The sequence below is a fragment of the Chiroxiphia lanceolata genome, chromosome 5, assembly GCF_009829145.1.
Source record: "Chiroxiphia lanceolata isolate bChiLan1 chromosome 5, bChiLan1.pri, whole genome shotgun sequence".
NCBI lineage: Eukaryota > Metazoa > Chordata > Aves > Passeriformes > Pipridae > Chiroxiphia > Chiroxiphia lanceolata.
This window is the reverse complement of record NC_045641.1, coordinates 19,076,083-19,148,171: the sequence shown is the minus strand read 5'-3', so window position 1 is coordinate 19,148,171 and position 72,089 is coordinate 19,076,083. Positions and strand designations below refer to the sequence as shown.

General features: G+C 39.0%; 1 protein-coding gene across 1 annotated transcript; it reads left to right on the top strand.

The window, feature by feature from the left end:
- The first annotated feature begins 31,487 nt into the window (after window positions 1–31,487).
- Window positions 31,488–36,556, top strand: PIM3 (Pim-3 proto-oncogene, serine/threonine kinase). The gene is made up of 6 exons (XM_032689100.1): window positions 31,488–32,043; window positions 32,373–32,482; window positions 32,645–32,695; window positions 33,010–33,373; window positions 34,637–34,813; window positions 34,967–36,556. Exons 1-6 carry the CDS (start codon window positions 31,962–31,964, stop codon window positions 35,149–35,151), a joined length of 969 nt encoding a protein of 322 aa, XP_032544991.1. The 5' UTR covers window positions 31,488–31,961; the 3' UTR covers window positions 35,152–36,556.
- The last annotated feature ends 35,533 nt before the right edge of the window (window positions 36,557–72,089 follow it).

Here is a 72,089-nt window from a genome sequence, read left to right as displayed (position 1 = left end):
TATGATAAATCTGCCTTTCAGTGAGCACATTCCCCTGAGAAAATAGTAACCAAAGTAGTCAAAGTTCTTTGGCATTCCTGGAGTGTGTAAAGAAATACTAAAGGAAAAGAAGAAATGAACAGATGCATCTTATCAAAACCAGTAATTGCTCCAGATTTTCTGGATATATCACATCATGGGAATGCATGATCCATACTTGATTTTGTTCTATCATCCTTCCTGAATAAAAAGCAATGGAAGGGGAGTATGTCATAACAATTCTCTTGTTAGCCTCCTTGCATTTTTTTTGTTTCCACAGCATTTTTGTGCGAATAAGGCTTATTACTTTGTGGGAATAGGCCCTTTTTCCTCCAACTGCAGCTCTGGGTCCACACAAGCTCTTCACTACGCTAATCTGTGAAGACTTCTCCAATGCTAAATTATCCAGAAAGATTAAATGTACAAAACCAAGACAGCTTTTCTGAGAAGCATATTAAGTTTTCTGCCCCAAACCTGGATGGCAGGATAAGAAATTATGTATGTTTCACACAACAAATTATATTTATTTCAGTTAGATACCTGCATAACAAGGATCATCAGCCTACAGAAAAGAATCAGGTTCTTCTTGAGGAGATGTCTGTAGAGATTAAGAATGGGAAGAAAGAGGTTTTCTAGAGGATGTTGAATTCAGTTTTGCACACGAAAGATTCACATGCAGATCTGCGAGACATGCCATCTGAGTGGCATGTTAAGAAAATCTTTTCAGAGTTAGTTTTTTTAAGCATTTCTCAACAAGTTTGAATCAAGAGAAACACCCAAGAGGGTACAGAAAACACTCCCACCAATTCAATAATACCAGCAGAGTGATCAAATAGAAACTTATGTGGCCTAAGTTTCATACTGTATTGTGCTGCATTGTATTATATCATATTGCATCAGAATGTATTGCATTGCATTGCCTTCAGATGTATTGTATTTATTTTTGCTTATTAAGAACAACCAACTCTAAAGGTTGTGGGAACTTTTTCAGAATGTTCCATGGGCTTCTGTGGAATAAGAACAGATCTCTCAATAATATCTGTCACATTAAACCCTTTGACTTTGACTCATGTCTGTTACCCCTCTTGTCTATACTTCATAAGAAATTGAAGAATAAACCCATGGATAATATTATTGTTTTTTACTTATGATCTGATCCTTCAAGCACAGAAATTAATGGTAAACCTCGTCCCAATTATAATCAGTGGAGGATTTACATAACCAGTGCAGTAGCAGAAAGGGCTTTGATTCACTTCAGTAGTTAGTTCCACTTAGACAGAAGATTTTTAGTTCCTGCAATCATCTTTGTGCAAAGACAAGGTGGCTTCATGTTTTTAAGGCAGACCAAATATCACTACAGGGTGAAAAGAATCCCATAACCCAAAAAAATACCCTAGCAATCATTCTACAAAGCACCAATTATGCAAAGTTCAGGGAGTTAGTGTTGTACAGTGTCTAATTCATTGCCAGAGTACAGAAAATTATACTTACACTCAGGTTGTATTTTAAATACAAATAGGTCTGTTTATAATCACGTCATAGACAGTCTCACATTCAAGTCTGTTAGTTAGTCCCAGTCGTGCATATGGGTAGCAAGCTATGGCTATATTTTTATGGAAAAAATAAATGTCATCTACACATTATTTCAGATATGTGCTTAAGTGAAGACTGTTTATACCAAATATACAGGGTCTGAAAAGAAACTATTACCTTTGCTTAAGGCATTAGGCCCACTGACAGCTTTACCATGAACATGTATAAGCTGATTATTGTGTTCATTTTGGAGACAATGGAACATGGTACATTGCTGTGCTGCTCCTGGATGGAGTTTCTGAAAGGAGCTCTCACAGCTCATAATCTACTATAAATGTCAACAAATTCTCCTCTAACCTATCTAAGGTTCAAATTTTCTTTTTTCTGTTTTTTTTTCTTTTTTTTTTTTTCAGTTTATTATTGTCTGCAACTTGCTAACTAAAGCTAACTAATCTAACTTGGCTATCTATACAAGTAAATATACAGAAACCTTTCTCTGGCATCAAAAGCAGCTGGTAGACCCTGGCCAAGAGACCAAGGACCTCTCCCAGCCCCCACGAGAAGATGGCTGCATTCAAACTGCCTGCTGCCAACAGTCTGCCTGGCCCATGCACATTTCTGCCCTGTGCCCAGGAATTGCTTAGAAAATGCTATTTAGTTCAAGCCAAAAACCATGCTGGGGACTGTACTAGCAATTTAATGATGTAGAAAATTTGTGTTCTAGAGAATGGGAAAATTCCCCAAGACTGTTTAACTTACTAGTGTGGCTGTAGCCTCAGAGCTAGGGGTTTCCTTTTAGTCTTTTGCCCCAGTGGAAGAGCCAAGTAAAATCCTTGATATTGTGGAAAACATTGAACTGTATGGCAAATTAATTTTAAATATCTGCTGCAGCATCTAACATTAAGAAGTTAGGGAATGAAATTTATATCTTCACTTAACTGCCAAAACATAGTTGCTTATGAAGCTAGTTTAAAGTGATTGGCATTTTTCTCAGTGCTTCTGGATCACTTTTCAGAGGCATCTACTATCCTCCATTATGTCTACATGGAAAAGGAGGTTGGCATCCCTGCTCAGCATGTCGCCTGAACTACATGTTGGTGTGTGAAACAGCAACACCACAGCAGCAAGGCACTTTGCCTAGGGACTGTAAATGTCGATCAGCGTCAGCAATATTACATAAACTATGATTTGGAAGACTTGCAGCCCAACATATCACTCTCCAGCAAAATATGTTAGCCTGCCAGTACTGGGAATTCTGCCCTTCCAACAGGTACAGCAAGGATCCTTCCCAGGACTGCCTCAGGACTGGGCTGTTCAGTCTTCTGAGAGTTCCTCGCAGTACACATCCTTCCTGCAACCTGTTACTAGAAGGAAGAGTTTAGTTTTCAATTACTTATAATGGGGTAAACACGAGTCACACACAGAGCCAAAATATATGTCACTTGTAATCTTTGCTCAGAGTTAAATTCCCTACAAATCAGTTTATGCTTTCAAATGATGAACCCATGTTACATGCACTGCACCTGATAATGTAAACTTTCAAACAGTTTTCTAACTAATTTTGACTTTAAATGACTACAGAAAATACACTTTGAAATAATTACAGTTTTTTGCAGCCCAGAGTAGTACCTAATTATATTCCAAGGAAGTAGTAAACTCTTCTATCACTGATGAATGCTTGGCAACATCGTTTATTTTAATGGATATATTACTTCGAACTAAGTCTTTGCCATCTCTTCTGCTCCATAATTAGGAATGTAAAAAGAACATGTTTCACAATTACATCACTAAAATGTATAACGTAAGTGACTTTAATGCATATGTATGCTCTCTGTACAATATAGTATGCATCTGTGATGTTTTTATTGTATTTCAGAAACAAATCAGGATGGACAGAAGCAACTTATTATATAGTAATTTTCTTGACTGTCAATTTTATTCACAAAATTCAGGACATTATAGCAGGAAAATGCACTTTAAGCAAGGTAAAAGTATATTTGTAACAAAATGGGAATACATCCAATATCACTTGAATTTCAGTGTCTTTAAAAAGTAGACTTATCAAGATATAATTACATTTTTGTAACCATGGGTTTCCAGCTGTTTAATGGACAGCTGTGAGATTTTGCTCTAATCTCTTGGGATTTTTCTGAATAGAGAAACTGAACTAATGACTTATGTAGCATTAGTATACCTTAATGCAAACAACAAATACTGGGTAAAACAACGTTTGACTCACTAGCACCTATATTTCTCATTGTATTTTCATTATACTCTGCCAAGAAAGAAAGAAAGAGAAAGAAAGAAAGAGATTTAATTATGTCTTTATTTATTATGACCTGATTCTCTTTCTGTTTACATGGTATTTATGTTGTGATGCCATTGGTGGAGTTACTCTTCATCTTCAGTAGAGGATAATCAAACATGGATTCTGCATTCAGCAAAAGTGTCATAAACTGAACAGTATCAGGAAGTTCTTATGCTCAGTCGGAGTTTGGAAACTAACAGTTAATTTGTTACAAGTTTTCAGTACAAATGCACTTAAAGAGAGACAGCAGTAATTAGGTTGAAGTCCTATAGAGATATATGATGGTTTCTGTGAAAGTTATGGAAATAATTTTTGAACCATATGCCAAATTCCTAGTGCCATCTTGTCCTGATCCTTATGAGGCCAAGTTGAAAGCTCTTCTTACTCCCACAAACCCTATATGAGGGAAATGTGGTCATGCGTAAAGTATCTTCCCAGTCCTACTATACTCATGCTTCCATAACTACTTCCATAGAAGGATGTCATGGGCTTCAATATTGAGTAGCATATTTCAGATATAAAGTTTCTACCTCACTCAGACAGAACAGCATATGGGAAATGCAATGAAGTACATACATCACACAAGAAACATGGTACCATTGTATGAATCTTTCACACTAAGGATAAACAGTGGAATGAGTCATGCTTTCCAGTTCTGCATATTGTGTGTTATCTGTATACTGGAAAGTACCTTATTAAGATTGCACTAGAGATTTTGGATAATTCTGAGACTAATTCTGTCTTATTGTCTCAGCTTGCATGTCATTAGTGGAAAGGTTTGTACTGCAAAAGAGACTACTTGTGAGAATACACCAGGCTCTGGGAATCACAAAGCTTGAGATTGTACCACAGACCGAAGAGGACAGTTTACTATAACTTCCCTCTGCCTCTGGATTGACCAAGATCCCTGTGTGGGTAAACAGTAACTCTGTAATAATTTACAGTAAAGTGTTGTTCTAAGGTAGTCAAACTGACTCAAATATGAAGTATTAAATATTTGAAAAGAAAAACCCTTAATCTCCATTACGGAAAGGGGAAAAAGAGGAAAAACTAAAAAATAACCCACAATCCATGTGTCCTGGTCAGGAAACCATTTGAAAGCCAGAAACATATGCTCGGAGCAGCATACTGGATATGTTGGTAATTTCTGACTTCAGCAATCATTATCAGTGCATCCAAGAGTACTATCATCAAGCTTAGGGACATGTGGATAGTTTGTCTATTGAAAATGGGATTTAGGGGGCAGAAGAATTTTCATAATTGGTAGATTACTACCCTGAAGGTCTCTTTATATTTGGTAGGCCACTTTTTTAATCTTTTTTAATGCATCTGGAATGAGTACTACACCTCCAAGTGTTGCGCTCTGACATTTTATAAACAGACCAACTTTCTCATTACTACACTTTTATGTTTTCCTCATCGCTGATACAAAAGCAAGTATCTATTACAATCCATTAGATGGCAAAGATGAGAGTGATCTTCAAAAACAAACAGAATGAAGGGGTGAGGTCACGTAGCATTGTGGATGAATAGCTGTGTGGAGGTCAAGAGATCTGGGTTCCCTGTTTAGTCTTTATCATTAGAGTCAAACTGTTAATCTCAAAGAATTCATTCACCTTTTACCTCTATTTCTTTTTTCAGATAAGGGAGTGATTTCATCCCATTTGACAAAAGTCACATCTGAAAAGTGGAAGGGCCCTTTCTTCATGTCATGTATTGACTCATTCTGCTATTAAAAATGAAGACCCATAAGGTGGCCCCACAGGGTACCAGGACAACTGTGTTTTCAAGGTCATTTGGTGTGTGATTTTCTATATCCCATAGTCTCCTAGGATTAAGTTCCTCTTTTTCTCTGCTGTTAAAATCAAAATGTTAAGTTCCCGCATTTTAGCAGCATTAAGACCTGGGATGATTTTACCTTTGGGAACTTGTACAAGTATTTGCCAACAACTTTAAAACACTAACTATGGGTTCCCCAGAAGTTCAAAACTGCTTTTTGCATCTTTAAGAAGATCTTAGTGACAAACAAATAGCCTCTTTGGCAGAAAAAGCAGCTGATCCTGCTGGGAACACCTATCAGGGATGGATTTGGGCAGGGGGGACTGTCAGCTTTTAACTGTCACTTGGTTGTCTTTTGAAATCACTGACCCTAAACTTACATTTTTCTAGAATCTTTGAGGTTTCAGGCCTGCTGAACAATTAGAGTTGGCCACAGGAAGAGTAATCTAACTCTCACAGTCTTAGATAAGAGTGACTTTTTTTCCACTTACTTTTTTTGGCACCATCAAATATGTAGATCAGAAGCTCTATTATTTGCCTCGCTTTTTTTTAACGGTGTTCTAGCTGCAAAAATTGTACACCAGGTAGACCCTACTAACTGTTGATATAGCAATAATATTAACTAAGTGTTACAATGGCTAATGTGTGCTGTTCACAAAGGGTTTAATACCCACTACAGCTTACCTTAACATCAAGACTGAAAAAATTATCTGCTTGGTTTGCAACCATATTCCATTTTTCAAGACTGTTTCTCCTTCTTGCTGGGACATTTCTTACAGAACACTGTCAAAGGACATAATTTTTAAGTAGAAAAAAATATGCAGTAATTTATCAATTCACAGAAACACTGTTGCTAAAAGATTATTGTAAATCACATGCATCTCATGCACATCTCAGCAGGGGACCCTGACAATGTTCCAGGACTGTTGCTGAAATACTGCATTCTAATTAAGAAAATACTCAAGCTCTGAATATACTAGAGATGATTTTGCTTTCTTTAAGCCATCTTCTTACATTACAAGAAAAATGCTGATTAAATGGGAAACATTTAACTTCAGGGTTAAGAAGAAAATCCTACTTCACTTGTTCAGAATTCTGGTCAGAATTTTGAGCTCCAGATCACTCTTGTCACCGGCTGTCAGTCAATGTTTAATCTTGGAGACTGATTACAGAACACAGTAGTGAAAACCCATATGTGAAAAGGCTAGACTTGTCAATACAGCCCTTCAGAACCTCCTTCCCATTTCTCTTTACAAAGTTCATCTAACGATAATCTTAATTTTTCTAAACCAGAAGTCATATTAAAACTCTGCTGGAAAACACAGGTATAGAGCGTAATTTATCAAGCCCCATTCTTTGGTATGTGTTTCAAAGAGGATACCTAAACAAATTATTGCATAGGTTCTTTTTGATCTATTCAGTCCACACATTTTATGTCCCCTTCCCATATATGGGTTGCATAATCCCACATTAGTGTTTTCCCACATCTTGTTTTGAGTCCACCTCCTCACCTGTTCTGCTGTGCCAGAAACTGAACTGTCTAGGTGGAGAACAGACAAACAGGAGCAGCAGTAATATAGCAGAGATCATGATAAAAATGACAAGCCTGCATAAGAAAATTTACAAGCCTGCAGTTATATCTTCTGTGGTTCCAACTGAATACATTAAATTAATTAATTAATTAATACAGGCATTAAGCAGGTCAAGAGCTAAAAGTAACTGCTTCTTTCATGAATTCCATGGGCAAATTCTGGTAAATCCAGGTGAAGTCTGTGGCAACCAGAAATGTATGGGAGTTGAAGTTCTGTCTCTACATGACTTCCTTCATGCCTAATGAAAGAAGAGTGCCACTCAACATCCAGTACTAGGGATTTCTGATAAATGAAGGAGCTGGTTTGTGAAACCTTGCAATATCACATTCTTCCTCACCCAGTGAGTTTTACATCCCACAGATGCCGTATTACAGCAATGTAACCAGTAAAATGAGCAAAGGAATTATCCCCCTCTACTCAGCATTCACTAGACCACAGGAAGAGGACTGTGCCCTGTCTTGAGTTCCCCATTATAAGACAGACAAACTGCAGTGAGGGCACATGAAGATGTTTTGGAGCTGAAGAATTTTGGTGTATCTGTGAGAAGAGGCTGAGGAAGCTGGGTTTGTCCATTCTGGAGAACAGATGGCTTTGGGAGAAACCAATAGCAACCTGCCAGCACCTACAGAAAGGCTACTGAGAAGACAGAACCAAACTCCTCACAATGGTACATGGTGGGAGGACAGGAAACAATGAGCATCAATTGAAACAACAGAGGTGTCAACTATATGTAAGAAACTCTTTTCCCATGAAGACAGTTAGATTGCCCAGAGATGCTGTGGAGGCTGTTTGTCCTTGGAGATTTTCAGGGCCCAACTGGATAAAGGCAGAACTGCCTGGTCTAACCTCAAGTCAAGCCTGCTTTGAGCAGAAAGTTGGACTACAGAGTTTCTGAGGCCCTTTCCAGCATGAACTACCCTATAATTAAATTCTAAGATAAATATATCACAAATTTAAGACATGGGTTTTCTCAGATGCTTATATGCATATATTTGAAACTATTTCCTGAGACTGCTTTAACCAGTGAATGTCAAACATTCACATATTATTAAATTTCACATAGATAACAGAACAATAAAATAATTAAAAAGTAGATATAAAATATATTTTATTCAAGGTCTTTAACAGAAAAAATCATGTTAAACCTTGTTTAAATTATTTTAGGCATTGCTCTTCAAACTGACTATCCTATCACCTTCTGAGAGATTACTGTCTTTGGAAAAGACTTAGAAGAAGTAAATAAAAGTCACCTAATAAATCCAGAAAAAAAGAAACAAAAATTTTCTTCCCTTAAGTCTCTAATAACCAAAGGTTTGACCAAAACTGTGGGATAGTGTCTTGCAGCAGGCAAACACTCTTTTCTATTGATTGTTTCGAATAGGACAATCTTTGGCAGAGAAGCAAGGCAGACATCTGGGAAAAACAATTTAAGCCATTACAACAGGATTGAACAGAGTACATCTGCTTGATCCAAGAGTGGCATAAACATAAAGAGAACAACGTGTGCACATTTGAGACACTGTTTAAAGCTTAAGGACAACCACGGTAGCCATGGTTATCACATTTAAAGCGAAACCTTCAGGATGCTCAGGAATAGTTAAGCAACACTTCACTAGCCATTAATTATCACATATGGCTAACAATAGCATGCAGCATGGGAGAAAGAAACCAAAACTAGACTGACTTCACTATACAGTCTGGTTAGCTAAGACGTTGGCAGCCCAGTCTCTGACAAAAGGACTCTAGAAATCCTTTTAAGTGTGGTCATTATATGATGTCTGCTATCCAAGAGAATACATAAAATTTTGTGCAACAGACACATGCATATCTGCAAACAATTTCAAATACACAGGACTTTTGTCAAGACCTCTGTTCACTATTTTGACTTATCTGAAGGGGGGGGGTATGTTTTAGATTGAGTCACTTATTAACAACAGGGTTACTTAAGGACAGAATATAGTCTGAAAGTGCCCTTGCACCTGCAGATTGAAGTTTGACTCTTAATCTTAATTGATAATATTTTGATAGGTTAAGAGTATAAAGCAGAGTGTGTGTGCATGTATGCATGTGATTTTTAGAACAAGTATCCAAACCTTCCTGCATAGTTAGAAGTTAAAATGTCTTGTAGTAGTCCAAATTCTGTCATTATTTTAACTTACAGATTAATTTCCAGTTAGACTAAATACTTTATTTGTGCATAACAGTGCCACAGTAATGACATAGCTTAAATGTTCAAAAATTAATTTTAAAAACCAAAACATAAATGAGAATATTTTTTGAGTTAGAGGGTATAATAGTGGAGGTATTCCAGTTTTATATGCACTTATCTGTATAACAAATACTTCTGCATTCGAACAACTGCCAAAAATAGGTAAGATATTTTCCCACTCCATAGAAAACTTTATTATCATTTTTTTATTTTCTCCATCAAACTGTGGAACATTTCCTCACCCACAGAATTCCAAGGAGATTATGAACATTTTCCAATAGTTTCAGATGCTTTTTCATTGTGAAGGGAAGTGTCCTAAGGTATATATTGATACTTACTAGGAGCTTTGACTAGAAGCAGAGAATGCAGGAATGTTTTGTGTTCTACAGCCTTCAAAATCTATTATCAAAAGACTATGTTTGGATAACCAAGTGCAGTTTTTTGTTATATACATTATATAACCTTTTTCTTAAAGAGATCAAGCTCATCTTAACAGTATTTGGGGTCCTTTGCTCCCCAGAAGACTGCCCCAGAGCATCATTTCTGTTTTGAAATTCACAGTCTAAACTGATTTATGACTTTTACCTTGGGCCATGACCATTCTTTTCCCTTTCCCATCTCCCAGTAATTAGTTCTTTAATGTAAGAAACATTCCAGCCTCCCTCAGATCTTCTCTGGCTAGCCTAAGTTTGACGTGCTCTTGGAGATTTTCTTACAGTAATTCTTTATTTCTTCACCTACTCATAGGCTTTGTTTGAGCCTTGCTGAAGGAATGACTATAGCATGAAGTCAGTCCATATTAGACACCGAGAGAAGTAGAAATGCTATATAAATATTTTCCGTCAGAGCTCACATTTCCATGGAAAACAAAGTCCACCAATTGCAATTGCCTGAAAAACAACAACAAACCACAAAAAAGCAAACAAAAAAAACCAAACCCCAAAAACAAACAAACAAAAAACCCCAAACAAAACCAAACAATACAAACAAGTTCTCAATTTCTGGTACCCCTAAAGTAGTTAAGAATTTTCCATGGTGCAACTCAATTGCTGTTCTTGACTGGGAAGAATCAGCAAAAAGGGCAGTATTTCCACTAGATTTCATGTCCTTGCACTTTCTTTTCCAAAAATCCCCATTCTTTAAAATTTTCTATTGCGGGATGACATTACAATGACTTCTGAGGCTTAGTAAACTTATAACATTTATCTAGGTTATAAAAAACCCTAGTAAGAACACCTTTATAAGCAAAAGTATTGTTGATGTGAAGAGTCATTTTCTTTCAAAGGAGTTGATAAAGAATACACAATTTCCCTTTCCAGTCAATTTTCCTAAAACAGGACTCTTTCTGCCTTGTTCTAGCTGTATAAAGGTTGAGATGATGTTCTCTAATGTAGTTAGGTAACCAGACTGCTCCTACAGTCAGTGCAGAGATAGGAATCTTAACAGGGTAGTTCCGTGGGTGTAAAAAATATGTGCCCTAGGCTTTCCCTAGACTTAATGCAAAAAAGACAGACACATTCAAAGGTCTACCATGGATAAAATGAATCTCATTTTCTTTCTTCCACCACCTTCTACGATGTATAGGAAAACTGGACCAGATCACAATCTGAATGGCAGTGTACATTAGCAGCTGTTCCAAAATAGCAACCAGAGAAGCATGAGTGTAACTCCAGCACAACTCAGATCATCATTTGGCCCCCAGTGTTAAGTAACTCCCATACTTTCAAAATGAAACAGTTTGCAAACCACTGAAACTGCAAGCCAAAACTTGCTAGGTTGGCTTGCCATCAGAAGAGTTGTTGTGGGAAAGTGCTTAGGGAATATAAATCTGCCAATCTATCCTTTTACTTGAAGTAAATCACATCTCTGTCGGTGGCCCTAATATTAATTCTGGTACAATAATGCAAATGAAAAGGATATTCTTGCAGGAAGACCTGAATTCGACTAAAGAGCCTCAATTTTTCTCTGACTATATACTGACAGATCCTGTTTCCATTATAAATCTACAATTCTTGTAAAAGTCAAGTCCTTCATTGAGAAATCCTTTCATGACAGGATAGTAAACAGCACATAAATTCGGCATGCACAGCATAGTTTGCATATTTAATTCATTACAATTGTCCCAAAGTCTTTTGGACAATTCTCCTATATCTCGGCACTATAAAGACTGTGCTCTGTTGCTCAAAAACATTTGAGTTTTGCAACACTCCACATCTATTTGTTGTGTACCCTAGAGTCAGCTTAAAATGTGCAAAGATTCCATTAAAGTTGGCTTTGGTTTCTGTTTTAAATTCTATTTTGGATAAAACATTACTTCCTTTTTCAAATTTTATATATATTTCTGCCTTAGGAGATTTTTTTATAAGCATTGGTGCTAATGAATAATTTGTGTAATTAGAAAATATCTCTTATTTTTTGGCAAATTACTAAATTCTCCACTTTTCTCTCTCCCTTAAAAGACGAACTGTTTAGAAATGAAACATCAGAGTATTTACCAACACAACTAAACTGTGTATAGTGATCTCAATTAGTATATCTTACAAAAAGAAAACAGCTTTGACTGTTCTCTAGTTGGCCAGCTAGAATTCATTAACATAACTGGCATTCACTGAAGGTAAAATTTAGAACAATAATCTACCAAATCTACTAAAATACTATGACAAAAATTTTAAAAATAATCTACCCGATTTATAAGATAAAGATACTCAAACCACAATTCACTAAACCAACTTTCCCAATTACTGACTCTTTCTTTCAGGTCAGCTTGAAGGTGACCCCAGTGTAATGAGGAAGTTTCACTCCTTACAATTCATCAAATGCAAAGTGGTAGTAGTTTACACAATAAATCAACCTGTTTAAAACTTGCAGCATAGAGGCATGGTATAGCAGAGATTTAAACAAGGAGTTAGTACTATAAAACTATCTCTTTGAGAGTCAGTTTGAGGACTTTCATTTCTCCAGATAACAACTATGAAAGAATATGGTTTTCTATTTTAAAATCCTCTTAAATTTTGTAGAGTCCAAGAACCTCACTCAATGATGAAAGAACTTAATAAAACCAGGAGGGTCCTGATTCTGATTTGTGCTTTCAAAGATCGGTTGAGTGACTGAAAAGGGGAGCAGAGAGGACAAATGTTACACAAATACAATTTAAAAGAATATACTATAGAATTATACAAAATCAGTTTATTTAGATCAAATGAAGGCTAAGGGAAAGAAACTTGACTTTTTTAAAACTAGATAGGTCTATGAAAAGAAAAAGCTGTAGTTCCTCTTGATACTGACCCAGAAGGTCCCTTTCCCATACTGTGCTTTAATACTGAGAAGAAAATATCACTAAAATGCAAATACTGAGGAAAAGAGGTTATATGGACAGAAACTTCCCACACCCAGTAGTTTGTTGAGAATGCACTGAAGTGGAAACATTTTTTATGCATTAATACATACAGAAAGAGACCTCTCTTTTACAGGTAAAAAAAAAAATCAACAAAACCCCCATCCTGAAAAATACCATGAGGAGAAGCAAAAAGTGGAAGAGGGAACAGTTCACAAACTCTTTGCAACCAAAAGTACAGTTCACAAGGTTCATAAAACCTCAAAACAACACAACGTTTGCCCATCCCTTACCATTAGTCATCTATGAGAAATGTTTCTCCTTGACCTCTGATGAATCCACTCCCTTACACAGTTGTTCCTTTTGCTCTTGGATATGATGCTCTATGTTAGGGTGCTACACACACTGATTTTGAGGAATCTCCATTATGAGAGTGAACCTACCTCCCGCAAAAAGAACAGGTGACTTTACTGAGTAGACATAGAAAATTTATAACACAGACAGGTGACATTCTCTGTGTGTTACACTAGAAGACAACAAATTCCTGCAATAAATTAATTTCCAGCAGCCACTACTTTGTTCTCCAAAAAGATAAGAAATATGTTTCAGTTGCAGGAAGCATACTGACAGCATTCCCAAGGAGACTGACAATTTACCTTCATTTTCATCAACCCTATTTCCCTGCTATTTTAGGACTCGTGGAAATCTAGAAATGCTATAATAGAACAAGTCCAAGCAAAACAAATTTGTATGGGCTCACAACCCAGTTTCATATACAGAATTAGTTAACAGGGTTTATTTTCCTTTTCACCCATAATTTTCTGGAATTTACCCTTGGCTGCAGCTACTATTCTACACTAAAGACAGTAGAGTTACATTACCCTGCCAGGAGTACTGGGATAGAAGGAACCAGATTGCTTCCTGGAGCTCTACATTTGCATTGGAGACACTAGGTGTGAGTTGTGAAACCTTTACCATAAAGCACTATTTCCTTCCACCATGAGCAACCACATCTTGTAGCCTGTCTGTGGGGGAGATGAAGGTATATTTACATTTACCCTCTACATATTCCTTTGAAATACTTTCAGGAGATCAAACCTGCATATTCTTAAACACAGGAGTTGCAATCCTGGACGTACACAGGCCAACTACACAGGAAGTTTGGACTGAAGTGAAAGGGAGGACAATTTATTTCCAATAAAAAAGGAACTGGGTAGTATAAGAATTTTCTTTTAATATCATGTTTCCTTCCAAAGAGACAGATTTTTGCAGTCATGTCACAATGTTTACCATTTTCCCTCCACAGTCTTGCTCCCAAAAGTATTAGAAAGCAACTTGATACCAGACTTCAATAGCATTAACACAGAAACTCTCTAAAGCAGCCTTGTATCCTTGCTTGGTAATAATGGGAGAGGGTGGAGTCACATACTATTTGAACAACAAAGCAAACTGTACGCTATGATAAATAAATGCCTGAAAGAAAACACCCTGACCCCACCTTTGTCTGATTCAAATGAAAAAATACAAGTTTCACCCAAACCACAAATGTACACATGCACACACACATACACACAAACACTGCAATTCTAAGTTCCATGATTTGATGACTGAAGCATTTTGAACAGGTGAATTCGTGCATCAGTGAAAACACTGCCCTGTAAACGAGAACTCACAATATTAAAAAAATGCATTTCTTTAATGCTCTTATTTTCTAAAAATTTTTAAAGTTTCAAAAATAACTTTCAGAATTTACTCTCTCTATTTGTTCTTAAAGTGCTATGTGCACATTTTGTATTGCTTTTATTGTAGTTTGCCACAGCGCTAACTGCTTCCCTTTCATATAGTGTCTTCCTCAGTTCATGTCTTCCCATAGTAACTGATTAGTTTTTTGCTCTTTATCAGTGAAAACATCTACCCTAGCTCTTCATTATGTTCCCTGTTTCACTGTTCTTCCTTTCTTTCTTGCTGCTTTATAAATGGAAAGGCCATCCTCTATAAATGGAAAGGCCAAATATATTTCTTCACACTTAGATTTCTTGAACTTCTCCCTCTTCATGACTGTACATGGACAGAAAACTGAAAAGTATCTCCATACTGAATGACAAGCTGCCAAATCACAGAGTAGTTGCTGTCTTCCTGGTGTCACATAAAAATAAACCACAAGAACAGCCATAACAGGTAAAAATAAAGATCTCTTTAACCTAGTATGCAATTTCCACCAGTAGCTATTAGCAGGTGACTAGGGGAGAGTACGTGAATTGGACAAGTATAGCATATATAACTTCTATACATCCTCACAGCCTCCAGTAATCTGTAAGTCAGAGATATGGTCATGTCTTCTATCTCCAAAGAGGCCAAAGAGGCCTAGGGAGACAAAGAATGAAATACAACTCAGAGAACATGCTGCTAAGTGAAGCGTAACTAACTTGAAAGGAGGAAAGAAAACATATCTATAAATTTGTCAAAATATTAAAAGTTACTCTAAATAAGCTTACTTTATGTACTGGATGTAGTCTAGCCACAGAAGATAGCAGTCTGAATTCTATAATCTAGTTGTGCAGAGTCACAGGCTGCCACTTCCAGATGTACACACATAAGGAGTCCCTAACCTACTTCTGTCAAGACAGGTAATTTGCCTTAAAAGATTTAAATAGCAGGTCTTGCTAACCCTTTCACCTGAAATAGGTTAGAGAATACTCACAGATCTACAGGCTAGTTGCATTCAGAAGAGAAGTAGTAAGTTCTTCAATTGGCATAGGTAGACATGACTGGTACTATCAACTCACAGCACTACAGAGCCAGGAATGAGAACAGATATACTCTGTGGCAGCCAATGATTCCCAGTTTTCCATCATCACAGTGCTGCTGGAGATTGCTACATGTGCAGTTCTGCAAAATGGCAGGCTGTAGCAATGGACAGAGCCCGTCTCCTGTTGGTAGAGTGGAAACTCCTTTGCTTTATGCAATGCAGGTATCATTAGCAGAACAGCATCAACGGTCTTCCATGACAGCACTCCTTTACTAACTCTTCTGCTCTAAACTGGGCAAAGTGCTTCCTAGCTTGCTCAAGCCATATCAGCCAAACCCCATCACATTGTTAAAAATTATTTGAATTAACTTATTTTTTCAGGAGAAAGTAGAAAAAGCTCATGGAAACTTCCACTTGAAGTCAAGGATAAAATAAACTATAACAGAAGGTAAAAATATGCACCTAGAAAGTTATAGTAGGTTATCTTCAGTTGCAACAGCTATTTGTAGAACATACCTGCAACCATAATATCACAGACAAACCAATATAACTCAGTTTTTACTTAAATTGTCCGTTAATACAAGTTTTGAGCACTGATGCAGGTATTGAAAAAAAAAAAGAGAGCATAATTAAATGACACTTAGAGAAATAGATTTCCCTCCCTGCCCAAGCTCATAGTGAGCTAAACATTATTTCTCCCAGGCTCCTAGTCATAACTAACACAATACTCATTGTGGTTAACTAACCATAGTCTGTCCCAGTTCCTCCAGTGAGGTGACAGGCAGAACAGGAGAAAGATTTTTATGTTCAATGGCTCTTTCTGACACTTTTGCTTATTGGTTTCTATCTACTTAGCAGAGCACATGGGCTTCTGTACAATTACAAAACCTGGGAACTGAATATTGCAGTGTTGTTGGAATTTGACGTTTGGACAAACAGATTTCCTCCTACTAATTTGTCGGATCTGAACAGGGTGTTTAGATTGTTCTCTCACAGAAGAAGAGAACTGAAAGCTGTTCCACAGTGAAGGATGGGATACACTGATTCCACAGGAAATTCATCCATACTGCTTCAAATATGGAAGAAATACTTCATGACACAATAAATATTTGAAGCCTTCAGACATTCCCATGTGGGACACCTTTTAATATGACTACTGACAAAACATTTGTGAAGTAGTTGCAATAAATAAAGGAGTGCAACCCCTAAATAGTTAGCTATCACATATTTCAAAGTCTCAGTGTTGCATAATACTCCACATATCATCCATGGGACTGGTCACTGAAGAATCTGTTTTCCAGAAAGATAAGTCTTGATGAGGAAAGGCAGAGAGAACTGGGTAGGAAAGAGCAAAAGGAACAATGGCTGCTATCATGACTCAACAAAGCATTTGTATTGGCTTTGTGTGGCAAGATTTTGGTAGTTGGGGTGGAGGCTACAGGATTGGCTTCTGTGAGAAGCTACTAGAATCTTTCCCCATGTCTGATGGAGCCAATGCCAACCAGCTCCCAGAATGGACCCGCTGCTGGCCAACGTTGAGACTGTCAGTGACAGCACCTCTGGGATAACATAGTTGAGAAGCAGCAGGGAAGCTGCACAGCAGCAGTTGCAGCCAGAGAGGGGAGTGAGAATATGGGAGAGAAAGAGCCTTGCAGACACCAGGGTCAGTGAAGAAGAAGGAAGAGGAGGTGCTCTAGGCACCAGAGCTGAGGTTCCCCTGCAGCTCATGGTGAAGACCATGGTGAGGTAACTGTGCCCCTGCAGCCCATGGAGTTCCACACTGGAGCAAAGATCTACCTGCAGCTCCTGGAGGACCACACACTGGAGCAGGTGGACACCCAAAGGAAGCTGCAACCCTGTGGGAATCCCATGCTGGAGCAGACTCCTGGTAGGACCTGTGGACCCACAGACAAAGAAGCCCATGCTGGAACAGATTTTCTGGCAGGACTTGTGACCCTCCAGGGGACCCATGCTGTAGCAGCCTGTTCCTGAAGGACTGCACCCCATGGAAAGGATCCACACTGGAGCGGTTCATAAAGAACAACAGCCTGTGAGAAGGACTGACATTGGAGAAGTTTGTGGAGGACTGTCTCCCATGCCAGAGACTCCATTCTGGAGCAGGGAAAGAATGTGAGGAGTCCTCCATCTGAGGAGGAAGGAGTCGTAGAGACAATGTATGATGAACTGACCACAGTCCCCATTCCCCATCCCACTGCACTGCTTTGGTGGGGGAAAGATGGAGAACTCAGGAGTAAAGTCAAGTCTGCTAAGAAGGGGTGGAGGGAAGATGTTTTAAGATTTAATTGTAATTTTCTCATTATCTTACTCTGATTTGATTGGTAATAAATTAACCTCCTCAAGTCGAGTTTTGCCCAGGAGAGTAATCAGTGAGTGACCTCTCCCTATCCTTATCTCAACCCATGAGCCTTTCATTATATTTTCTTTTCCCTGTCCAGTTGAGGAGGGGAAGTGACAGAGCAGTTTTTCATGAGCATCTGGCACTCAGCCAGGGTCAACCCACCACAGGATTTCAACAAAAGGTGAAAAGATGAATTTCTGAGATCACCTCCCAGTTAGACAAGCATGAGTGTCAGCATAAAGGTGAAATTAAAAATATACAGCCAACAATGGACGGCTGAACCACAGTAGCTTTAACTTCAACTGTTCTGCCTTCAGATATCTTAAAAGAGGTTAGAGGAGAGGTATCCTATTTGCTGATGAAGCTGCTGATGCAACTCTTCACCATTGGTATAAGAGCAGGCACACCAGGAACCTTCGGAATGAAAGGCAACTTAATAAATTAACATTTGCAATTTGATGAAGTAGTAGGTATAGTCTGTAGCAGCCCCTTGGCCAAACAGAATATAATGGTCCTCTTGTTAGAGTATGAAGACATACTGAAAGCATACATACTGAATTTTGAATACCAGATTTCTGCCATCTTGTTTTTGTATGAAGGAAGCAGTAAGCAATATTTTGCCTGTTGCTGCACATTAAGTGGTAGAGTTTAACCACAAGTGTATCAGACATTGTTTGTTCCTTCACACATTATGAAAGGTGTTTTGGTCCTTGAGTTGGTATGGCATTCATTGTTACTAACACTATTATGGCATTTAGAAGTCTAAAGTTAAGAAAAGACTCATTACAGTGACAACTAGTCTAAGAAGAAAGGTTTTCCATTCACTTCCAGTGTGTTCTGTGATTTCTTATCACAATCTTAAAGCATATCATGCCAACTTGTATCATGTTGTACAGCAGAACCGAGTGTGTTACTGTCATGGTTTGAGAGCCCCAAAATCCAATTACTGAGTTCAAGCCCCCCTCCCACATCTCAACTCAGTGTGAGATGGGTTTTCCAGACACCACACAAGACTTTTTCAAACCACCACAGTTACGATATTCTGTAATCTGCAATGTGTAATTCTGAAACCAGAGCAGGCAATGAATTGCATTTGTTCTTTAATCCTTACACTGATTATTACTTCCTGTCAAAGGGCAAAGTTTGGTAATATGGATAACTATGTACCCACACACCAAAGACAAACAAACAAAAGAAGATATGCAAGCAGTAAAATATAATTTGACAAGTGAAATTAAAAATGAAACTAAGTACAAGATATTTGACTGCACTCAGTTAAGTCTATTTTTTTAGATCTATGATCCTCAAGGCTGATAATCTTTGTCTCATTATCTCTTTGCCCTGAGCATAAAGGAGTGAAAAAAGGCCCATTTGCTCCAACAAAACAAAGTATGCAATGGGAATCATTAGAAATAATAGGACAGCAAGACAGATGTGTCTGCAACAATCTTATTTAAATCTCACTGAGAGCAATGGAAATCCTTTTTAGTTCAGTGGAGAAAATCCATGATTTGAGAAATTAGAACTGGACCTGAAATCCTTGTGAAGCACTATGGGAATAAACACAAAAGTGTCAATAATAATATGACAATAAATGACAGCAGACATAACACAGTTTCTCTTGGGAATTAGTAGAGGTGATCTGGCAGAACTCTAATTTGCCTCTTTTTACTTGTACAGAATTTAAAGAAACCATAACTAAATTATAATTTTTATAACACAAGATTTATTGTTCTTCAGGAAAATCTCAGCTAAAATGATTCAGCCTAAAGATTGCTTTATCTTGATGATCAGACCTAAAAATTGTCACAGACACATCAAGTGCACCTTTGTCCCAAGGGTGGCAGTGGTCTTCTCAGGGGCAAGGCACAAGAGTAGGGAAGTAATAAATATTGGACTTTAATCTGGTGGCTCAAGTCTGCAAGTGCTCTCAGACAGGTACTTTTTACACACCTAAACATAGACTTCAACATTCATATCATGAATTTAAATTTTTTTCACCAGAAATTTCATCTTCTATGAAACAGTTTGAAAAGCAGTTGTATGGCAAGCTACTCGACATTGACTCATTCTCTTCTTTTTGACTACAGGATAGATTAGTAATTATGAAAGTTTAGATTTAAAATTCAGAGACACTACCTTCAGCCCATGTATCTCACACATTTTCAAAATGTAGGAATATATTATTAAGTTTCTCACATTTTTCTTTTTTTAAGTATTAGTAATATAGATTACTCATTTCCCTGCAGACAGATGGCAAAAAACAGTAATTAAAAATGGAATCAAAAAATGTAAAACGTATGTTAAGAAAAACCAGGTAATGGGGGAAATTAAAACTATAGGCAGAAAGAATCTGTATTTAATAAGGACAAAACTGATTTTTGATAAAAATTGTGAGTAAAAGAAATCCTAATTCTTGTCAATGTTGTTACAGAGTTAGCAAGAATATAAATTACATCAAAAAAGGTACATGACAAAATTGTTAATCATGTGGGAAAAGGCAGAGGTGTTCAGCATGTTTCTGTTTATATTTGGAACAAAGCTAAGTGTGCCTTTGTACTATAAAATAATGGTGATATATATTTCCTTTTCCAATATTAGCTAAGGATGATGTTGAAGACAAGCAATTAAAAATAATCACAAAAAAACCCAAGGGCCTAGGTTACTTTCTACCAAACATTCCAAACTAATGAGTCCTCTGGATCCTCAAGAATTTCAACACATTTTGAAGACTCTAAATTGGCTTTTCATTTTACTTTTCGAAATTTTCTTTGCCAGTGCTTCAAAGGTAGAAATCTTATGATGCAAGGCAAACTAGTAGTACAGCTGCAACAGGACTATCAATTAAATTGGGAATTGCTAAAGTGTATTATTTAACCCCATCAAATATCACTTCCACTCATAGTATCATAGAATCATTTAGGTTGGAAAAGACCCTTAAGATCATGGAGTCCACTCATAAACTGCCAAGCACTGCCAAGTCCACCTCTAAACCACGTCCCTAAATGCCATATCTACATACCTTTTAAAATACCTCCAGGGGTGATGACTCAACCACTTCCCTGGGCAGCTTCTTCCAGTTTGTATTTATAGGGTCTAAATTTATAAGAGGGCAGTATACAATTGTGTACTTTTCTGTTGGTTGCCTCTCCGGAAGCATGGTTGATATTTCATTGAAGTGTTACATCAAGTTGTCACATTTACCTGGAACAATTTACTCAAAATGGTGTAGTTCACTGCTAGCTCACCTAAAACAACATATTAGCACTTCTGAGTGAAGCAAGAGTAAAAAGAGTGAAAGACGCAGAGGTTTTCCATGTGAGGAGATAACCCAAACTCTACACAGTAATGGAGGCCACAGTTGTCAGTGAAAGTGCTACCTCAGTCTCTGACCTTAATTAGAACTGCCTATGCAGGCTTTCTCACATGTATTTTAAATACAGATCCTGAACTACTAAATATTGTCAGACTCAGTATCATAACCAAAGTCTTCAGAAGCAGAGTGCTGTTAGCTGCCCCTGCTACTTGTGGAATAGAGAGAGCAGTGCTTGTCATCTGTTTCCTTCTCAAGTGTCATCCAGGAAAAGAGTCCTAGTCACCATTCCCTGGCCTAAGCAGAGCTGGATACAGCTTTGGCTTTTCTACTCACTTTCTTGCAGTCATGCCACTTAGTCTTTTACAGTTTCCTGCTCCATCAAAGCAGTAATTATATATAGCTTCTACTTCAGTACCAGTTAAAGCATATTTTTAGCAGCATATTCAACACTGATACCAGCTCCTTCAATACCTTTTTTTTCTGTATCTGTCTTAAATGAAGATAACTTTGTTCTTTTTCACCTCACTTGAAATACACATTTTATATCCTAGTATACCAGTGTCCTTTTGTAGAATAAATACAGAAATTATTTCTGGACCAGGATTTGGAGTGCAGTATTCCTCCATCACACAAGATTACCCTAACCAGGAGGGACACAGAATGACTTAATTGTGATTTCATTTGGAATTTAAATTCTCAAGACTCAAGAATAATTAACATTGTCTACTCTCAAGAATCACTTTACTGCTGAACATACCTAAGATAAATAAAAAGTTATTAGAGGACTCCATTTTTGTGTCCATGGAATCTTGTGCTGAAAATTACACAGTCCTTGTTTCAGAGGCTGGATACACTCAGACTACCATTAGCCCGGTACGTAGAAGACCTTCCTCAGTAGCTACAGCTGTGCCTCTTAGTGCCAAAAGTCTATGACATAGATCTTCCCATCTTTTTTAAGGCCATAGTATTTTAGTACTTTCACTACAGACAAAATTTCATTCACAAATGCATGTAGTTGCCCTCTGCCAAACTCTATCAGGTGCCTCTTTAGACATAAAGACATTTCTGATGAATGTCCACAGTGGTACCGAGAGTTGGTCAAAAGCAACCATCAAAAAACCTCAAATACTTGTTTTTCTTCAACGAGGATAGACCTACTCTCTTGTATGTCCCAGCTTTTGTTGTCCAATTGTGTTACCTTTTCTTGGTTTTCTGCAGACATGTCTTAGATCAGGCATAAGAGACTTACTATCTTGAAATATGAGTGAAATCACCCTTTCAGAAAGTGTAATACCATTTGTAGTATATTTTTTGCTAAATTTTAACATTTAGGAAACAATTAAAAAATATAAGACACTGATTAACATAACATAAACTACAATATTCTTTGTGAAGTCCACAGAAACATAACAGAAAATGAAATATTATTATCAGAAAGTTAGTATACTACTACTGATAAGACACAGTAAAGTGTCCTTTGATCACACAGTCATATGTAGTTTAGGGTACATACTTTAGTTATCTATGAATAAAACATTGAGCAAGGACAGCCACTGTGTTTTTAATTATAGTACAAATGTTGGAGTACATTCAGCTGATCCTCGATCAAAGATCATTTAGGGATACTCATTCCTTCCCATCATTTAGTTTTATTATTTTAACAGTACATTAACCAACCAGCTATAAGTGGTTTTGTATATGCGAAATAGACTTATTCTTCTCATAATCTGACTTCAAAAAACAGAAAGGGTAGCCTATTCTGACAAGAGTAATTATGCGTCCAGAAAAATGTACTCAATATATAAGCTTCTCCTCCACATGAACTTGTGTCATCAATTACATATACTAACACAGTATTTATGATCCTTTGTACAAAGGCACACACACCAGTTCAGCTTGTTAATGATGCTGTTCTGGGTCTGATACTACCAACACTAGCAGCCACGAGTGGCAGTTCTGCAGAGGACTACACGTGGGATGTGCATGCAGGACTGGAGTTTTTGCTGGTTAATAATTACATCCTTTTAGATTAGCAAAGACCAGGAACACCGGTAGTCAGAAAACTGGGGCACACCCATACAAAGTAATCTGGTGGTTCCCTCCTGTATGTGGTTCAAAGGACAGATTTTATTTCAGTGATTATAGTAACTCTGTGGTATTTTTCTCATTACAGAGTGGTTGAGAACCTGAAGTGGAGAAAGTGGAGGTGAAAGCACACATAAAGTGACACTGAGATAGTAGGAAAGGTCTGAATGCTTTTCTCTGTTGAATTTTGGCTCATCAAGCCTTAATTAGGAACTTATGTAGTTATAAAACTGGTTGAAAACTTTAAGTGTTGTTCCAAAGTGCATCCTTCTACTGCACTTAAAATGTGAACTTATTCCATTATGTTCATATTGCAACTACTGTATTATTAGAACAGCTTTGATTTAACTCCCCCACAAACCATCCATTCAGTCTCTTTTAAATTACCCCTCTTGCTTTTAAAATTAGAAAAATCTCTCTGTATCGAGTAGAAATTAGTAGCATAGGACAATATAAATACAATATTTTGGTTTACAGTGTTGGTATTATGTTTGGGATTAAATTCAGTGTCAAGATTCAAGAAAGATCAAGTGAAGAGTTCACAGCTCTGTATATTGCCTCTTTTGCAAGAGCTCTGTTTATTGTCTCTTTTTGCAAGTCTTGAGCAATTTTATTATTATTATTATTATTATCCTTATAATTATTGAAAACCAATGAAACTCTTCCATCCATTCTCAAATATAGAAAGACACATTAGTACTGCCACTATCTGTTGTAATGAATTTATTATTAACAAATTACCAAATTATTTTACTGGGAGCACAGCTATATGCCTTTTGGGTCACGTTAGAGATACAATGGAATTATCTAACTGTTATAGCTATGATGGTGACAACTCAGATAGGGCTTTTATATCTTCACATTTCAAAATTTTCATACAAGAATTATGAAAAGGGAAAGTAGAACAGTATCCAGTTACATCTGTACTCTAACATTTTTGTAAAACTCAAACACAGTCACAAAACCAATACTTTTTTGCTTCATCCCATACTGTCAATTTCCCTCTAAATTTCTACACAAAATCCTTAGAGATCGTCTGTTTTAGTGTTTCTCTAATTTTAATGTAAGGATTATGTATTCACCTATTCATTTTGCCACTTGATAATTTTATGAAAAAACAAATATAAGTAAACCTTGATTTTTTTTTTTAATTACTTCTCTTTTTTCCCTCCTTGATTTTTTTTGGTGACTGCAGGCAAACACAAAAATCACCGAATACTTTGTGATGTCTTATTATTTCCACCAATGCATAGATTATAGTTTGAAAAGCACTTATCCAGACTATCCCATTGAACAAAACACCGAGATCAATTTTTCACATCATTGCAACAGTTTAAATATAACACTACCGACATAAACACAATTAAAGCAGAAAATATAGGGCTTTATTAAGAATTGTCTTGTTATACAAACTACTCTACTGCTTTGGCTCACTCTGTACAAAGACTCCAGAGCAGGCAGAGGTGGACCATATTTATTACTCCTCACTTACATTCTTTATTCATTGATTTGCCATCTCATTCCACAAGACAAAGTTGGTTTCCACATTGAAACTTGAGACTTAATAGCCCTTCTGCTATTTTTATCCTCCAATTATAACTCTGAATATTCTTGTTATCACTAAAAATACAATACTCTTTTTAATCTTGTTACATTCTTGGCCTTTGTGACTTGGCAGTGAGTTCCATGCCCTAATTACAAGTTTTATATGTAGAGGTAATTACAGGTTGGGTTTTTTTTATCAGTTTTGAAAGTTACCTTTTAATTCTGCTTGATGTTCCTCAGCTCATGTTAAATGAGAGAGAACGCAGTCATCTGATCTACTGTACTTAGACCATTATTTTACTGTGCCCTCTTTCTTGATCTTCCCTCCAAAGTGAAAAAAGGCCTAATTTTTCAAACAAGAGTTTTTTCCATATCCTCATTTATTCTCATTACCCTTCCATGATCCCACTTTAGTTCTTTAATACATTTTTTGAAACAGGGAAAACAGCTGCTGAAATTGTGCAATCTCTCTACCGAACACAACGTGCCACCTGCATAACAGTGGAAGATGAGGTCCTGAGAACTCAGTTCTGTGCAGAGCCATGCTTTTGAAGTCATAAATATTAACGATTCAGAGACTTTCCAGTCTGACTTCCCTTGATACAATGTCATGGTATCTAATGCAAATTCTGCATGAAATCTGTAAGTTCTTTTTACACACGAGCATATCTTCTTATTTTAAATCCACTTTCAACACTAGGTCTTCAATTAACAGAAAGCTACATCCACAGTAAGCCTCTGTTACCTGCCTGTGCTTTACTCCTACAGTTTGTTGTTTTCTCTCAGTTCCCAAGCTGGGAAACCTCCTGTGTGACTTACAGAGCTAGAAAATACCAGGTTGGGAAAAAAAAAAATGTAGATACTTCTAGACTGTGATGGTAAGAGGTTACTGCTTAACCTTCTATCAAATAAACAAAATAGATTGAGCTACTAGAGCTTCGTTTTTTAAGACATTGGTCCTAAACCTTGTATTCTCCTTGAAAGCCTCTTCAGTTTTTCAACTTCTTTTAACAGTACCTCAGTATTGGTCTCACTAATGCTTAGTGGTAGGAGTCAACTTTGACTGAATACACTCAGTACTTTGAATTATAAAGAGGAAAGATTGTGCCATACGTGGAAATGTAAGGTCAATTACTGATAGAGATGTCAACATCTTTCTGCTGAATGAGTCAGCAGTGCCCTGGCAGCCAGGAGGGCCAACCGTGTCCTGGGTGGAATCACGCACAGCATCACCAGCTGGTGGACAGAAGTGATTGTCTTGCTCTGCTCTGCACTGGGGCGGCCTCACATCAAGTACTGTGTGCAGTTTTGGGCACCACAGTATAAAAAAGATACTAAGCTATTCAAGAGCATCCAAAGGAGGGCAATGAGGATGGTGAAGGGTCTGGAGAGGAAACCATACTAGGAGTGGCTGAGGTCAGTTGGTCTGTTCAGCCTAGAGGAGACTGAGGGGAGACCTCATTGCAGTCTACAACTTCCCCGTGATGGGAAGTGGAGGGGCAGGTACTGATCTCTTCACTCTTCTGACCCGTGACAGGACTCAAGGAAACAGCATGAAGCTGAGTCAGGGGAAGTTTAGGTTGGATATTAGAAAAGCGTTTTTCACCCAGAGGGTGGTTGAGCAATGCAACAGGCTCCCCAGGGAAGTAGCCACAGCACCAGGCTTGGGTCTGACAGAGTTCAAGAAGTATTTGGATAACGCTCTCAAACACATGGTGTGACTCTTGGGGTGTCTTGTGCAGGGCCAAGAGCTGGACTCAATGATCCTGATCGGTCCCTTCCAACTGAGCATATTCTATGATCCTATGATTCTCTAACCATTCTTAATTCTAGCAGCGTGTTCTTAAATGGAAAGAAATAAAGAAAGGTTGTGGCTTCATAAGACACACTGGTCAAAAGAAAAACAACTGATCTAGCAGAGTCAGACATATCTGTTATACATCCTAATTTGCAAGCAAATAAGCAGCTACAGCAGGAGCCTTCCTTAGCAGTGCAGTGTGTATATGACTGAGCTCAACAACAGAAAGGAAGAATATGGGACCAGTGGAGGTGGGCACATGATGAGAAGGAATACAGGAGCATTGGCCAGGTGCACAGGGATGGAATTAAGAGGGCCAGTGCTTCCGTGCAGTTAAAATTGATGAAGGACATCATAGGTAAGGACACTTTCGCAGCAAAATGGGAGACTGAGTAAAATCTAGGCCCCCTGCTGAATGACACAGCACACATGTACTCACTTTGTCTCAGTATCTACCAGCACAGTCTGCCCGCAGGTCTCCCAGAGTTCCATGTCAAGTAGAAGGAACAAGTCAGGGTCTAATTAAACAAGCTAGAAATGTCATACAAGTCCATAGGATTGGACAGGATACATTTGAGAGTACTAAGCGTGCCAGCAAAATCATTGGAAGGGCACTCTCTCCCTTGTGAAAGGTCACAGTGATCCGAGGAGGTTTCTGACAACTGCAAAAATGTTACGTCTGTCTTAGAAAATTGCAATAAGGAATATCTGGGTGATGAATGGCTGATCAACCTTCTCTCAGTTGCTGGGAAAATTATGGAACAAGTACTCATGGAAATCATTTCCATTTCCACAACAACAAAAATGTTATTGAGAGCAGCCATTTTGAATTTCCCAAGGGCAAACTGTGCTTAGCTACTCTGATTGCCTTCTCCAACTACATTACCAGGCTCTCTGGGTGAGATTAGAGTAGATATTGTTCCTCTTTTCTTCAAAGCCAGGCCTTTAATATGGTGTTTCAGCAACCAGATAGAGGTGGACTACAAGATGGGTTAAAAACTGATCAGATCACAGGACTCAAGGGGTAGATAATAACTGTTTCATGTCCAATTTGCCAGCGATTCCAAGGGGTATTTCCTGGGATCAAAACACAGGCTGATATTATTTAAAGTTTTCATCTGTGACTTGCATGATGAGACCCTTTGGAAGTACAAGGTGATGCCAAATCAGGGGAATTGAAGTTCCTAAAAGATAAATGCCAAGGTTCTGCATCTGAGACAAGATATACTTATGGAGAAGTGCAGGCTGGAACTAACGGTTCTGCAAGAGAGGACCCAGTGGACCACAAACCAACAAAGTCAGCAGCGTGTGCTTGTGGTAATGAAGAGTAACCACATTTTGGAGTGCATTAGCAAGACCACAGACAGCAGGTCAAGGGACACGATTATTACCCTCTATTCAGCACATATGAAGTCACATCTGGAGCACTGTGTTCGGTTTGTTCTCTTGCCAAATAAAAGAGAGTGAAGAGAATCGAGCAAAGGGTTATTAAGGTAGCTAGGAGCTTTGACATATAAGGAGGTTGAGGGACCTAGGAATATCAATATTCTTATCAACTTTAATGGACATTTACTGCCAGAGCATGCTTAGCAACATTCCTTATGTTCTTATTATGAGACCGGATACATTTTGGTAGTTCCATCCAGAAGACCTACAATGGTTGTAAGTATATATTAGAGCCCGTTAACGTCACCAGTGCAGTACTTAGTGATGATGTGCCACAGCAAACTTTGAACTGAGTTCCACACAGACATTAAAAGGTAGCCTGAATGTAGGATTGTCCTGCAAGCAGAAACTCCCATGGCTCTTCCATATTTCTGTGCCTGACAAACTCACTCCTTCTTGGGGACTGTTGCACAGAAAACATGAATTCTACAGCAAACTGGCATCCTACCCACGAATGATTTTCCATTTATAGTTGCAAAGCCACTGCTAAAGTGGCCAAAACTAGTTTATAAAATATTTCTTCAACTATAATTGTTTGGAACCACTGAACTGCATGTTCCAAGTCAGATCAAAGGAGCACCACAAACCCATGAAAGGCTTATGTGTAAAGACAGGGTAAATTCCATGTCTGGGATCCATCTGTAATTCTGTCAAACCAAGATGCTTGTAGCTGTATATAAGTTAAATGTCTGCCAAAATTAAGTGGATGAAGAACAAATACCCCCCTATCACTTTTTTTTTTACAGTAACTACCTTGTTTTATTTAATGTTAGATACGTAATAAACTCCCTTTTACACTGTTACGAAAATACAAATGAGATTGGGAGTTACATCAATGCCAGAATTGATCACGGAAATTTTAATTAGCATTTTGCTACAAATGTAGATGTGTAAAAGTATGCCACATTCTTTTGACTCAAAATATTACAGTTGACACAGCTGAAGAAGATGTAGCTTAAACTCAACAGGATTTTGAGGGAACTGTATCATTTTCCTGAACGGGTTCAAAGCAAGTGTATGACTGATTTACTACAGATTGGCAACACAAAGATTCATTTAAGATATTCCAAATATAGTTGGAATGAAAAGGCTCAATGTTTTTATATTTGCACACTAGGATATATGCATGATTTTTCATGTTTTGCCATGTAAAAAAGTAGTAATTAATATCAACTTCCAGTGTTAACTCCCTAAATAATTAGCACTTGCACATATTATTATTTCGTGCCAGTTCTCTCTACTTAAAAATATTTTCTATTTCAATAACTTGAGATTTCATTTTGGAAGTGAGAAATACTTCCTCTCCATTTAAAACAATACTCATAACAAGCCACTGACAAGGGTTACAGCAAAAGGCAGATACAGCTAAATATTTTAAAAGAAGCCTGGAACATGTACTGTGAGATCATGAAATCTACTCTTTGTAGTTGTTTACATTTCAGCAGCAATTAAACATAAGTACAGCATGCCTATACCACTACCGGGAGAAATTTGCTAAAAACTTATTTAATGTGATTTAAGACAGCCAAAAGGCAGGATATGTAATGCAAATAAAAATAATAATATATAAAAAAGAAGCTTTCTTATTGCTTTATCTGATAAATCCAAATCATTAGCTTTAAAAAAAATAAATTAATTCATAAACATGAAAGCTCCTGAATTCTTCAGCTGCTCAATAAACTCCATGACTTATTTTGGAGCCTTTGCAGATGCCATGGTCCACACGAGGGGTGGTACCTTTCATAGTCCAACTGATCTAGCTTCAAAAACTACATTCTGGGACATGAAGGGTTGAAATCGCGCCTGAAAACTTGACCTTTACATCAGCTGGTCTAATCTAATAAAAGAAATTACCTCTCCCTAGAAGTCCTTGCTTTGTTTATGGGTACGACTGCCTGAGATTACAGCATTACTATTATCAGGCAATGCCAACTGCAAGGCTCAGGGTGGGAAGGGCTGCCAAGTGCTTGTCCAAAAACACCCTCACGTTGGGGATCCCCGTGAAGCACCGATATCTGCATTTTTTTCCTGTTGTGCACCTGGCCCGCGGTGTGTGTGACAGGGGTGGCTGTCTGCAGACGTCGTGGTGCTCCCCGGCTGAGCGCCTTCCCTGCGCTCACTCGCGTCTGGGCCGGGCTCTCAGTAGTTGCTTGAGACTGAGATATTGTTGCCCGCCCAGGACCGCACTCAATGTCTAAGCAGCGGCCCACGGCTTTGCTGGACAGACGCTCGCCAAGATCCTCCAGATGTCCCCGGGCTTCCCTCTTCCCCTGGGCTCCCCCAACTGCCTCGGTCTCCCCCAGCAGCAGCGGGGGCCCGACCGCCGTTACGGGACCGGGCGCAACGCGCCCGCGCCGCCATTCCTGTTGATCCAGCGCCCCCTGCGGGGCGGGGCGGGCAGGACGGAGACGGCAGCGCCGGGGAGCGGAGCAGCTCCGTGCCCTCTCCCGACGCGGCGCCTCGTCGGGACGGGGAGCGGAGAGAAGCCCTGAGCTCCTCCGAGCCGAGTCGCGCCGCCGGAGCTGCGGCGCCCGCCGTCGCGCCGCACCGGCCCCGCGGGGCTTCCGCACAGGGGAGGTGACTGACGGAGGCAGGCACGGAGGGCAGGCGCCGGCGTCCCCCCGCTCTGGCACGGCGCCGGGCTGCGCCGAGCCGAGAGGGCAGCGCCGGGGAGGGGGAACCGCCGCGGAGGGCGGGGGAGCGCCGCGTGCTAACTGGGGAGCATCGGTGGCTGAACCGCCGCGTCTGGGCTACGCACACTATAGGCCGGCTCCGCGGAGCCACCGTGCCCCGGCTCTGTTGGCGTCCCGCCCCCGCGCAGCCCCGGCCGCGGCACTCTAACCCAACCCGGCTCGGCTCGCAGCGACCTTCCCGCAGCCCGGGGCGGGGCGGGGCGGGCTCGGCGCCGCGGCATTCGCGGCATTCCCGCCCTGCCACCGCCCGGCCGCGCGCCGCCGCATGCAAATGAGGGTGCTCCCCATTGGCCGCACCGGGAGCCCTTTGAAAGGGCACGCGGCGATTGGCCGCGCGCGGCGCTAACGCACGCCGAAGGATCTCCCCCCGCCCCGTCCTTTTTTTTTTTTTTTTTTTTTATTCGCCGCTAATGTGTGATGCGTTCCCTCTCAGACAGGGTGTAACTCTGCGCGCCGCTTACTACAAACAAGTAGTTCCCAGCCCCCCGCCCTCCCCGCGCCCACCCGCGCGGTGGGGCGGGTACGGGACGCTGCAGTCGCGGCCGCCGCCCCGCGGGCGCCCCGGCGCGGAGGGGAGGGGGCGGCGGGGGCGGTGGGGAGAGGTGTTCCCCCCTCCCCTCCCCCGCGGAGGGATATCCTTGGCGCGCTCGCCGCACTGTGCCCGCACCAAAATATTGGGAGTTAAGAGGCGGCTCGGCGGCGCCGCCGGCTCAGAAGCGCGCGGGCAGCTCGGCGGCGGCGCGGTCGGTCCTGCGCCCGCCACGGCTCTACTGCGGCGCCCAGCCCGCGCCTGCCACCGCGGCCCCCGCAGGGGCGGGCTCCACGCGCGGCCCCGCACCCCCCGGACTCGCCTGCCTCCGAGGAGGGCTCTACTTCTGGCTGCGCCTGCCTGCGCCCCGAGCGGCTCTCGCCCGGTGGAAGAGGGAGCGCGGGAGCGGCGCGGTCGCTGACTGCGTTTTTCCCGAGGACTTGGTGCGACCGGCGCCTGGATTGCTGCCGGCGGGGACCACCCCCCCCACCCCCCCACAGGACTCCGTCGGTGCCCGCTCCCGACCGAAGAAGGAGCTGCGCAGAAGATATCGGCGGCCCGCCGCCCTCCGCCGGCTCCGGAGCGAGGAGAGCCGCGCCAAGCGCTTGAGCCGGGAGGACGCCGGCGGAGCCACCGTCAGGGACTCGCCGTTTTCCCCCACTCGGAAGATGTTGCTCTCCAAGTTCGGCTCGCTGGCGCACATCTGCAGCCCCAGTATGGACCACTTGCCTGTGAAGATCCTCCAGCCAGGTACGGGGCTGGGGTGTCCCCTGCCAGAGCCGCGCCGGTGGGCGCGGGTCGGCCCCGCGTTACCAGGGTGCCGGGGCCGGAATCTCGCAGCCCCAGGAGCTGCATTTGGGGCTTCTATTTTCTTTTTCTTTTTTCTTTTTTTTTTCTTAATTGAAGAAGACAATATATTAAAAAAAAAGCCTTGGTCAGAATTAGGGCAGTGCGCACAGTACGCGTCCGCTGGGCAGAGCATTTGTGGGCTTTTTTTCTTAATTTTTATTTTTTTTTTTAATTTTGGGCGCAGCACGGCTGCGGACACTGACGCGGGTGTTTCCCTCTCGTTTCCCCAGTGAAAGTGGAGAAGGAGCCGTTTGATAAAGTCTACCAGGTGGGCTCCGTACTGGGCAGCGGGGGCTTCGGCACCGTGTACGCGGGGAGCAGGATCGCCGACGGGCTGCCGGTGAGGAGCGGGGCGCCCGGGCGGGGGTGGCGGGCGGGATCGCGGCGCGGGAATCTGCGGGCGCGGGAAGCGGCGGGCGCGGCCGGCCCGGCCCTTCGGCGGCGGAGCGCCGGCTGAGCCCGCCCCACCGCTCACGGCGCCTCCTTTCTCCCCGCTCTGCAGGTTGCCGTGAAGCATGTGGTGAAGGAGCGGGTGACCGAGTGGGGCACGATTGTAAGTACCCGGGGGGGACTCCGGGGGTGCCGCGGGGCTCCGCCGCGGCGGGGCCATTGTGTGGGTGGCGGGGCCCGCCCCGCTGGCGCGGCCTCTGCGTCGGGAGGGAATTTGGCGGGGGTTCGCCGCCGCAGCGCCGCGCCCGCCCCTCGGACTGCGGCAGCCGCGGAGGGGGGCCCGTCGGCCGCGCCCTCCTTCCCCGCCATGCACTCCCTCCTCCCTCCTGCCCCTCCCCACCTCCCTCCCCTCAGCGAGGGGGCGCCCCGGGGCGCGCCGCCCCCCCGCTGACCCGCGCCCCCCTTCTCTCTGCCCAGAGCGGCGTCATGGTGCCCCTGGAGATCGTCCTCCTGAAGAAGGTGGGCTCCGGCTTCAGAGGGGTCATCAAACTGCTGGACTGGTACGAGCGACCCGACGGCTATCTGATCATCATGGAGCGGCCCGAGCTGGTGAAGGACCTGTTCGACTTCATCACGGAGAAGGGCGCTCTGGACGAGGAGACGGCCCGCGGGTTCTTCCGGCAGGTGCTGGAGGCGGTGCGCCACTGCTACGGCTGCGGCGTGGTGCACCGGGACATCAAGGACGAGAACCTGCTGGTTGACCTCCGCACGGGCGAGCTGAAGCTCATCGACTTCGGCTCGGGAGCCCTCCTCAAGGACACAGTCTATACCGACTTCGACGGTACGTGTCCTCCCTGTGCCGAGGGCAGACCCCTACTCCCCTTCTGGGGTGATGCCTGCCCTAGAACCGCCGTTTAGAACGTTCCCGATGCCTGGCAGCAGCGAGCAGTGCCCCTGACACGGGGGTTCATATCAGGTCTACCGGTAACGGAAACCTGCGGACCCGAAGCAGCTTAGGGGTGTTCAGTTGCGTAGGAAAAAAGAGATTCCATGCAGTGACGCAGCAGTTTCTGTTTCCCTGTCTTGGAAAAAGCGGGTTTTTTTCCTAGAGGGCGATCTGTTTACATGGAGGCTTTGCCAGTGTCGGATATTTCCATGTGTGGATATGCAGTTTTTATATGCGGTGCTTTTTTTAACTCGGAGCGGTGCCTCCCCTTCCCATTCCGGCAGTGTCCTGGAAATCCCGCATTGCAGATTTTAAAGCGATGGGGATAAGTGTGCTCCCTCAAAATGACTTGATGTAGATTTCAGGGCCGGGGTCGATGCTTTAGGGGTGGGAAAGCGAAACATAAGCCAGTGTGTGTGACCAGAGAGAGCATTTCCCCTAGTCCTTGGAGTGTGACTGATGTAACGGGGCCTCGCTCCCCCCGTTTCCCCCGCCCCCAGCTGCCGCACTCACATCTGTTTGTTGTGAAACCCGAAGCCCTGCCGCACGTGACCCTCGGCATCACGAATTCCCCGTTTTGTTTGGTATCCAAGGAGCCCGCGGGCACCGGAGGGAGGGGAAGGGTGGGGAGGCGGGTTGGGAAAAACTGCCGCATAGAAGCCCGAGGGGGGCCTTAAAAACACAGAAATCGTAAGCGGCCCTATTTTGTTTACTGCCCTGTGGAATTGGATAAAGCAGATTAGCTCCATGTAATGCGAGCAGACCTGAGTTTCACCTTCTTGTCGCCCTCTCCTCCTCCCCGCCAGCCCCCTTTGTCCTTTTGTGTCTATTTTTGGTGTGATGGTGCAGACGCCACGTGGTCAGTGAAAGGGAGCTTGCCTCAGTAAACAGTCAGCTGATGGGGCTGTGTTATTCCTTGCAACGAAATAGCACAACCGGATGGGCCAAGTCTGTTGATGGTGTAACCCCGCAGATGACCTGAAATTACACCACTAATGGCTTTGGCTTGTAAAAAAATTGAAAGCTTCTTTTTTTTTTTTTTTCAATTCCCAAATGTCAAATTTATGAATTTAATTTAGGCCTACCAGAAGGAGCTGAACAACGGGGAAGCACTTTAAACCTTTACTCTATTTTTTTTTTTTTGTTTACTGCTTTCAGGAACGAGAGTATACAGCCCTCCAGAGTGGATTAGATACCACAGATACCATGGGCGGTCAGCAACAGTATGGTCTCTGGGAGTTCTGCTGTATGATATGGTTTGTGGAGACATCCCTTTTGAGCAAGATGAAGAGATCTTGAGGGGACGGTTATACTTCAGGAGAAGAATTTCACCTGGTGAGTTCTATAGGGGTCAAGTGGTTTTTTGGTTTTTTTGGGTTTTTTAAATAGTCCTGTACATTTGAACGTGTATGGGTGGATTTTTTATTGCTTGGGATTGTCTTTTTTTACTTTCTTAGTCTAACATAGCTTTCTTTTTTTTTCGTACAGAATGTCAACAGCTGATCAAATGGTGCCTTTCACTGAGGCCTTCAGACAGACCAACACTTGAGCAAATTTTTGACCATCAATGGATGCACAAATCTGAAGTAGTGAAGTCTGAGGACTGTGACATAAGGCTACGGACCCTTGATACTGATGTATCTAGCACAAGTTCAAGTAATGAGAGTCTGTGAAATTACTAAGGACCTCGCACTGGGAGGGGAGCTACAAGCAGAAAGACCACAGTGCTGCTGCCAATACATAGGAGGGGCTAGAAAAATGCATTCATTATTCTGTAGTTGAATCTTTGTCTGAGGGACTTGATTTTATTTTCCCCCTTTGCTGGTTTCTGCTTTGGAATGAGAGATTTCCTTTGGAAACGCTGATGTTTGGGAGTTGCAGGCCAGTACTTAGTCAAAGACTGACCTTATTAAGAAAGCAGTGACCTCTTGAATACATGGTAAACTTTTTTGCTCTCATAGAGCCTGGACTAGATTTTATTTGCTTTTGAGTGCCTTTTTGAAAGCTGCTTCAGTGGGACTTTCTTTTTTGAGCTGTCTATGTCCAAAGAAGATCCAGTTCATTATAGGAATTTGCTCCCTTTAGACTCAGTGCTGGAGGAAGCAGCTCCTATGATGCATTGGAGAACCTGTTCGGTGATTGAATGAAGTAGTCCCATCCACTGGTGATGGAATACTTGAACACAGACATTTCACTCTGCTCCCCCTGCCCTTTCCAAATCAAACCCACCTCTGCTGCTCAAAATATTTCCTATAGCCTGCACAGAAATATGAACAGGTATATTGGCTTCTTTGTCAGAAACATTTATTCATGTTTCCTTTTATCATCTCTACCATTGGGCATGAGAAGCCCCTTTCTCAACTCCCCCTGGCCTTTTGTCACCCTGCGAGTCTTAAAGTATGTATGGGCATGATGAATGCACAATCAATGCAATATTCAAGGACTTTTACTTTTTTTTTTTTTCCATACCTGTATAATGTGTTTATGTAAACTTGGTTTTTCCCATGTACTATACAATTATTTATTGTTTGGAATTTAGAAAACCTCCCACAGTTTTCAGCTGTGGCTATTTATTTGGTTAATTTATTTGGTTAGAATTATTCAACACTGTGCTTTCCCCTCCTTCTATCCATGGGAATTCTAGTGGTTTACCCATGGCACTTTTTTCTGCATTCCTGTTAACTTTTTGTTAAAAAAAAAAAAAATAAAATTCTGACTTTATCAGTTTTTTGTTGGAAGATGGGAAATTGTTGTACAAAGTTTAATTTAAGGGAAATAGAATGACTTTCTAAAGTTAGTCAGTATGCCTTTTGTCTGGTATTATTGTACCAGAAATGTAAAGTAATGCTGTTTGGAAGGGTTTTAAATTATTGACATTGTACAGTCTCCGTGCATTGGCTCTGGAAGGTAGAGTGGCAGAGTCATAAACCTTAATTTATTTTAATAGCTGTGTTTCTGTGATCTGGTTGCATTTATGCAGCTTAGATTTGGATTTTTTTTCTTCTGTTTAACAGTGTGAAATGTATGGAGATCATATTTTTTATACAGGTATTTCAATTAAACTTTTTGTATATAACAGTTCTGTGTTTGTGTGCTTTTATCTTAACTATCCAGTTACTCTTGATGGTAGCACTCTTTTATCATCTCAAACACGCTGTTACCATCTTACTCTGTTAAAGGTATGCAGCAGCTGACCCTGAGTAGGTATATGGACTATGCCATTACACAGTGATTGTTTTAGGAGAATTAAGCAATCCCTCCTCTGGATTGTATCTACTCCTTGATTACTGTATCTACTCCTTGATTACTGTATCTACTCCTTGATTACTGTACTTGATTTTGGACTGAAGAAGGAGTACAATAGAACAGCACTAATGGCCTATGTTAAAGGGAATAGACCTGTAATTGTGGGACTTTAAACTGTGAATAACTGAAATACCAGTGTCAAGTATAACAAGGAAAGATTTCTATAGCTGCTGGTGGTTGCTGTTTTCACAGCTGACATGTTTACTTCCCATTACATTCAGTTTCCTTCTTCCTGTTTACCCCTTCTTCCTGGGGGTGGATGAGGACTTCCTGTGCCTTTGCAGGAAAGGGACAGCATTCTTGGAGAGCAGGGTGACTTGTTTCCCTTCAACCCCCTTAGATTATCTGAAAAGACTGCTGTGTCACTTGATAAAGTACAGGGGAGTATGCGCTCTTCTCATCTATTGCAAAGAGCAAGAGAAATGTCCTCAACCTTTGTCTTAGCGCATTGGGAGTCAAGTCCTGCAGATTATCGAGTTCATCCCTGGTGTCTCTGCAGCCAGAGACTGACCTGACTTGGTCTTTTTGTGGGGGTGGTAGCGATTACTAGATTTAACTACCACAGAGGGATATTTACCACAAGGTATATTTAAGGATGTGTTTGTGCTTAAAGGTGCTGTGTAGCTGTCAGATAAAGGGCTAGGCTTAGCATCTGTGGGGTTTATGTTATTTCCCTTTCTGGAGATCTTTCTGCTAGCTCATCTGCTATTATTTTGGTTCCCTGTGGGGAATATCTCACTGACATCACATCAAGCTCCTGATGCTAAGTAGTTCAGACTCAAAATGCCCATAAATAGCAGGAGGTAAAGCTGAAGGAAAAAGATCATTTATGGTCTGTGCAGTTATCTGATGACATGGAGGGAAGGTGCATAGCTTTTACTTGGCAGAAAAAAGTTCAAATTACTCTATTTAGGGGGAAAAAACCCCACAGTTGTGTCCATCAATTTGTTTACTATGTTTTCTGCTTTTGTTCCTTTTTCATTTTAGACTTACTTCTCCAGTTTTTAATGAAAATCTGTACATATGTTCAACCTAGTCCCTGAGAAACTCCCACATACATGAAGAACCCTATTGGAGCTCTATTCATAGAAGTAAAAGATTCTATGGTTAAGATTACTTAGGAAAATCACACAATGTCCTAAGAGAAGAATGCTTAAAAGTGAATATTTTGAGTTTTGCTTGGAAATGAGAGATTTCTTTTGCTTAAGAGGGGAGGATTCAGGTGCACTACAGGAGAGATGATCCCAGCGCCTACTGCAGTTCTTTAGGGAAACTCATTTCTAACCACAAGTGGTCCCTGGAGAAATTCCAGTAGCTGACAGTAATTAACATCTTCCACTCCAATGGCTTCACATGTTCACAGCTGTAGAGAGAGATGGCAGCGAGGCCACACGGGTGAGCTTCAAAGGGCTACCAGAAAAGCGATTCTAAAACCACGTTTGTAAAGCTATTGTTGATTGCTGAGCTAGGGACTTTCAACATTTCCACAGGAGCCGATGTTACTTTCCTTAGCTTCACAGAGAATCACTGTTGAAATGGTCTGTTTTGAAACATAAAAACTAGGTTTTCACCTTTTGCTACTGAGGCAAAATGCATTAAAAGGATAAAGGTCAAAAGGACACGGGCATGAGTGCTGACTCCCCTCTGGGATTAGCTCAACATAAAAGGTGCACTTTCAGTACTGCACAGGCAGCTTTCGTTGTGAAACTCCCCTGTACACTAATAGAAGCCATGTGGCTGAAACACCATATACCGAAAGTAATGATTTTTAAAAATAGCTTTTCATTGCAGTTGAAAGTTGGAAAATGATGTGTTAATATGGTTCCATTAGCTGAGTGTTTCTGCCAAAATGAGCAAGTTGGTGACAGCTCTTGGTTTCTCCTGTGCATTAAATGTTTCTCTGGGATCCTCCTCTTTATACTTTCCTCACTAGGTTGGTTTTCAACAGCACAGGGCTTGAAAAGTAAAATTCAGCAGGTCATTCAAAACACTACCATTTAAATCAGAGCCTGTTTTAACCTTGAAAAATTGATTTACTAATGATCATATGTATATATGTATGCTACTGACTTCATAAGAGATATTTTAATACATTTTAATGCAGAAAGATCTTTAACAATGTATTGGGTTTTGTCATTGATATCCCTAATAAAGGTCATTCTCCTGCATGCATAAGCATACACTCGCTTTTTTTTTCCTTTTTGTTAACTAAGCTTATATTTACTGAAGCAGCCAAACAAGAGCCCTTTGAACAAAACTATCAGAAGGATGTTAGAAAGATTGACGAGGGTGTGTTCTCACCAAACAGTTATGGTTGTCTCTCAGTGGTTTACTGACCTCTGTTGGTGAAATTAAAGTACATGTTCCAAAAATAATGATGCATAAATTGGGGAGATGTTAAAGCACTACTGGCTGATATTTTTAGATATTGGTGAGTATGGCTAATACTTAAATATACCACAATGTTTGAAAAGATACCACTAAAAAATGTAAAAAAAATTACTACAGATATGAAAATAACTTTTCAATAAAAAGGGGAGAGGAAAGTATGAATTCAAAAGGCTGTCAACTCTGCATCTGCTGTTACAGCGGTAACCTGCCTAGTGTTCCCCTAGTCACCTACATGACTCTTGGCACGAGCATTTGAGAGCATATTAGCCCTCATTCTTCCACTTCATTTCAGTCACAATGAGAAGCACTTTTCTTCTGACATACAGATGGGCAATAATTCTCAGTGGTGTAACTAGATAACAGAACATTGTGGCCCTATCAGCCTATTATTAGCGGAATTTTTACTACTAACAGCAGTAATCCTACAATTGGCAGTAGAAGTCAAGATGGTGGCATTTTAGTTTCATTGTAATACAGTTTTTGATATTGTACCGAAATTTTTTCTGCTTGTAAATTTGTAATTACTTAGTTTTGTGGTTATCTGTGATTTAAAAAATTATTATGTTTTTGCCTAAGGAGTTCCTTCAGGAAACTGACTTACCAGAGACATACTAAGCTTTGGTTATATTGCAGAACTGCTGAACAAAGTGATAAGGAGGCCACAAATCCACACAACTAAAAATTAATTTAAATCCGCATTAGACAGAATTCCTAAATAGTTTCAGAGAGAGTTTGTCCTATAACTCATGCATTTATGTGATCACAAAAAAATGTGGGTATAGAGACACACCAGTTCTTTTTTTTTGCTGAAGAGAAGTGATTCTAGAGAACTCCAGAACTGTGGTCTAACTCAAGGCAAAATGAGGAGCAGTAACATACATTCATTAAATTCTTACTGACATTTTCTTTGCTTGCAATCCCACCCCTTCTGGTCCAATAAATTTCAAAGGTATTCAATCTTTGTATCCTTTACTGCTCGTAATCTAATATTTGTAATACAGCTCGGCACACTCAAGTTTTAAGAAATGTTAAGTGGTTTCTAAATATGTGATAAAATCGGTATGTTTATACCTCAGATGCTAGGATTTCCTTTTCCTTAAAATGCTATGAAGGAAATTACCTGCCTACGGAAACATTATGCTTACATAATAATATAAATTCAGTATAGGTCTCAGATTAGCTGTGTTTAAGCTTTAATTAATATGGTCTTAGTAAGAATGTTATCTATTATAGTTAATACTCTGCTAATAGACTACACAAACCATTATGTAAAAAGCTGCTTATACTAGTCCACTAAGAGAATTAATGAGACCCATACTTTGACTTGCACTGTTTCTCAGGTGAGTCTGTGTTAAACCTGGAAATTACAATTAAGTCACAGATAGCAGAGTAACTTGTGGATCAATGTGATTCTTTGTTTACTATTAATGACTCAGCAGTCACTTTAAATCTCCAATCAGGAATAAGGAAAGATACCAGGAAATTATATTTAAAACCAAAGTATTTTGATAGAGAATTTTGAAGTAAATGTTTTATCATTTTATGAATCATTGCCTGTGTAATACCTAGTTGGATTTTTTTTTTCTTTTATGTAAGTTCTACTGGAAAAAATGTTATTTTGTAGAAATAAAAAAGTTTCGCTTGAAACACTTATTTTGGCAATTATGAATGATCTGGTTTCAGGGTTGAAGCTTGTCTCTCCACTTTTCTACTTCCCTTTTTTAGGACAGGAAAATATAAGCATCAAATATCAGTATATTCCAATTGAAACATTAATATGTTAACAAGCATATGCTATAAAACCTTGGAGTGGGGATGCCCTATATTTTTTTTTTTTTCAAAAAGTTTCCAAACCTAATAGAGTCATGAAAGGGAACAGTCTCTTTCAAGATCATCCTAAGGGAAGATGTCCATTAACTGTGGGTAAATGCTCCCATGTTCAGACTCCATGCAAGGTTTTTCTTTTTTCTTTTTTCTTTTTTTTTTTTCTTTTCATTTTTTGGGGTCAGGATGAGACTGGGTTATTTTTAGTTTTTTTTTTTTAATGTGTAAGTACTAGCAAAAACCTTAAAATATAAAGATTTACATCAACATAGAAAAGTGTAACAAATCTCTGCTTAGAGGGAAATTGTCTACTGTCCAGGTAGATGTAAATAGATAACAAACTTAATCCACAGGAAGGCAGATTAAGCTGTGGTAAGAAAGAGTTTTATATCTGTAAGGCTAGCTGAACATCAGAGTAAACAGACTGTGGAATATGGCAAATCAGCATTTTTAGAAAGAGGCATTTTTCAAAAATCATCTAAAAATTACAGCTAATTTAACATTACTTTGAATTTCATCAGCCTAATACTCTCAAGTTACAAAAAGATATTTCAGTCCACAACATTCATCTGCTTCTTGATCCAATATAAAATTTATTGATGATACTGCTTTTGCTACTGGCAAAACACTTTTTAATGCAGATTCTAATCAATAGAAGTGGTGACAGACTTTCTCATGATGGTGAGGCTATGAGGCTACTGACCTTTTCTCAAAGCCAGCATAAACTAAATTGTTCCGCACACTATCCCTTCCTTTTGCTGGTGCACTGATATTCAGATCAATAAATTCATCTGTCTGATAGAAACCCTGCGTAACTGAGGGAATATGCACAACCACATGGGTCTGGGGCATGGTGGAAGAGAGATGTTACTGCTGAAGAAAGGATATGTGTAATAACAAAATTTGCTCTAGGCAGTACCATCAAACATACACCCCCCCAGTTTCTATTTGAAAACAAAGAATCTGCAACAAAGAATTTCCAAGGAATATTGACAAATCCTGCTATTTTTAACCTTATGTGCAAATTATTTTAAAAGGTGTTTCTTTAAATGAGGTGCTGAGCAGTTGCTTGAAAGATATACAGTACCTCAACTACTGATGGAGTGAAAGAACTCAGGTCGGTTAGAATCCTATACAGGTGAGAACTTAATTCATGACTATTTTTACACATTTCAACAGTATGCCCTGCTTTTTAACCAGCTTCACAGGTACATTTGCAAATGAGAAAATACATTAAACCTTTCAGAATTGTTAATCAATCAAACAATTTACTGATATACATGAAGAAAAGATAAGTTGCAGTGAGAAAACGTAATGTAAATGAGCTGATATATCGTAATTGCATTTAATGTTTTAGCTCAAGACCTATAATTTCCCTATTTCTTTGTAATTTTGAGTCTCTTCAGCAGGCATGAACTCCACTGTCATCTCTAGGATACTTTTACCAATACTCATAGTTTAATATGTAGAATTCTAACATACTTAAATGAAAACTTCAGCAACTGATCTTGGAAATCTTGGTCAGTCCCTATGTAAACAGTGAATTTTGAATGCATTTTAAAGATACACCATTCCCCGGTCTAGTGGTTGTTGAGGTGATCCACTCAAGTAGCTCTAACAGCTGAGGATCATAATTTCCCTGACAACTCCTAGCCAATATGTTCTTGATGGCATAGGATCCAATTCTGCAGTTCTTGTCCAAAAACTCCCCTTCTGCCTTTTGGAAGTCATAGCTGCACCTCTATGTAAGATAGCAAATGAGTTATTTGGAAAGCAAAGACAAGGTAGCTTGAAAGAAAAGTAGAGCATAAGAATTATATCAAAATCTGAGTCCTGGGTGGAATTTTTGATAATACCACAAAGAGTTACTTACCAAGTGTCTTTTTTTCTCATGCAATTGCCTGTTAGTGTGAAAAAGGGTTCATAACAATGTTGTTAATAATTGATGCCTCTCTTTTCCTCTGTTGAACAGACTTTCCATGTCATCAACTAAGGGCATGACTCAACTCCTTTTATGGTCTGCAACAAACTCCTACCCATATAGGTGATGGGGGAACATGTGTGAGTCACAGTTGCAGAACAGATAATACACACTAAGTTACATTCTTATTATTTAATATTATTTTAAAAGCTAAGGTTCATATGGCAAAAACTGCACTGGTGCCAATGGTCCTTTTCACTCAGTTTTCACAGTCCTTTAGAAACTTCATTGACTGATTATGAATATATATATATATATGATATGAACCCTTTGTCTACATCTTACTGCCACCGTAAAGCTTTCTCATCTACAGAGCAAAGTAATATTGTTGACATCACTTAACATTTAACCAAGTTATTAAGAGACCTGAAATTATTCACTCTTTCTGACCAATTTTTCTGTTCTTCTGGAAAACTTTGAATTTCTTTAATGGGAATTTTGAGTAGCACACGTTCATATATATGACTATATAATTTATTAATATTTCAAACTCCTATAGTAAGTCTTCTCCAATGAATAGATTAGTTTGGCTGAAGCCTACTGTGAACTGAGCATCATAAATGATGATTATCAAAGCAATATTAGAAAATCATAAAGAATACCTGTACGAACACAAGATTATCAGAGGTGCACATGAAGTTCTCCCAGCTCTTGCGGATGGCCAGTACAAAGTTTACGTGGCACTGGAAACAAACTGAGATGGAAGACACTTCAAGCATTGTGATAAGGCATCAAATGACTCAGACTGATTTTCTTCAGGGAAAGATCACTGCACTTTGCACAGTACTGCACTCCTGGCTGTGAAAATTCAAGTTAATTGATAGCCAGTAGCTTAGACCTAGAGAAGTACACAAACATTTTTGTTGAAATGAAAGTATCTTGAAATAAAGTATCTAGATTAACATTTACAAAGGTGTTAACTGACACAAGTTAATGCAATCAACTCAGAGGAGCCGATTCACAGACTTCAGCTAAGGTATTAATCAAACATTGTAAATAAAGTTTCCCAGGTAAATTTTCCAACTAACACCTCTTTGAGAATAATGGACAATAAAAAGGCATTAATTTTCTCCTTTTTCACTAGTTTTATACAAAGTCTGTGTGGGAACATTTGTTGAAGTACCTGTTATACCAATTTATCTGTAACAGTCTCAGCAGGGCTAAATGGGGTTAGATCAGTGCCTACCGCAGCCTGATGGATGGTTCTCATGTATATTTCCATGTAGATTGGTCCTTAGAAGGTGATTTGATTATTTAAAGAACAATTTACCATATTAAAGACTCATGTAAACCTATGCTTTGAGGCTTCTGGCCACTGTAAATAGGTAAATGTCATTAAAAATAATAAAGTGGAAAAAAGTTACAATGACATCTTCTTCTGAATGCAGCTACTCACTGATTACCTAAAACTATGGAGCAGCTACTTGCAACAGATCTTCAACATACACATGTTTCAGTATAACCATCTCAAAAACTGGCTGGGGTATGTTGTACAAATTTTGACCACAAGCTGGCCTGCATATGCCACTGTCATTTATATAGTTGATTACCTTTCACTTTCTCAAGGATATTAACTGGTATGAACTTTCATTTTTTTTCACTTCCAGTAATTAATTCCCTGTAGAGAGTGACTGAAAACACTGAACAAAAGCATTTCATCAGAAATTATTAGAGTTGGTTTGTCAGCTGTTAATCACCATGCATTTTTGTACAAGGAGTGAAAATTTTATTAAACCTCAATCGAAACATATTGTTTCTATAGCAGATCAGAAAGTAGTCATCTGTTTAGACTTGTATCCTAAGATTCATTAAAAGTTAGTTACATGTAACATGCTGGCATTTAGAAATTCATTCTGCTGGGCACTGAATGGAGCTACAATGGGTGAGGGTTGTAGCACAGTCAAGTATTCTTTTACTGAAGGTCTTCCAAACTTCTACCATAATGCAGACTGACAGCACAGTGAAGGAATACTAATGAAACTGAATGGGCTTAAAACTGGAAAGTGAAGAACACTAAGGAGGAAAAAAATTGCTTCACAGATTTTCAGATTCATTGTGGTAGCCTGGTCTTGTGAATGATATGGGCACTAGAAGTTTGTACAATCATTCCTGCTTGAATCTTTATGACAATACTGATTTTTTTAAAAAGCGATTTTGTATATATTTACCATTTGTAGGGAGGTAACTACAGCAACTTATTCAAAGCTGATGAAACCTGAATGCCCTGGTGTAACATTCCTTTAAGATTCAGAAGGAAAAATGCAGTAAAATGACAATGACAGATCACTTTTTATTATTACAGTGAGATGCAAAGGCTTGCAAAACACTACTTGTTTCCAATGGCTTCTTAAATATATCAGCGTCCTGCTGCATCATCGTTATGTAGGAACATGTAAGAGGTGCATATCTCATTACTGTTTTCTGGGAAGAATGTCGTATAGGCCCCTGGTCTTGCCAGAGTGCAACAGATGCTGCTGTATCCATCAAGATGACTCAACAACAGCCAGTCATTTGGACAAAACCAAGATTAAGAGTTGGCTTCTTGGACCAACTGGCAACAGGGGAACCTCATCACTATGTCTGCTGCTTGTTGTGTGTTGTAGAATCTCACTATTACGAAGCTCGAAAAGTTTTGCTCTGTCCCTGCATGTTCCTCGGCCCAGGGTTCACCTTTGGCTATGTGGATTTCTTGTTTCTTCACCATTCTTTACCATTTTTACAACAAGCCCTTTAGTTTCACATATCTCTTGACTTTCTTGGTTTCTCTGTCTCTTGCCTCCAGCCCTGACATCAGCTATTTGCTAACAGCTTTCATGTCCCAGGTGTATTGCTGCTGTGACGATATTAAAGGGATTACACTCAGAACATATGGTCAGATGTAGCAGCAACAAGTACAGTACCTCACTGAGAGCCAGATGCAGACATGGGTAAAAAGGTATTAATGTTTTATATGATTCCTATTTATCATTAGCGGGCACTGATTGAGTAAGTAATATGACTTATCTCAGGCACACAGCTTTACTCTGAAGCACTTGCAGTCCAGAAAGACAAACAGTAGGCAAAGTGTAAGGGGAAAAGGATGAATATATTTTTTAAAAACAAATACCATCTATTTCCACTGGCCCTCTGCCTAGCATTATTAACTTGTAATACTTTGTAGGCATCCAAGTTGAATCTTCCTGCTGTTACTGGAAAATTTTTCTTGGCTCAGATATGAAAACAATTTCCTTTCAAACTCAACACTATGTTGTTACAACATCCACTTTGATAATCTAATGGTCAAATGTGATGACTGCCTCCTGGAGCACCTCACAGGGACACTATTGTTGTGTGACGGTGACCTTACATCTGGGAACAGCCTTGCTTAGGGCTTTCCAAATGTCTTACAAGGCCATATGACAGATATGTGTAAGGCTCCATGCCAGTCACACTGGTTTAAAAACTCCTTGACAATCATGCCACTTGTGACTCCCTGTGCTGCCGTGACACATGACCCTTACACTGCAAATATTCTTCTATATTATGCAAGGGTGTCACTACAGAAGGAGGATTATGTGATGTCATGGCTAGAGTCTGATCCTGCCTCATCCCTAGATGTACAAGCAGAAAACAGTTGAGTGGATTAGTATGTAAGTGGCTTTTAGAGGCAACTGCCCCCTTATTCTGACATTGCTAGGTGAACAGATGCTAGATGTTGCTAGATATTGCTGCTAGGTGTTGCCGAATGGCCCCAATCTGCCCAATAACCATCTGCATCAACTTATAACATAGGATACCCCTGGAGAAAAGCAGCCAGTGGAACCAACTCACCTTTGCAACATGCACTGGTACCTTATTTTTACTTCAGGCATGTACACATTACTCTATTTTTATCTCTTGATAGCTACAAGACTTAGTCATAGTTGGTAGCTGATCTCATCTCCTCTTTACTGGCAAAAAAAAATCTAGTCAGAGCAACCATATCAATTCTAACAGGAAACTGCATCAGCCACAGCTGGTCTGCTAAAACAGAAGACACACCAAAGCAGAAAACATTGATAAAAGTAGGTGTTTAAGGTAGGCCTTTCTTTCAAGCTACATAATAGACTGCCCTGGCAGAATGGAGCTGTTAGAGGAGATCTTTCACTGCCTCACTTTATGTTCCTAGCTTCAGTAGGTCAGTATGCTAGTGTTGTATGTAGCAAACTCTCTAGTCTACCACACAGTTGCCTATGAAGCATACATGTTCCTATTGGAGCAAAGGGTTTATTATTAATTCAAATGTCTTCTAAAAACTACTGTTTCTCAGGCATATGAATTCTGTGTTGTTTTCTTCTATATCTACCCTTCTTAAAATGAAAATCAAACCATACCACATTGTCAGGTTCCCCCTTTGACTCTTTATCCATTGCTATTTTCACTGTTACCAGTATGTCTTCACTTTACCAGCAGTTAGCTTGACAAGCTGGAGAGAAAGAAAGAGAAGATCTCAGGTCTTGCTTATTTTGACTTTTGAAATTAATGTTGTTGTCAAGGGAAGTGTTAACATAATGAAAGCAAACTTGACTTTCAGAAAAATCAGTTAGCTGGAGGCAAGCAGTTACATTCCTTTGGCTTGAAATCAATCAAGTTCAGGGAATGCAGAAATGACTATGTGTTGTACACAGCACAAGCAGATCGGAGTAAGAGTCTTCCCAGACTTTCTTTGGACCATCTCCAAAGGACTTGGAAAGGCCTGTATAATGAACTGTTAAAAAACTACCAAGTGGGCAGATGCAGAAGCAAAGGCAAAGGCATATGTCTGCTTTAACTATGTTAACTTCATGAGCTATTGGGCGTGGGGGAGACCTGAAGTTTGACTGTAACGTTTCTGCCCTGTGACATATCAAAAGAAAGATTATGTATCTATCTCTCCTTGTTCTCTCAAAGAAAGGAAAGACTGACCATCAGCAGAAAAGCTCATAAGGTAAGTGAGAATCACATGATCTCACACTGCCAGTGACAGGGTGAGGAACATTGACGGCGTGACAATGCACAAAGATGATGTCTTGGAAAAGTCCTTTCATCAAGGGTTTAGGGATCAGTACTGCAAAGATTTTAAGCACTAATAGCACATAATATCACTATCTAAAGTTCTGTCTAGACTTGGAGACCAAGGACAGATTGTCCTAGATTAGACAGGTTTCAGGGAGATTAGATAAAGTCCCTTGATTTATTTTTTTTTCTTTAACTTGTGATATTAATGAAACAGAGCTCATTAGTATATTATTAATTCAGTAGAGCTCCTTTCAGGTACAAGTGTGAAGACACATGGAAATCAAGTGCTTGGTCCTTAACATTAACAACAAGCTGTAATTTTCCTCAAAAGGATTCACTATCTTTTAAACTGTTAAGGTCAAAAATCTCTTTATCTTGAGAGCTTCATGGCAAATGATTTTGTTAACACAGATTTCGTTTACATCGTGGGACCTTGAGCCTTTCCAGACAGTTAAGATAGGCAAGGCTCCAACAATGAAAATGAAAGGGAGGAGTTTCCAGTAACTCACTCTTCTCTCCAGCACCTTGAGGAGTCATGCCAATTTTAAGGCAACCGAAGCCCTTATGTACTACTGCAGAGCACCTAGTCTGAAAGAAATCAGCACTTCTTTGGTTAGGTGTTAAATGCTCCAATCTTCTCATCAGGAGATTCTCATTAATGAAAACACCTCGTGGGGATGAATGCAGGGAGAAGACAATATAGAACTGAGAGGTGTAAAGGGCTACACTCACTTTGATGGATCCTCATCCTCCCTTATCTGGGGCCAGGTGCTTACAGTCTGTGATCCTGTCAGCTCTTAGTAGCTACCACAGTGAAGCTTGGTAGTTGTTTACATCATAAAACTATGTCATAGATATCATTACCATGGTAACAGAGAGGAACAGTCAGGCAATTTCAGTGTACCAGAGACCCCAGATCCTACAATCTCTGCTCCCAGAGAACACCCAAGGGGCAGTGGAAAGGTTCAGTCCTCCCTTTCCATCCTCCCTTTCTTCTCCACATGCCTCTCTGCCTGAAAAGAGAAGGAACCATTGAATCTGAAAAGAGAAGGAACCACTGATCCCTCTCAGGTCAGACAAGGAGAAGGGAGAGAACTTTGGATAACTGCAGTGGCAAAGGGATCTATCAGGTCTTGTTACTAGTAAGAGAAAAGGTGTGCAAAAATTCTGACTCCGGTTTCCTTGGGAAAGTACGTAGACAACCTATGAGACAACATAAGAGGCAGGGACATTTATTTGCTTTTGTTTTCATGAAGGACAGATATTACACACACACACACACACACACACACACACACACACACACACACACACACATTTAATTCCTAGCATGCATTTGGCCTTTAAAAAGTATGTCCCAGGTTGTCCTTTTCCATGCCGTGCTCACCTTGTCCTGTCTCATCCCTTTCCCTCTTGAACTCCTCTTCCTGTTTGGGAAAATTTGGGAGAACTCTACCCAAATATCCTTTTTCTCTCAGTCTCTGTCATTCTCTACTGCTTGACCCCAACAAATACACCCACATCTAATTCCTTTTCAGTTTTCCAAACTAGTTTGAGTACTATTTGAGCTGTATTTCTGACTGTGAGTAAACAGTTTGCAAGCAGTTACAGTGTTTGCCAAAAAACATAATACTAGCAATGGAGAGGCTGATTTCATCAACAATCAATGAAATTTCAACAATTAATTTCTAAAAACAATGTCCTTTGTCCTCTTCTTAATATTGTTACTACTGTTGCTGCCTTTACTTACTTAATGTTATTGTAGAAACCTGGAAAAGAAAGTTGTCATCTCTTTCTGACTCTCAATGAATAGAAACCCTGTATGTATTATTAAAAAAAAAAAAAAGAAAAAAAGGAAAAAGGCTGGGAATATATTCTTCCAACCCTTTCATCTGCATTTGCAGTAGGTCTCTGAATGTCAAGGTCACACATTAATTTTAGACTTCTTAGCTGTTAGCCAAATAGCCGCAGTGGAATTTTAACATTAGATGCTCAAAGCCAAGAAAAATGACGATGATTACAAGTTATTAAATGTTAAAAAGAAAGAAAGGAAGAAAATAAATCCCTGCATATCTGTTCGGTACTTAGAGAAATTTCATCAAAAAAATTCAATTAGTTCCCTGCACATGTCACATGGAACACATCAGTTTCATTGCTTCAAGTGCAATTAGGCTGAGAGACCACAGAGCATTTAGGAAGGAAGTGAGATTGGGTCTCCAAGCAGCAGCAGCACCCCCACCTGTGCTCTGCTCAGGGAAGTGACTCCCAGCTCCTCTCAAGAGCCGTGTCTAGACAGTGACAGTGCATAAGCAGCCAGCACTGAATGAGACTTCAGTAGCTGAGTCTAGTCATGGTTTTGATCTACAAGAAAATTAAAAATATTTAAATCCCTGAATCTTAAATGTGTGAGGGTTTTGTTTTGGTTTTGCTTTTTTTTTTCCCTGAAGAGAACTGTCACAATAAAAAGGTAATTAATAGTGTATTTGGCTGTTATTGTCCTCATACAGAATTGATTTTCCTGGTGTGAATTTAGGTTTTTCTCCAAGATAAAATGCACTTTGAATAATCCATGACTCTATCCTGGAGCAAACTGAGATTTATGCCAGAAAAAACAACAAATAATATTTTTAAAGGTAAATTGAATCACATTCCATTCTTCTTGTGTGAGGGTCTTTATTTAAAACACACATTGATCAACCGAGGAGTATGAGATATAATTTAGACCAAACACTTTTTGTATGTAACAGTAGAATTACTACAAAGAAACAAAAGGAGAATCCAAACAAGATTTTTAGAAGAAAATTACATGCCAAAAAACCCCATATAGGTTACTTACACTCCCAACATTAAGACATGGCAAACTTAATACTAAATCAGCTTTTATCTAGTAAGGTAAATGCTTCAGAGGAACGGAGATGACCTTTTGAAAACAACAATGCCTTTTTAATGTGTACATATTAAAAAGGCACATGCATGATGTATATTTCCTCATCATTACATTTCCTCACTTGGCCCCATAATTTTGCGAAGTAAACACCATTGACCAGCATACCAGCCTAGATAGTCTGACCTTTAGTAAAAGTTTTACTTGATCCCAGCTTAATTACCCTTCAGCTCAGCAAAAGATGATATAGAGTTATAAACCACAAATGAAACATACATTTATATTATCAACTGTTCTTTCATAAGACATATTAAAATAGCCTTAGAAAGATTATTTAATTTTTTTAATGTGAGAAATATCAGTTCTTCATTTCATTTTCCTTGATGAAAGTCATTGTCAATGTCCTCGGAATGGTGAGATTTCCATGAAACCTACAAGTGGCCCACAACCGGAAAAGAAAACCCATGCAGGAGGAATGCTTCTTCTTTGACAATAAATAGCAATATTATGGTGGTATTTATCAGGCAGGGGTAAAGATAGTATTTTACTTGCTTTGCCATATGTCTACATTAAGGCTTCTATTGCATATATTTTGCTGGATGCACAGATAATGGCTATCATAAAAGTAACTAAAAGGAGAGAGTTTAAAATACAAAAGCCAAATGCTTTTAAAAGTGATTTTCAAGATATTGTTAAAAATAAGTTTGTCTTTCCCTCTTATTTAATATGTACAAAAATTGCATAGGAGGATTCTTAAAGGTTTTTACTCCCATTTTAACAGTTGAGAATAAACACAGTAATATAAGTGAAAAAAAGTAATTTCAAAATCAGTGTAAAAATACAATATGCTAGAACACATGTATGTATATATTTTCATCAGAAGAGACAGTCGAAAATGGATTAACTCTTTTATTCCACATTTGGTGCTCATTATATTCTTACTGCATCTTCGATCATGAAAGTAGGACCAGGCAGTGAGGGAGCTCTGTGATGCAAAGCACTTCTCCCTCCCTTATATTCCTTCATGAAGGGACAAAGCAACTACTTTTCTGTAGTCTAAATAGCTTCCCTGAGTGTCATGGTTCAACCCCAGCTACCAACCAAGCCCCACACAACCGCTTGCTCACTTCACCCTGATGGGATGGTGGACAGAGTTGGAAGAGTAAAGTGTGAGAAAAGTTGTGGATTGAGATAAATACAGTTTAATAGATAAAGAAAAAGTTACACACACAAGCAAAGTGAAACAAGGAATCCATTCACCACTTCCCACGGGGAGGCAGGTGTTCAGCCATTCCCAGGAAAGCAGGGCTCTGTCACTCGTGACAGTGACTTGGAAAGACAAATGCCATCACTCCCCCTTCTTCTTCCCTCAGCTTTTTATACTGAACATGATGCCACATGGCGTGGAACATTCCTTTGGTCGTTTGAGGTCAGATATTCCGGCTGTGCCTCTTCCCAGCTTCTTGTGCCTCTCCAACCTACTCTATGATGAGGTGGTGTGAGAAGCAGAAAAGCTCGGACTCCAAGTACTGCTCAGCAACAGCTAAAACATCTCTGTGTTATCAACACAGTTCCCATCACAAATCCAAAACACAGCCCCATACTAGTTACTGTGAAGAAAATTAACTCTATCCCAGCTGAAATTAGCACACTGAGTAACTAGGGACTTTGCAGGAAAAGAAAGTTGTCATTAAAAATGTAGATGTGCACTAATTAACATTATCCTTATAGCTCAATCATCTAGACAATATTCATGCTTATAACACTCAAAGAAAAAATATTCTGCATTTGACATGAAGCTTACCTTTCTTCAAAAGTGGAAAAACTCACCTGCTTAACTCTCAGTCAAATGTAGAAAGAAAATATTTACCCAGATTTTGTATATTTTTGTTCCTGTATCCAAAATAACACACACAAAGTTATTTGCACTAGAATTTCCTACCAAGAGTTAATAACTGTAATAATCTTTAGATCAGACACATAGATGAGAGTGTATAAAAAAGTACCTGCAAGCACTAGTATATACAAAGCCTTTGTCAAAAAAAGACCTGAGGTTTCTGACCTGATATGGCCAGTAGATAGAGCAGAAAAATTGTCCAAGTGGTTGTTTAACTTTTGAGCATTAGAGAATTGCAGAATTTTGTACTTAATCATGGGATTAAAAAAAGAGTCAAAATTTCTAAAAATCTTTGTTTTGGGGTATTTAATTTATAATTGCAGTAAAATTCTCCTAATAAGAGGATTGCCATTATCTCTAAAAGCATAATTTAGTCTATTAGTCACGTTTAGCTTCAGTTAAAGCCACTGATGTTCTCTTCAAGTGACATTACCAATCACTTAATATTATTTATCTTCCTTTTCATTATATATAACAACAAAAGATTTAATTGCATCTATTTCTCCAAAATGTGATCAATAGTTCTTAAGTGTAGTCTTTTACTTGGTTCAGAAGAACAACTCTTTTTCCATATCAAATCTCCCAAAAATGGTAGCTGTTTTTTGACATGGACCATACAGACACCATAAATTTGGCTCCTTAATCGAACGTAACAGCAAGAGGAAATCAGAGTGATTATTGCTTCTGATATATTTGTTTCTGTTTACTTGTATAATATGCTTTAGTTCCCTTATTATTAGCTTTACATCTAATTTCCATATTCTCTCTTATCAATTTTCTCAGGAGGCTGTATGTTGTTCTGCTGAACAGTTAGGGTTTTACCGAGAAGTAGAGAAGAATGTTACCATTCCCTTTATCCCACATCTATCCCTGTGTACAGATGCTGGGTGTTTGACCTATCAGTAAAGAACATCTAAGCTGCTACTAACTGATTTTCGTAGGAATGTCAAGTTCTTGAATGCTCCCAGCTCTCCGGTCACTAATTGGCCTTTCAACCATTTTTGTGACCATTTTTGTGACCATATTCATGACTCCAAAGCTAGGAATAGCCTATAAATCAGAAGATGGAACACAGTAAATCCTCTTGTACCCTGAACTGGAGCTCTTTTTTTTAGCTGAAAATATCTTTATGTTGAAAGAAAGTAGGTAGCCATACCCAGAACCTGGGTTGTTAAAGGATAAGATTCTTACAAATGTGTGAAAGATATGATTGTTCTAGCAGTAAGCTGATAAGGAATGGAATCTCATTATCCATATGGACAAACTTCCAGCTCTCCTACTTCACATGCAAACAGGAGGAACACAGTGGTATCCTCTACTTTTGCCAGATGAAAGCAAATCAGAAACTATCTCACATCTTCAGCAAGGTGAGGGTCAGCTCAGTTTTCTAAACCCTGATTTTGGGTTTTTACTGATGTGAAAATTTTGCCCATATCTGCTGTGTCTCGGTAAATTAAAAGGTAAGAAGGAAACAGACAAAAAATGATGGTTTTTAATGATTGTGTTTTTACTTGCTTGACTTCTCAAAGATTAAGTCTGTTAATTCCTGCCATATGGTGATACCTCTGTTTTAGTACCTGATCCCATTTGCTTTTAACTTGTTTCTGTTCCTCTTTGGTCCAAGTCTCAGTCTTTTATGACCCACATGGCTTCTTGTCCATTTATGTTAATCTCTATCATTGTATCTAATACAATAGAATCAGCAGATTCGGTAAAGAGTTGTTATTAGCAACCAAATTATCACTGGGCCAAAATCCAAGGCCCCAGTCTCACATACATCCTTCTCTTCTGCCAATTCTGTAAATATGAACCACTATTTGAAGTGGTTTGAATTATGAAAAAATTTATTAATCAGTGATCAGCCCTTAAAACTCGTGGGTACATATTCTGTGATACACTTGGGGACAAAAGTCTTTGCCGCTTATTGCTTACAACAGCATCAGTGGTATATAATGAGACTTATTCCTAATGTCAGGAATTAGTACTTGGAAGAATGTGTGTCAGTGTCTTAGACATCACAAATTCTGTATACCTTACATGTCAGCCATGACCTCAAACAACAAAAATATTCATAAATAAAATGCCAAAATGCTTTTTTTTTCCTTTTTTTCCTCAGTAAAGCACAGAAGGAAGCAAGTATGTTTCCTTATTGAGACAGCAGAGTAATTTTTTTCTATATGCTCTGTATTTTCTATATTTATTACTGTTTTGATCCATTCACCTCTGATACTACTACAAAACATTTTTTTCTTCCTGTGTGAAGGATCATGACAAGCATCTTCAATTAATATCGAGCTTCACTTGAAGCTAAAACCAAGGACATGTGGTGTGAAACTCTGCATTCTTTGTACTTTTGGATGTTCAGTAGAGATTTAAATTCATGGCATCAGGCTGCAATGCTGAAGCAAAAAAAAAAAAAAACAGTTTATTTGGGCTCTAGTCCAGCTTACTTTTGAAAAGCTCTGTATGTTCTTTACAGTAAAATGCATATTCTCTTTAAAAAGAGTGAAGAACAGAGTTTTCAAGGTCAAAGTCCTTGGTGCCACTACAGAATGAGACATACATGTGTATGTATTTCCCAGTTCTACAGTTGAGCAGGAAATGAGGCAGCTTTGACACTTATACATCAAAAGCACGGAAAACCCGTGTAACCACATACTCAGAGTAGAAATAGGAATGAACAGAAAATATTTTCAATGGTGATACAGAGCTGCAAATTAGATTCAGCTCCAAATTTTAATCAAGTAATATATAGTAGTACATCTACATACCTACTGCAATTTCTTCATGAAATAATACTGTGCAAAAGTATTCAGAATATAATGCAAGAAATAAAGTATCCAAGTTGTACACTTTCTTAAGACAGATGGTAAAAAGCAAGTGAGCAAGTTTCTGAGTGGCATCTTCAAGAGATATACAAGTAATATACTAAGTACTTAAGTCAGCACTTGGTCCTTCTCCTTGAGTCTGCCTCAGCTGGGATATATCCGCTGAATGATGTGAAAACCACAAGGTTGTAGGTATATTAAATTTCCAGGTGGGAGCAACTAGTGAGGTGGTACCTGTTCTCATGTTGAAAGCAACTGCAATGCAGAAGTATTGCACACCCCATAGCTGCAATGAAGCTAGTGGACTGTTCTCTCTGCATGTGCCATGATTTTACCTTCACCCCAACGTGCCACAATTTTAAGGGGTGTTTTATAAATTGTAGACATACCCTCATGTCTAATCCATCCTGTCTTATAAGCCAAGGTGATTTAATAGAATTTTTCTAAATTGTTGAAATAAGAATATTCTTCCCTAGCTAATGTGAATTCATGTAGTGGTTTAACCCCAGTCAGCAATTAAGTACCACACAGCTGCTCACTCATCCCCCCCTCTCCTGCCTCTAGTGTGATGGGGAAGAGAATTGGAAAAAAAGGTGAAACACATGAGTTAAGATAAGAACAGTTTAATAATTGAAATAAATATTATAATTGTTTAAAATCTTTTAAAAAAATAATAAAAATTAAAAGGGAGACAACAAAACCTAGAGGAATAAAACCCAAGAGAAACAAATGATGCGCAATACAATTGCTCACCACCTGCTGACTGACTCCCAGCCCAGCCCTAGGAAACAATTGGCCCCTCCTGTCCATCTCCCCCCTTTTATATACTCCATGGTATATATATGTGACACTCCATGGTATGGAACATCCCTTTGGCCAGGTCAGGTGAGCTGTCCTGGCTGTGCTCTCTCCCAGCTTCTTGTGCAGCTTCTCACTAGCAGAGCATAGGACACTGAAAAGTCCTTGACTTGGGGTCAGCACCTGCTCAGCAACAGCCAAAATATCTATATCAGTGTGTTATCATTATTCTCATACCAAATCCAAAACACAGCACAGTACCAGCTACTGGGAACAAAATTAACTCTACCCCATCCAAAAGCAGAACAATTCATAAGGTATGTTTCTATCCCTGTGAATTTAGCCCACTGTAAGGGGGATTTTGTTGTTTTGCTGGTGTCAAAACAGGTATATAGCTTTTGAGAAGACAATGAAATGTGTTTTGCTGGCACAGTCATCCACAGCATCATCAGTTCTTCTATGAGTGCTCTGTGTATCCTGTGAGCACTGAGTCAGGAAAATGTCACTTCAGCTGTGTTTACATCCTTTCAGGTTCATTAAAAAAAAAAAAAAAAACAACAAAAATAAAGTGTCAAGCTTTCTAAAATAACACCTTTGGGGAAAAAAAAGGAAAAATTTAAACTAAAACATATTGAAACATATTTATTATTTCTATTAATTTCTACACCTTGATTTTTGATACTTGATTATACAGATAAATCCATCAGGAAAGATATATGAACATTGAGTCCAACCTATGACCGAATGCCACCTTGTCAACTAGACCATGGCATTAAGTGTAATTTCCAGTCTTTCCCTAAACAGCTTCAGAGACAGTGACTTCACCACCTCCCTGGGCAGCCCGTTCCAACGTCTAATCACCTTTTCTGTAAGGAATTTCTTTGTAATGTTGAACGTAAACCTCCCCTGGCACAGCAAAAGACTATGTCTTCTTGTCCTGTCATTAGTTGCTTGGGAGAAGAGGCTGACCCCCATGTGGCTACAACCCTCTTTCAGGTAGCTGTAGAGAGCTGAGCCTCCTCTTCTCCAGGCTAAACAACCCCAGGTCCATCAGCTGCTCTTCATAGGACATAGGACATGCACTTTCATGTCCCACTTCAGTCTCAGATAAAAGATTACTTTCCAGTTGGCATCTCTGACTGAACACAGCAACTGCTGCTGAGATTTACTCAGGTGTGGCAGATGAAAATCAGCTGTTAGGATCAGTCAAATGAGACAGACACTGTACTGCTACCTAGAGAGTATATAGAAGGATACAGATTGTCTATTTAGACTGAACCAATACCATAAATGCATGTCAAACAGTAACAACAAAAACTACGAAATAATTTGTATCATAAATATTTAACCATTGTTACAGAAAGAAGCAGGGATATTCAGCGTATGTTGGAAAAAGGTCTTGAATTCTGTTTAATTCATTAATTTGTCCATCTAAGTGATGTCCTATGAGTGGTATTCACTATCAGTGAGAATACAGCTGTCATATTACAAATGAAATGCAACTATAAGAAGTCTCCTTTCCTCTCATTTAGAAATGCTTTCCAGTCTGTGAAACTTTTCCTTTTGCAATATTAAATATCATATTTTTGTTTTAAGCGTAACATGCAGAGGGTCTTCTTTGGTTTAGTTACATAAAAGAAAAATCCAAACCAGTAATGATAGGGTCACATGCAAAGACCTCCCCAAACAAAATTAGGGTTCTTGTATGTGTGTGAATACAGGTTTGTTAAAAGTGGACAAAGATCTCTTAACTGATCTCTAAACTCTAAGTACATTAAGGCAGATTTGCACTTCCTGCTATGATCTCTCTGCATCTGCCCTTGCCTGACATGCACTATACACATCTCAGGTTTGTTTAAAGCCTGAAATGCTGAATATTCTACCCTAGCTTTAAAGTGGTTCCTTTTTACTGAAAGTTTGAAATTATCACTTTTATTATGTGAACATGAAAAATAACCCAGATCTTATTATATTAACATTTAGACTTATAAAGCCCATTCAGAATATTATCCAAGTTTTGTGTTCTGTGGTATACGCAGTCGATGTAGTCTCTATTCCTAGGGAGCAGATGTGCACATGCATGTACAGGTATGCGTGAGAGTGTGCCCTCTGATTCTGGAAAGGAGAGGAACTCATTTCCTTAGAACAGGTTAAAACAAACAAAACGTTCTAACCTATTAGTAATAGAAAGTCAGAAAGATACGAGGGTGAAAGGCAGCTGTCAGCCACCCTATAGTTTTTGGGATGGCCATTCTTACAGAGCTATAAAAAAATAGAGTTATTTAGAGAACTCAAGCAAGAATTTATAGTTTCAGTCTCTGTAATGTACTCTGCACAGGCATTTTACTTAATCTATTCAACAGATTGCTAAGATTTTCATCACTGGAAGCAATGGTCTCTTTGCTGTCTTTTACTTGTGAATCTGCTAGTGCCTGCCAAGGAAAGATTACCATCCAGGGCTGAAGGAGATGGTGGCATTACCACTTTCCCGGTAGGGCTCCACTGAGAAGGAAGGGTGAACTAGCAGCTCGAAAACTCCTTCCCTGGCTATTGACTAATCCAAACCCCTTTGCTCCATCCTGTTTCCACATGATCTTACGCATTTTCAAGTTACGACAACTTCTTTGAATTTAACTCCTTCTTCTGCAGTGGTAATAGGTACGTCACACGTCAGTTTTCCCCTCATCTTCCTACCGCCTCCCTTTTGTGAGCAGGCTTTCTGCCTCTCCGTGTCCACAGCCTGGGATCCTGCCAACACAGCTGAGACAGCAAGTCTGGAAATAGCCTATAGAGCCTTGCTTTGCTAGACTGGAAACTTTTATATAAAATAGTCTGGAAAGATTTATACAATGGATTGGCAGCTGATTAACAGAAAAACACACCCAGAAGCCAAAATGAATTTTGAGTACTGTGGAAGAATGCCAGCTTAACAGCTCTGTAATCCAAAGCTACCCACAGGACAGATACAGGACAGGGACCAACTACACCAGTTTCTGTCACCCTCTTTGAGAAAATCTGACGACTATGATAAGCAATAGTCAGTGTATCTCTTGATGAGATTTTTTGTTGTAGTAAGACTTGAGGATTAAACAGTAAAGGAAGCAGTCTCATAAATGCTGTATATGTCTGTTTAGGGGAGATGTTTTTTCCTTCTCTGAAGTTCTGCTTCTCTGAAGCAGCATTTTGGATCACATCAGCATTTATAGTAGGTCAGACTCATACCACCACTCTGATGTTTTTAATTTCTCAGCAGAACTTTTCAACCAATTCTTGTGGCAAAAATTTTCAAATCCGTCTGACTTCAGATAAGATGTCTGTTAAATAAGACTCTACTGAGATCAAAAGTATTGACAAATGCTCCCTGGATAGCAGGTACATCAATGAAAAAAAAAAAAAGTGCTTCATGTCATGAAGATATTTACCACTTTGTTATTTTAATATACAGAAATAGAGTTCTATAAGTTCACTGTTAAGATTAATATATCACAAACTTTGTTGTTTTTTTTAATTTTATTCTTTGTGAACTCCTTCATTTTCAGCAGTTGAAAATAAAACATTAGAAGCACTTTAATATCACCAACAATATACCATCAACGGGTATTGTGTTTTGTGTTCCCCTGTATCCTCAAGTGCATATTTTACTCTGCTGGACTACAGTGATTTTAAGCCTGGCTTTTGGAATCACAGTAGGAATTGTTGTTCTAATCTATATTACTCTAGTTCTGCTCTTTTCTCTTCTTATTTTCAAGCAAAAATCCATTTGAAATATTGAATCAACACCACCTTTCTTGTTTTGTTGTTGGTTTTGAAGATACTGGTTTTAACTAAACTAAATGTGCATAGATTAAAAAAATATATTAACTGAGAACTAAGGTGAAACACACTGAAGTTTTTATTGCCTACATGTAAGTTTCCACATTCTTGGAACTTTTGAAGGACCCAAAGACTCAACCAGGTGTTTAAAAGTATTGACATTTTCAACTGGATTGTTTTTCAGTGGAGAACTGAAGTTTCAATAAACTCTGTTCTTGTAAAACACTGACTAGTTTCAGCTAATTTTATTTTTTTACAACTAACATCTGAAAAATAAAACATTCTGGTTTTCAGGCAAAAACATGAAAACATTGACATACAAAGTCATTGTATTCCATTTCTACTGTCTATTTTGGGAAACATACCATCACTTCCAATGTAAGCTGCCTAAAACTGGTCAGAATAGACCCATATATGTGGACAATGTTGAATATCTGCCTGCCACAAAGCCAAGTAGGGTATCAGATACACATCAAAACCTTGACACAGATAGTGGAACAAGTTATCAATAGCATTTTTCCATGAAATTATTATTAGAACTTATTAATGTTTCCCTACATAAAAATACCTTTCATTCCCTCTCATTTTCTATTCCCTTCTTTTGTCAGCTTTAAATGTTCCAAGTTATATCTTATTGTGCAAAATAATTACTGTGGATAATGTCTGACACTCCCACTGGCCTTGAGATGTTCAGCACACTAACTTGGTCTATAATTTTTAGAGGCAAAGTTGTACTTACTACATTTATAATAGAGTGAAACCACTTTTAAGATCACTTTTCTTATTGTCCTCTCTACTATTTTAGGAACACAGGATAGGTCAGGTTGGATGCTTAATACAGTTGACCCAATGACATGTTCGTGACTTAATCTCCATTACAGATCCCTTCAGCTTTACCTTTGGTACTGAGGTCAATAACTTAATTTTTTTTTTTTATTACATAAAGTTCAACTACTTTTTTACAACAAATTCCAGTTAAAAGAAAAAGTCACTGTGAAAATAATGACTGGTTTACTCTCTTTGTTGATTTATTCAGTCTTTTTTTTCATGGATTTATTATGTTTAAGGACATAATGGTAACATTGACTGGAGCTGAAAGCCATGTCTTTGGCTGGTGTTGTAAATTCTGATAGGAACCAGTCTTTTTCAGAGTGTCATGTCATCAAATCACTGGATGTAAAGCAGGTAGTGCCTACAACAGGTACTAGCAGTATTATCTCCCTGCAGAAGATTTTCTCCCTTTCAAGTTGTGCTCTCTCTGGCACTCTCCAGCAGGAACGGCACTAATTCCCTTAATTTCTCAAAGCATATTAATACAGCTTCAGTTGAGGGGATGAATCAACCTGCAGCTTCCCCATAGCCCAACTGAACTGTTCTGTACAAAGGAAACTTCACCATATTTTGAAAGTCCTGGTAAATTTGAATTTTGAAATAGGTTCTGAGTTGTTCAACCATGTCAAGAAAAGGTACACATCTTTTTTTTACATGCCTAGCAAAGCTCAGGGTCACACACAGGAACATCTATGAAGTTTAAGTGCAATTATATTTAAGTAGTTGAGAAGTAATGAATTCTCATAATGACAAGAAGAGCTCAAACCTGGCCCAAGACCTATTTAAGTAACTTTGGTGCTTTATAACCTTTGTCTATAACAAATATTCTGAAGCTATCCATATCCCTGAAAACAGCCTAGTTTCTGTTTTTATTGGCTCCTAACATCACAAAGTGTCTCCATGATTGGCCTAAAATACTACAGAGTGCTGTCTGTAGTTGTCCTTGCATGACAGCTCTGGGTGAATGGATGGTGTTGTATCAAGTTTATGGAGGACAATTCCTGCAGTAAGTCACTGCAGATATCTGAAAATGTGGTTATGTTCCTGATTACTACTACCACTGAAGTATAGTCATTCAAAATGTGAATATCTGAATTCAGGGTTCTTGAAACTCACAGCTTTTCCAGGTATGACCTTTGATATTGAGTTTCTTCTAAGCCCACCATTGTTCCCCCGGTTAATTCTTTGTGCAGGTAGGGTCCTGTGAGTCACACGACGAGAAAGAACATTCACCCAGGAACTGTCTAGCTCTATTCTGGTGTCCAGGATATTCAGATGAGACAAAAGATGTAGAAGGTAATAATATCTATGTTTATGACTATTCCTGTCACTTTATGTCCAATGTCAAAATAAATGTCAGGTAACTTGACTTCCTTTCTTTTAATTGGAGCTAAAAATCCCTTTTACTTGTATTATCTTGCACTCTTCACTGTAATGGATTTGCTGACGAGATTTTCCTGGAGACTGGTGACTGGGTAGTCCCTAGAAAAAGAGAGTTAGACCCACTCATACTGAAAGGGACTTGGAATGTAGGTCTGAATCTTTGGGGCTTTTACTGCTAAAGGATTAAAGTGGAGCAGAGGAAAAGAAACACTAAGGTCTCCCAGGAAAAAAAAATCCTAACTCTTCATCCCAGAAAGTATGTAAATAATATGCTGCTACTCCAAATTTGAAGACACTTCCTTTTCTTATATTAGAGGGCACAGTAATGTTCATTTTAGGAGTGTACATCATACGAAGATAAGATTTACACACAGATATTTGTGCTTTTCAGGGTTGGGGAACATAGAGAAGTAGTATTTTAAAATTTAATTAAGAAAATATGTATTTTCCTGTCTATAAAACCTATGTTATACTTTTTCTCATTTTAAAGGATAGTAAATTTTTGTAAATTTCTGGAAATAACAGAATCAGTCCTTGCTTTTACTGAGGCTTAATTAGATAATTTAACACAGCATTAACCTTACTGTGAAGCTTTATAAAATTTTCATCTCCATGTAGCTTTCCTGTTCAGACATAAAAAAGTGCATCTAAACCAATAAAGCCTGATTCAGGAATTGATGGGCTCATTTGCATCCTGGCCAGAACATCAATCAATAGCTTTCATTTTGTTTAAAGGCCAGGGGCCAAATTAGAGTTTGAAAAGTCCTTGTAAAACCTTTGGGTAATTTTGAGATTGAATCTAATAAAAGATTAATGAATACAGGCATCCATTTCTAGCCCATCTATTTACATATGACTTCTACCTTAAGTCCTGCTGAGTGGCAATCCAAGTGAATCAGTCTGCTTCTGCAGATAGTGCTGACTAGCTAAGAATAGCTCATGCTATACCATAGCAGTCTCTTCATGTCATTCTTTTGTATATCTGGATCATAAGTCTAGAGAGTCAGATACAGGAAGAAACAGTGGATGCAGTTTGTGTGTTTATCACTCCTAAAAAAATTTACCACAAGTGTAGGAATCATAGTAAATACTAGCTGCGGTAAATATCACCATGTAATAGCTCCTACAAGTTACAGACATGGAGAAAAATTTCCACTGGTGAATGAGAGCAGAATGCTCTCTGAATCATAAATCATATTTCCAAAACAAAGATCTGAGTATGTTGGGACACACGATTCTTTTTACAATGGTAATCACTAGATTGAGTAACCTGCAGTTTGTCATTCTATTTAAGAAACATGTCTAATTAATTTCACTTTTCCAGTATGATTTGATCTGCAGAGAAAAACACATATTTTCATTACTGTTATTTTCTTTTATGAAACACTTGATTTGTTTTCTCGTTAAGAGAAATTAAATATTCCTGGACTGAAATTTTGTAACAAGAATAACTGCTCAACTTTGTTAGTTTGGTTTGGTTTGGTTTTTTTTTTTTTTTCATTTGAAATGAGTTATTTTGTTGAAAGGTTTTATGTACCTCACAAAAAGAATAAATTGTCTTTCTTGATGAAAGTTGTTAGATGTTTCTCCTACTACTCAGTTTAACTTAAGCTTCATAAGAACCCTCTCCTAAATTTCTTCTGAATGGTCTTTTTTCCATGGAAATGTTACTTTGAAACTCGGAAATGTTAAGAAGCCTTTGTTTTCTAACCTATTTTCTTCAGTAGTGATGTAATTTTTTAACATGATGAAAATATTTTTTTTTAAGTAACCTCTCTAACAAATGTTGCTTCTTTTTCTTGTACATTCATATTTTAAACATTATGTATAAAATCAACAAATGTTGAGAGCATAGTATGTTTTTCATGCCTTCTCCAGACAATAAGATAATGCGTATTTGCTTTGTCCTGATCTTCACCAAATACCTGAGTGCGTCCAAACCATTATTTGGTCATTCCCTCTCTTTCAAGCTAGCTTCCAGTCACTGTTACCATCTGTGGATCACTCAAAGACTGGGACCTTCTGCTAGCTTTGCATTCACAAGTCCTTTTATTGTTACTAGATGATAATCAGAGAAGTAACTGATATTGAATGATTTTACAGAGTTCTGCTCATGTTACTGGAAGTGAATTCTATTAACAGACTTTGGAATTTAATGTGAAAAGAATAAAAATTTCTCCCAGATATCATTTTAAAAGTGATTAGAGATCTTGATATAATCAATAGAAAGCTTTACATACATGCCATATGGACCAAAACGAAAAGGAATATTCTATTGCATCTGAGTAGAAATGGAAGAAGATTGGACTCGATTTATATATTTTTTTTGGCTGGAGAGGGGGCAGTAAAAAAGTTGTTTTTCCTTTGCTGTGAATTTTAATAGCTTAATTTTTAATGTGAGTTCTAGAAAATTTGAGGTGTTTTACACTAGGCTCAAGAAAAAGTATACTTTAATTGAGACGTAAAATACGGATGGTGGAAGGCTACAACAGCAATGTACCAGTCCTAAAAATAAGAAAGCTTAGTAAAAAAGGCAGAACCACATTCAAGTTTAGTATTGTGATTCAATTATAATTTCAGAGTTATGAGCACAAAGGTAGTAACCACCGCGAAGACCTCATCATCCCAAGGGGGATCGGAATGTGGTTGGGTAAGACTGCACACAGGAACCCATATGTGGTGACCGAAGAGGTGAAACAACCATCAGGCAAATTTTTAATGAGATAATCAGAAGCCTGGAATCCTAACAGGTCTGTGGGATCTGCAGGAGCGAGACACATCATTCTGTGACTATCCACAAGGGACCGAAAACCTATGGACTGATTCTGAAGCTACTAAATTCTGCAGTACTAATCTGTGCAACAAAATACACAGCCAAGTCCCCCTGGCTTCCATGGAAAACCACTTCAGGATTTTTCTTTTGTGAAGAAAAAAATTAAACATATACAAAAGCATAGAAATAAAACTCAATGTTCTTTGATAAAAATTGAGAAACTCTCAGAACAATTCCTCCTTCTGATAGCTCATTACAGCTACTCCCTTATTTTCTAAGGATAGATGTGGTTTCTCAATGTCATTCTGTAAAATTCCTTAAGCACTTGGTCATGCCGTGTATGCATTTGTATCAATAGGATACACACAAAACTGTGTGAGGGAGCCACAAGATCTAAAAAAGTATATTGTATGAGGAAGTTTTGAAATCTGTGTGATTCTGAGATCCCAGTTATGTTTGTTAAATCATTAACTTGCTTTATACCAAAGCTTGAAGAGACAGCTATTAATGTGTGAAACAAAACATGCACAAATACTCATCTCAAAAATACACAAATCCCCCAGATGCACAAATGAAGGGTGCCCTAAATATTGTTCATAACAAGAAAAGTTCTGCTTCCCTGTGATCACCATAGGTTTCTTTGTGTAAGCAATTTAAATCAATTATATGCTCAATATCCCCAGCTCTTACTAGAGATCTTATCATCCAGCAGAGATGACACAACACAAACGAAAAAGTCAGGCATTTGACAAGATAACGTACTGGAAACTGTTCTGCTCCTTCCAACTATATTAGATGATCTACTAAAGATATCACCCCATGACTCTGTATTCTTGTAACTCTCATTGCATTTTGAAACTCTGAAACTACTCTGCTAGGATTACTTCCTCCACACTTAGAGCCCATTCACTTTATCCAAACAATGAGACCTGGTAAATAAATAAATAAATACTGTCAGAGAATTTTTGCATTTAATTTTGAATAAGAGTAGAAATATTTTAAATCTTCAAAGATTTTCTTGAAAAGAGAACAACAAACTCAATCAAAAGCTTTCCATGTCCTTATACTCTTTGCTTTCAGATACGCCATTTACCTCTAGACAAGACATTTTTCACCTAATGAGTGATTCCAGTAACTGAAATAAATAAGGTTTATGAAGATTATATTATGTGTACCATAAATGAACTTACCCAAAGTCAGAGCTCCACAATGTAGACATAAATATCTGACCTTGTTCTCCCATAGATTTTTTTATAATCTGTGGAGAAAAAAATGTTCTTCTTGAGTGTTATTAATCTCATGTCAAAATAGGCAACCAAAATAAATCAAATTAATTGGACTCTAAATTGTCATTTTTATGAATGATAGAAAGGGATGTTAGAGAGACTACCTCAGATGTAGCATGCTACAAAGTAGATATTTAAAGTTTGGTGAAATGAATCTCAACTCATCAGAAGATGAATCCCATAAAAAGTGGTTGTTTAAGAGTCAGTCTATAGAAAAGGTTGTGACACCTAATATTTTCTGTCTGATTTAATTCAATGAACCAATTATAATTTTACAGACTTCTGCAGTTCCCGTTTTAATTGTCAGTTCTAAAAGCTTTTGTATTGTAATTTATTTGCTAATCCAATAAAAATTATTGCACTTTGATCCTTGTCCTCTTCTCCCAAGGAAAGCTGTAACTGAAATCTTCTGCTCTTTATTTCTTTTGGTCCTGCTGACTATATTAGTTTTTATCTTACAGAATTGTGAAGTTCCTGCATCAACATATGTGAAAAGTCAAAAAAATTAGAGGTGTCAAGGAAGAAAAAACCCAAATGTATTTGTTAACAGTTTTAAAAATGCTGCTAACTCTACAGTCTTTAAAAACAGAAGACATTTTTTAGAAAGTTTGTAAATTATATGCACTATTGTCCTGGTTTTGGCCCAGACCAGCAAGACGGGATGTGGCCAAGACTATAACGTTATTTGATACCATCATACGTCATTGCCAGGGACAGGGGAAAGGGACTCTCTCTCTTCCAAGAAGAAGGGTATTCCCTTCTGGGGGGTGTGGTGGGGAAGAGTGGGTTGGTATTGTTGTGGTTTTCCATGTGAATAGTTTCACTGTCTTATACTTTTTTTATTAATATTGTTGCTGTTACTGTTCATTTTCTTATCTCGTTGCTGTTTCCTGTAAATTCTTTTTATCTCAACCCATGATTTCCACCTTTTGTGCCTCCAATTTTCATCTCCATCCCCAGAGTAGAAAGGGGAGGGTAAGGTTGTTGAGTGAGCAGGTGGGGTCTGGTTTGGGAGACTCTTTGTGGAAGCACTGAATTGCGGAGTACCGTGACAGCTATATACTCAGTAATGTGAATTTAACCTCATTTTAACCAAGTAAAAGCTGAATTCTTACAAATGGGTAAGTTAAAATTACTTATGGTGATTCTACTCCTTCTCTCTAAATGTCTCTGTACTGATGGAATAGTTGTTGGAGCTATAATATCTCTACAAAAGAAGGTTAGGAATACCTTCCTTTACCCACTGTTTTGCCCAGAGCCGTTCTCATCTCTGTCGCTCTGGTAATTTTACATGGAAATAAACATGTGACTGGAGTGGTCAGTGATGGACAGGAAATTTTAAAGTCAGTTTTCGTACTGAAGACAACATGTAGTTTGATGGTGTTATGCTGTTGCTTAGGGTCTCTCTATAATCAATAAATAGAAATGTCTTCAGGTGGCAATTGATTTCAATTATTTGAGGCACTTACAATAGTATGTGATGAGCAGGGCATCATCCAAAAATAGCTGTCTTTATTAAGGAGACAGTCTAGACAACCCTGCTACACGTAGTTTTGAAAAGCTGAATTTGAGAGAGATAATGTTATTCTAAATCTTTAAGGATAACTAATTTGGGTATGCATGTTTGCAGAATCAAATACCCTTGTGAACGTATAAAAAAGTAAATTGTGTTCGTCTGTTTGCAAAAGGAATTTAGCAGTGCCTGGTGACTCATACACATACTGTCAGAAACTAGTATAGCAATTATTTATGTATTTATGTTTTTTCTTAGACAAATGAAAACAGGTGCTATGGAATTAGTAGATGACCACCAAAGCCTTTTCAAAGACAGTTGATATTTTTAATTTGTTATTTGAACAACAAATTATCCCTGTGGGACCTATACCAAGACCAGGGCTGGACTTTTCCTATTTTTCAGAGGGAAATACAATACCTGCATAGGGAGGTAGGCCATGAGACCAAGGCACACAGTCAGCTTTGCAGACTGCTGGCACTGGGTACCAAGGCAGAGGAAACCTGTGCCCCTCTCCCAACAATGCATGCGACGGTTAATACTCTGAATTTCACTGAAGGAACATGCCATGGTCAGGAGCTTCTAACTGTCAACCTAGTATACCTCTATATGTCAGTGTCCTTCGGTCTTTTCAGCTCTTCATTTACTGCACCTCCAAATGTGTTAATGTGGATTTCCAGACACTTTGTGTGTGTTTATCAAAACAAACTAAAACCAGCTTCCCTGGACTCCTCAAAAGAGGCCACTGTTTTACCTTTCCCAAAGCCATGGCCCCACTTATTTCATGAAATGGTAGTTCTCATTCAGTATGGCTTATGATCACTGAGGTCCAGCTTCCCTCCCAAATATTTCACCTGAGTTATTCTCAGAGAGAGTTTTACTACTGTACCTTCAAAGATGGAAAATCGGACTGTTTTATTTTGTTATTAACATCACTACATCACTCCTTTGAAGATATCCTTAGTCATTTTAGAGACTGCATTGTCTCACCAAGCAAGCAAGTGAAACTAATTCTTCCATCTGATGGAAACAGAAATATGATTTTTGATTTTGCTGCCACAAAAATGTCAGACTTCATCCTTCCACAACCAATATGTATCCATAAACAGTGACTAACCAAATATAGGGTCTGGAAATATTTGAGATATTTCTGTGTTTGTCACAGAATTCATGGGACCAAAGCCGATTGTTGTCTGCGTGGATATAAATCACACTAACTCTAGGTGACTTCAATAAGAGTTCAGGCAAGAAACCCTATCTCTGATGGGAGTTTAGAACCTGTAGAAGCAATCTGGAAACCCCTTGAATCCCAGTAAAATCAGAGCCCAGGACTTTCATAAAAAGCTCACACATTTGAATGAGAAACCAGAGCTAACAAAGCCAGGTGTTGATTACATGTATAAAGTCAGAGCTTTTTTGCCATTAGAGAAGATGAGTTAATTGTTCTATAAGTTTTTTTTTAAGATACAACTGCTCAGGTCCATTATTGTCCTATGAACAAAATTTACCTTATTTTGTCTTTTCAATACAATTATTTGTTTCTTGTCTGTAAAAGTCAGTATAATTGAAAGCGAAAAACTCACCATGAAATAGCTTTATTTTCCAGAGCCTATGATTACCATATTACCTTTACATTATGGTAGGGTTTACGTTTCGTTGATGATGTTTCAGTGAGCACAGATATTTATTGTCACTTGAAGAAAATAATGACCTCAGGTTTTCCTTGGTCAATAGCTTGTCTTACAGAGAATTTAAAGACCTCGCAAAAAGTAGATCTCTCATTATTATTTACATGTACAAAACTTGTAGAAATACATACTCATTAAAGCGATAATTTCTCTCATAAATAATGAAGTACCTTTGTAACAGAGTGTGGTGGTTTGAAACTCCCAAGAGTCTAATTCCTAAGTTCAAACCCCCCTCTCACAATTTGTCTCTGTGAGAGAGTTTTCAGACAAAACCCGACTATTCAGTGTTGGGGGAAGGGAAAATATTTACAGTGGTTTATTTACATACATATATAAATTTACATTAAATTAAATTTCTCTTTTTCTTCAATAAAAGTCCAAGAAGAAAAGAAAAGTCTTTCTGTCACTCCTCAGGCCACAGTTCCTTCATCTCAGTTTTTTGTGGCACTGGTAAGTATATCATTTTTTTCCAAGGCAGCAGTGTCTTCTGCTGCTGTTGAGAGTAAAGAAACTCTTCCAGCTCTTGATTATGGGACCTAGTCCAACTTTGACACTATACCGGGTCTCCCGTAGCCTCAACTGGGGGCTCGGGGCCCTTGGCCCCCAGAGGGGCTCACTGGCCCTCTGCTTCCTCCTGGCTCAGATCATGGCTACCTACCTTCTAACTCATCTTCACCACCTTCTCTTCCGTTTCTGTGGGTATGTAATTTCTGTAGGGTGCATGTGAACCTTTGATTGGTCCAGTATTAAACACGCTATCAGTGGGGTAAACCATTACTATCCCAGAGAAAAGGTTTTTCAAACCACCACACAGAGTCATTCTTTATTAATTCAAGTGTTAACCCATAGTAGTTTTCTCAAATATTTCATGCTCCACACTTCTAACTTGAGTGCTCAAGGCTTGATCTGAGTAGAAAAAGATTGCAACAACACCCACGAGTGTCCACAGCTGCAATATTCTGATTTCCAACAGAGTTCAGACCAAAAGAAATCAATTTCATGTCCTTTCTGACTGGTCATACTGCCAGATACTGTCTCTTATTCACCTCCAAAAAGTGTTCTCAATCCTAGATAATTTATCACAAATTTCCAAAATGTTATTTTAATACACTAAGTATTTGAAACCTACTATAGCAACTGTTAAAGCTTATGGATGAATAATATGGTCTTCACCTGTGTGCAAGAATGGCTATACAGCCTTCTGTGAGCGACTACGGGTCTCAACCACATATGAGCAGTAATTGTTTTGTCCCCATTTTAACTTTTCTGTATAGGTTGAAGGTTCAGGGCAGTGTTTCACAGTGATAAAAAACATCAGTTACACATTGCTATGGGCAGTCTATTAACCCGTTACTGTAAATTGGAAACACTTATATTAGGACTTGAAATGCATTTAAGTAATCAATGTCATCAAAAATACTGAAATTGTCTATATAATACTTTCAGAAAATTGTTACTCTTTCAGCTTTTCATTGAGAAACATGAGTTACTTCCCTAGAGAGACTTCAAAGATTAAAAAGAATTTTCAAAATGTAAACTCCATGATAATAATTTCTAAGTGACAGTGCTGACTGCTGCAAGCTATGAGTCTGCATATGGATACTTGAAATTACATCCTACATCAAAGAAGCTTACATGATGCATAATGGTGTTTAATGTTAAAAAATTATCTCCTTTAGAGCCTTAGAGCTGTTGTAAAGGCACAAAAGCCCAAAGAAATTCACACATTTCGGGAAGAATAAAATGTAGAGTGATTTCTTAATGTAGAACATAAATAGCAGAATCGCATTAACTGTTTTCTGCAGCAGGACAACTTTTCACATTCTTTCTTGTAGTACTGGCTTTTCCAAACCTCTTGTAAGGGAAAACTAGCATTTGTACATTCTTCTTGTGAAACTGAGAAGCCCAGCCCTCAGGAGTCACAATTTCTTATTATACTTTTGAAATACACTCTAACAATTCAAAATCAGAGCCTACCTGAAGAAACTTATGTTGAAGACATTTCACAGGCAACAGCTGAATTTTATTCATGGACTTGAACCTGACTGTTTTTATTTAGACAGCTTGTCCCATTTGTCTCATTTGAAGCAGGACAGATTGTTTTAAATAAAAGTAATGGAGAAAAAATTGAGTTAAAAGCTTCTAAGCAAAGCTTTGCCCTCAGAGAATTATTAGGTTAGTTCTCCTGAGGAATAAGGCTAAAGAAAAAAGGAAATTTGGCAGTTCCTCACAGAAACACTATTAAGATCACAATCGCAAACTATTCTCATGCAAGAGATCAGCTTGAGTAAATCTTCTGCTCTTCATTAACCTCAAACACAAAAAGGAAGCATGAAGAAACTGAAACTAGGTCAGTATATCAGGGACAAGGATAAAAGAACAGTGTAAGTATGTATGGA

Bases quoted from the DNA above. Each gene is read 5' to 3' on its own strand.
- PIM3 (XM_032689100.1), top strand. From the start codon at position 31,962: ATGTTGCTCTCCAAGTTCGGCTCGCTGGCGCACATCTGCAGCCCCAGT. The intron at 32,044-32,372 runs GTACGGGGCTGG...TCGTTTCCCCAG, and splicing joins TGTGAAGATCCTCCAGCCAG to TGAAAGTGGAGAAGGAGCCG. The intron at 34,814-34,966 runs GTGAGTTCTATA...TTTTTCGTACAG, and splicing joins CAGGAGAAGAATTTCACCTG to AATGTCAACAGCTGATCAAA.